We start from the raw sequence: 72089 nt of genomic DNA, 5'->3' as shown, positions 1-72089 counted from the left end.
TCAATGACAAGAGATCTAACACTTTGTTTTCTTGTGAGTGTCATAATCTAAGAGATCTAAATTTTGCACAGAGTAACTCACTCATAAAGCTTCTAATATTAAGATCTAATATCATCTTGAATGGTTAGTATTTTTTAATTGGTCATTAGATTTGGGAATATTGGTATCTCTTGTTCTCTTACACTAGCATTGGAGATCTAATTGTTCTACATTAATTTGGCATTGTGATCAAATTTGTTATAAATTGAAAAAGTGATAATTGTGTTTAAAGAACATTAATCATCTAAATTGTCTATCTCTTAAGTAAGTGTTCATTGACATCATTTTCATTCTTATATTGCCTCATATAAGTGTTAACAAAGAACCTTGGCTAATTGCTCTAAGCGATATCATCGATAGGTACTCTAATTTATAGTATTGCCATTGGATTTAATCTATATTTGACATATTGGTGAATTTTTATTAAGAGCATCTATATTGTTTTCATTCAGTACTTGAGAAATTGTCTCTTGGTTATATTGAATACATATTTTGGGCACTATTAAAATTGAACACTCCATCCTGTGGTTAAGATTATCTCCAATTTGTAAACTAAGTACTCTTTTGTCATAACTAAAGATTAATTATAACGAAGTACTTAAGATCATAGGCAATCTTAACTCAAGGGAATTCAATCATCTTTCATTTGCATTCTAGATTTAGTATTGCATTAATTAACTTACCTCCAACCATAACATTAGTTGATAGACATATAGGGTCACCCTTCATCTTGTATCTTGTGAAGGATAGACCCTCTCTAGTGGTTAACACGGTGACCTTCCAGTCTTCACAACCACAGTCTCTATAGCGTCGGAGGCACTGGGTCGTTAGATTTCAAGGGGAGGTATTGTTAACAAAGCCTTTGCTTGCTTCGTCTTGACGTCTCTCTACAACCTACTTTAGAGACTAGCCTCAAAAATGTTGAGGATTAAGAGATACATTTAGCTAGGCATATTTTTGGCTTGAGGGGGCCTGACCCAGGTTCAACGTTAGTTAGCCAAAAAATTCCCTACACTACTCGCCCTTTCGGCATCAGCCCGCGGAGCGCGGACTGAAGTCTCACCCGAAGCAGTATGGGGGATGTTGGAACCGAGTTTCCGCACCCTTGAGATGGATGTGACGTCAGTTTATTACAGCTATACCTACCTTCACACAGGCTACTTAGCCCTCTGTTCCACCCTTCAGTACCCTCGTGAAAGGGTACAATTGGCTTTCGCACAGCCCTAACCTGCGGCTCAATGACTTTCGCGCTGCTAGGGCAACGAACTGTGATATCTCCAAACTAGGATAAGTGTCTTACTTATCTTATTAACATATCTTAGTTAGCTTCGCATAAATAGATGTCCTTACTTGCTTTTAATTAACCAACAGAATTACATATATTTGTGCATCATATAAGCATTATAAGTGAAATTCATACTCAACATAACAAGATGCATAAACAAGAAAGAAAGACACAGAATCTGTAGAATACTTCTCTTTATTGATAATTCTAGACAATTAAAGACTTGACCTTCTTGCACACTCAGCTGCAAGGGTTGGCGCACTCAACTGCAGACTTCTACCCTAAGCCTCTACGCACTCAGCTACAGAGCCTCTACCTACGTTAAGACTTAGAATTCTTGGTCTAAGCTATGACTCTCTTTGTCGCATTCTTTCTCCTTTTACTCCTCCCCTCCAATTGCTTAGAGCTTAACCCTATTTATACAATCCATTGGTCCGCGGACCATGGGTAGATCTTTTATAGCCGAAATTACATTTCTGAAATAAGGGCAGACAACCCTATGACTCTTTAACACCTACGCGCTCCGCGACCACAAAATGCAGATTCTTTACACTTGGATTACAAAATTTGACCAAAATATGGGCTTTTAGCCCCAAAACTACCCTTAGGGATCCCGGGCCCAACAAGCCCCCAACACAAACATCGTGACTCACCCTCGAGTCACTCTGCAGGCGCAAAGACCTCCCAGCTCCATTTGGATGACTGCAACCTCGGTAGCGCACTGAGCAGTCATCTGCTGGACTTCTTTCACTCACTGCTCGGTGACTATTGCTGAATTGCTACCCTAAATCTTCTGTTGAGTTGCCTGCAGTGTCGCGAGCTTTCCTTCAATGGAAGTTGTGATCGTATATGCCTCGTCTATCCATGTCTGTAGGCATGCTTTTAGGACCACTTCTTTACGCCGAGCGACATCCACTTGTTCCTTAAGTGCCTTTCCCTCCTACATATGTTTGAGCCTCTGTGTGAGGGCGACCATCTACGTGGTCCCTTTGACATCATCATACCTTTGTTGTAGCTCATGCGCCTCTGTCTCTAGGTGCTCTAAATTTGGGTCCTCCTACGGGGTGGTCAAGGCCTCGAATGATTGTTTAAAAAGTCTTGTGCAGTCTGCTACTGCATTGTTGATCACTGTTATTGCTGTTATAATAGTGATGGAACGTTGTTCCCTAACTTCTGATAGAATTCAAGGTTGAGGCCTCAACTACAATTCTGTGATCTGCAAGTTCAACTCCAACTGAATCCTGGCCATCTATGTCTGAGCATCGCACGCCTTGTAGCCAACTTGCGGACACGCACCTCAACCGGTTCTTATGCTTGAATGTCCAACTCTGAGACCATTTGGTAGGCTTCCTCCAAAACCTGCATGATTTTCTTATTTTGTTCCACTGCCTCATTGTGTTGTAGGACCAACTGCTCGATGTTGATGTGTTTCTCACTCATCACCTATAGAGCGTGACTCTCCTGGGCCCTAAGTTCCGTGGTGACTCCATCCTACAAGAGGTGGAGTGTCTCTCGAGGGAGCACGGCCATATTCAATACCAACCCTTTCAGGTTGTTGACTGTGAGCCTGTTGGCCTCATTTTCTATAGTAAGTGCCCCATCTAGTAGCACTATTGCGTTGGTCACCCTTGTGCGCAACATCTCCCCGGCAGCTGAAGTGCCAATCACGAGGCTGGTGGACATTGTGCCAGCCTGTGGAGTGCAAGCCTGTAACTCCTACAGCTCAGTCAAGAGAGCCCCTAATACCAATTGTTGCTGCTCTTCGAATTGTTGGAGAGCCTCCGCGGTGACATCCCTCACCATTTCTCCAATATCATGAAAATATCCCTCGGTGAGGGTGATTGGGTGGAAGGATGTATTTGAAGCCTTGGTTTTCTTTCGTGGCACTGCCTTCTCTTGTGGTCGTTGACGCTTGAGTTGGGTGGACGTCTTCTGTGGGTCCATGCCGCCTTGTTCTTTTGGATCCTCTATTTCTGCTTCAATCCCAGGCAAAGGTGACTTTTGTCCTTCGTGCTCTTCTCTTCTTGTCTTCTACTGTTCAGCCAATTTTGTAGTGTCGCGTGTTTCCTGGGTCTTAGCCTCCACTTCCTCTTTCCTGCACTTCTCATCCAGTTGCACCATTCTGATTTTTGTTTCTTCCTTCTTACGCTACATGGTGGACTTGTCTGTTTCCACCGCGGAGCTTGTTGCAGCGCGCCATTCTGGTGGCCAAGACTCGAGGACTGCAAAGATAATGTCATCAGTCACTAGATATGGTAATTTATTCCATGTCTTCATAGGGTCCTTTTTCGCCCTGATAAAGACATGGTGGAAATCCATGTTGAACTCTGCAAATCTCTACAAACTAGCGTATACTATGGGCGACAACTGCGTCTTGCGATTGATCCCCATGTGGATACTCATCTCCATCAAGACCCAAAAGATCTTGCTTTCTTTTATGCACTACACATCCTTGGTCACCCACAACGAAGCATACTTCGCTACCTATGGAAGGTCCGGTGCGACCGAAGGGAATTGGTTGTCTTCTGGCAACTCCCATGCCACCAGCACAATCGACAGCAAGAGCCATGCGTAGTGGAATGTCTTGCCCTACTCCTGTGCCTCACGACAGTTCGCAAGGAACTCGCCGCATAGATAATTCACCAATTTGAACTGGACTCCTTAAGCACATTAGGCTGCTAGTGCAATCACAAGCGCATGCACCTTGTTTGCGCGGCACTTCCGTATCACCTTTCATGCTAATATTTGCGTCACTACCTTGACTGCAGGGTTATTAATGCTGGAGATGGCATATCCTCGCTTCTTCTTCTGCAACTTGAATTTCTTCTTCATAGCTTCCGCGAGGGCCAACTCACCACCTTTTCCTTCTGATATATTGGCTGGATCCTCCCCTAAGTAAGGAAACTATGTGATCTGATGGATCAAGTGGTCTGTGGTGAGAATGGGATCCTCTAGCCACAAACACACATCATGCACCAAGCAAAGCAACTATCTGATGACAAAGATGGTCACTAGGGCACGGTGGTAATATGGTACCCAGAGCAGGTTGAGTAGCCTGGCTTTCTCTACACCCTTGAGCCAGGTCCACGACTCTAATTTGATCATTCCATGAGTCACGTCAATCTGTCAGTGCATTAGCTGCTCAGTTGCTAAATGCGATAATTTCTCATGATATGCGAGGTCCCAATCTTCGAACTTTAGTATAGGAACCTGCCTAAGTGCAGCCCCTCAAAAACAATGTCATCCAGGAGAAATGGAGTTTACAGGGAGCACTTGCTCTCGTCTACGTCCTTTGGCACCTTGGCTTTGCCCTTGTGCGGAGGAACATATTTCGGTAACTTGGTAATATGGTTTGCACCCTGGGTTTCAACTTCCATTTCCAAATCCTTCTCATCTGCCAGGATTTCTTTAGATTCTTCCTCGTCTGTTTCTAGATTAATGGCCTTCCCCTTTTCCTGCAAAGTGAGCTTGGTCCTCTGTGGGTTTCTTGGTGAGACATGCACTAGTATCATAGTCTGCTTCTCCTTCTTTGGTCTCGATATTCTGGGTAATTTAGGGACTTTGACTACCACTCTGGCACTCGTTGGGGCAGTTTCTACTACCCCAATTTCCTGCGCGACTTCCTCAACTGTCATGGCTTCTATGTCCATGGCTTCCGCGGGTGCTGACATAGTGTTATTCAATAATTCTTGCAGTGTCTCTGGTAGTTGCTCAAACAATGAATTCGCTTTCAAAGTCTCAAATAGGTCTCAGTTCATGTATACCTGAGCACACAACAACTCAGTTCTCAAAATGCCAAGTGTTTTCCACTGGACCGCCACCTGTGATTTAAAGGGCTTTTTGAATTCAAATCTGACCATTCCCCCCATATTCGGCCCATTAATGCTAGATTGGTGACAAATTTTCAAGAATCTAATCCATAAATTTTGCCTTAAATGCCTATCGCCCGCTCCATTTGGCCACAATTCGACCATCAAATCGTGAACAGTGACATTAATAGCCACTTTCCAGTAGACCTACGCATTATATCTGTGAGTAGCGCAGCTGCCTTCGCATTGTTGCGGACCCTGTGACACTTCCCTTCTTTGCATAGTCTTAAAATCGCGCATCTCCCCAACCTGGGCAGTGTAGTTTATAGTCCTGTGCCTCCTTTCAGATGCCTAGAGCACTAAGACTGTGCTTCTGTCACATAGTCAGATGGCCAGGCCACCTGCGTATGGCTTCAATCGACTGCCATTCACCTTTCCTGGGGAGGGTTCTCCATTTAACTTGACCAGCTGTACCGCTCCTCTGTCGATAATCTCCTTAATAACATAAGGCCCTAACCAATCCATCCTAAATTTTCCGGGGAATTTATACAATAAAACCATATCGTTTACCTTAAATGTGCACAGCTTGATGTGTCGATCATGCCATGATTTTTCATGCTACTTTTGGACCTGCTGGTGAAATCCTGCCAAAAATATTTCTTCTTCAAGCTCATCCAACTGCGCGAGCCTCTCTTCCAGGGCTCTGTGATCTGCCATACCTGTGAGCACTTTTATACGTAGACTAGGCACAATGTACTCCATGGGCATCACCGCTTCAACATCATATACCAACCTAAAGGGTGTCTATCCCATTAAATTTTTGCATGTCGTCCAATAAGCCCATGTCACTGCAGGTATGCGTAGGTCCCAACCACTTCGCTGAGCATTGCAAACCTTGGTCAACGTGTTTTCAAGCACTTTGTTGAACGCCTCCACTGTCCCGTTAGCCTGTGGATGATAAGGTGTGCTCTTTTGGTGATATACCTAAAATTCCTCCGTTAGTGTGTTGATTGTCTCATTCAGGAAGTGTGTACCATGATAACTCATCAAGATCCTTAGACATCCAAATCACGTCAGTACATGCTCAAATAGGAACTTCGCGGCCATCGTGCCTGTGCAATCCTTCACCAAAAGCGCTTCTGCCCAACGAGTCAAATACTTTGTCGAAGTGATAATGTACCTCACCCCTATCTTCCCTTGTGGCTAAATGGGTCCTACAAAATCTATTTCCCACTTCTCGAATGGTTGCAAAGTCATTTTTGGATTCAAAGGAAATTCGTCCCTACGCGATGGCCCACCTGTTCTTTGACATATATCAAATGCCTTGCAATATGCTTTTGAATCCTAATGAAGGGTTGGCCACCACAACTTGGTGCATAGAATCTTCTGCGTGGTTGCTCTCCCTACATAATGTACTCCCACGACGCCCCCATGAGCGTCTGCGAGGATGCTACTTCGTTCAAACTCAGAAACATACCATCGCAATATCTCATCAGTCCCCATCTTGTATAGATGCTTATCAATGACAGAGAAATATGCCGTGCGCACCACTAATTCCTTCTTTTACTGGACAGAGTATCCTTCCGGTGCAGTTCGTGTGGTTGCAAGTGTATTATATCCTCGAAATGACCATCTGCGACACACACATCAAAGAACTGTGCATCAGGTAATCCTTCCTCCAAGTTAGTAGGTTCCTCCCATGTTTCGATGCGAGACAAATGATCTGGTCTCGCATTCAATTTTCCAGGCTTCAAAACAAATTAAAAATCATACTCTTGGAACAATAAGAGCCATCTGTAGATTCGTGCCCCCAACATAGGCTTATTGACTAGGTACTTCAGCGTGGAGTGATCCGTATACATCTTATAGTGGCCTCCTAGCAAGTAGTGTTGGTACTTCTGGAGCGCATACACCATAGCTAGCCCCTTTCGTTTAGTGGTAGAATAGTTCTTCTCTATTTTGGATAATCTACGGCTTGCAAACATGATAGGGTGGTCCAAGCCTTCTCCGCCATCCTGTGTTAGTACTACCCCCAGTGCTATACATGACACATTGACATGTACATGAAACACTTTCTTCCAGTTCGGTAAGATTAGAATCGGCGCGATAACCATCTTTTCTTTCAATATATCCAAGCTTTTCTTACAGTCATCGTTCCATTAGAACGTGACATACTTCTTCAACAATTTTTCCATCGGCACGGTGAGTTCATTTGGCCAAAGCGTCCATTTGGCTAGATGCACACGCGAATAATTCTGTCCATTGTACTTGTCCGTTAGTCACATCTTAGGCTTCCCAAATCATGCTCACATCATCCTTCTACATTCACGCCAATCATCAAAGCTTCCCCACCATCTTGCGGGCGTAGGGTGCAGTGCCCAGTCCAAGGCCTGGAAGCGTTGCTTTTCTAGCACCTCCCTTTCAAATGCATCCGAAAAGATATCTACCTCATTTAGACCATCATAAATAGGTAGATTTATTTCCTCTGACAACACACAGCGTAGCGACTAGGTCATCATGTTGCAATTCAGCGTAGTTACTTCGTGTAACTGATTCTACCAGCTTTCTATTTCTTCACCGAAATCCGAAGTGCAGGAACTCTTGCGATCCCATGTAATCCATCCATCTGCGATGGGATTCACCCAATCTTGGTCTCATGTTGTTATCTTATAGATGCATTCCAGATCATCATCACTCTCATAATCGCAAACTGGTTCCGTATAGCACGATCCTTCAGTAGGATCCAGGGGTATTATTACACGCAGTGATTTCTTCTCAAAGATCATCTTTCGCTTCTTCATATTGATTACCCCGTTCATATCAGTAGCCCAGTCGATTCCTAGGAGTGCAGGGTAGGGATTGCTATCATCCACAATCTCTATTACTTCAAAATCCTCCACCCCGCTCGCTCCCTCAATATCCACGGTCACCCCCTGCAGCTGCCCCATAGGTATGATTTTCTACTGATTCGCCATCCTTAGCTAAATCAAAGACTGTTACAGCGTAGGTATCCCCATTCGCTCCCAAGTCTGCTTTGGTAGGACATTCACATTTGACCCTAGGTCCAAAATAACCTGATCCATTTCATACTCTCCTATTTTTGCACTCAGTCTCATCTCCCGTCTCATCCTTATCTTATGCTTGCCAATCTTTCATACTACGTGCGGCTCACCTGGTGTGGTTCCAGTGCATCTATTTATGATTTCTTATAGCCCTTTTACAACCTTACTACCGTGTAGTAACTTCATATAGGTTTCCAGGAAAGTTGTGAGCATAGATGGGTCCATATCCGGCTCAGGCTTATCTTTGCTTCCTGAAGTAGAGGCCTCAGTGAAGCTCTTCTTAGATTCCATGAAGTCTTCCTGAGCGTGCTCCAAATCAAACTCAACCTCTTTCGCCGGGGCCTTTCGAACCCATGTACTATCTTCTGGTTGTTTCATCTCCCGTCATGATTCCACTCCGAAGCACTATATTTATGTTCAGATCTTCCTCGCACGACTCAAACCTCATCATCTACAAGTTCTAAGTCGAGGGAGGTGGTATTGCCCCTTTGTCACATATCCTAGCTATCAGTGTAGGATAGTCTTTCGTTTCATGATCAAACAACATGCAATACATGCAGGATGTACGCGTTGGATTAGTGCAATCGTGGGCATAGTGTCCTGGTCCTCCACAATTGTAGCAAATCAACTGTCCTCAACCTCTACCAGGTCCTCCTCCGCCTTTGCCTTGTCCACGCCCCTGAAATTCTATCTATGCCATCCATGCGTTCTGGTTAAGAGGTCATGTTTCAGCCTGAACCCGATAGGCGGAAGTTCTATCCATCATCAATTCATAGCTCCTGCAAGTATGCTCATCATGTCCTACCGACCTACAAAAGTTTCTGAACAACTGTTGCGGTGCTTGCACATACTTCTGTAGCAAGTGACAGTTATCCATGGCATGTTTTCTGGATACCTGACAGATAACGCACCAAAAAGAAGGCATCACGCTAGGTCCTGCTTGAGCTTCCGGCCTTAAAGGCATCGATCCTCCTCCTTCCAGGTAATTCGTAAAGACTAGGCAATGGTCTTTGTCATGACCCTGACACTTGCATTTCAAGCACCATACCTCCTCACGTGCCTCCGGTCGAACCGTCTTATCCTACTTCAGGCTTTGCATCTCAAGGCACAGATTCTTCAGTTGTGCATGGATCTGCTAGGCTCCTAGATTAAGATCTTGCATCGGAGTCTCATGTAGTCTCATGGAAATCTCCAAGGCCTCTACCTGAGTTGTTATATTCTTCTGTGACAACGCACTCCTTAAGTGTGGTAGTATCGAAGCCACAAACCACTCATGATGTTGTCCATCTGTAACGTTCATGTTTGCCTCGCGGATCATGCATTTGAGCCTCTGATCTAGTTCCCAAGGCATCTCACCTAGTTGCATCACAATCTCTTTGAATCCCACAATCAACAGCACTTCAAATTTAGGCCTACTAAATTCCCTATTTAGTGCTGCCTGGATGTCTGCTACTCCAACATTCGGGTTATCATTAGAGTACTTAATATACTAGGTTAGTGCACGATCTTACAGAGCACTAACCAGTGTTGCCTTCTTTATATGATCATCTGTAACACCTTGAGCTTCCCATACAACCCTCACAATGAACCAGAATTGGTCTGGGTCCTCATTTCCCAAGCCTTTGAACAAAGGAAACTTCACTATATTTGCCATACTGAACCATGGTGGAGGTGGAGGTGGTATGGGTGAAGTTGGAGGCGATGGTGGTGAAGTCGGAGGTGGTGTGGGTAGAGGTGGTATTTGCGGGAATCCTTGTCTTATTAACTGAATAGTGCTTCGTGGAGAAACCTTCGGTATTCCTTCTTCATCTCTTCGCGGAGGTGAAATCGAGTGGCTATACTCTGGACCCTTATTTCCTTCATTCCTGTAATTTTTTCTGCTTTGTTTAGTCCAAAATGTCAAGATAGATGCATAACCAAATTTTCTCACAACAACATTTTAATCCAAGTATTCAAAGATTTTATGTACTTACCTCGTGGCCCTTTGAAAAAGCATCGCTCCGCTTCACTATAGCTGACTGAGGTGTCGACTGCAAATTCAGTCACAAATCCTCCTATGACGTGATCAAGCCAATGATTGACAACACGAGCGATCTTATCCTCCAATGCTTCCAACCTTCACACTAGCTCTGGGGTCCACGCAATAGGACCGTCAAGTTTCCACCTTCCCTGGTTATCTGCTAGCTTCGCGATCCACTCATACTACTCAACTGGAAATGAGGCGAAAAAGATTTCATGGATCTCCATATACAGGTACCTATCTATCCACTATTGTTTTGTTAGTCACGGATTTTCGTTCTCTTGTGCCGCAAACTCATGGATCCATCTGTCCAACTAGCCTTCGATTTCTTTCTTAGTTGGATTCCAATGATATGACATCACACATCTCTTATGCAGATTCCGGTCCTAGCAAAGGAACCATTTATTGGCTTGAGGGGACCTGACCCAGGTTCAACGCGCGTTAGCCAAACAAATCCCTACACTAGTGGCCCTTTTGGCATCAACCCATGGAGCGCGGACTGAAGTCTTAGCCGAAGCAGTATGGGGGAATGCTGGAACCAAGTTTCTGCAACTTTGAGATAGATGTGATGTCAGTTTATTCTGGCTATAACTGCCTTCATGTAGGCTGCTTAGCCCTCTGTTCCACCCTTCAGTACCCTTGCAAAAGGGTACAATTGTCTTTCGCACAACCCTATGATGAGCCCCAAAAATGGATAATTATTTGGGCTCATTCAACCTCCTAATTCGACTTAATCCACCATTCTCATTAGTTTATTGCATGTTTTTGATTATATTTATGCTAATAGAGTGAATTGGGTTAGTCATTATGCCAACAAGTCTAATGTGTGCTTTATGTAGCCTTTTTGGTCAATTTGGAGACAAAGTCAATGGTTGAAATGAGCACTTGGCAGCTGTTGGGCCTTAGTTTTGATCTTGTTTTTGCTTTGAGAAACTTACCTAAACACCTATTTATCCTTTATTTCCACTCCATTCATTCCATTTTAATGAATATTTGATGTCTAAACAGGTATTTAACTTTAATTTGTCAAATACTAAAGTTTTTATTAAAGTTTGATTTTAAGTGCAATTTTGGCAATTTCAGAAATTCCCGTAATCACTTCATGTTGGATATGGATGCAGGCCACTTCAGCACGAATGGGATGCATGAATAGGAAGCTTGGGAACTAGGACCAAGCCACCTATGCTTGGTTTCAACAGAACGAGTTTTCTTATGCCTTTTTGGAGCTAGTCAATCATGACTAGTCATCCAGAAATCCCATCTAAATAGGGCTGTTTTGGGATTCCATGATATTAGTCATATTTCTTGGGATGATGGAGTTGGATTCGACTTGGATAGGTGGCCTAAAGTAGATATGATTGTTAGAGTGATTTTAGATCAGTTGGTTTCATGAACTCCTTATTTAAGAGCCACACTTTGATGGCTCAACACACTTGACATATGATACTATTATGCTGTAATATTTTTGGTGTGAAGACTTGAGTTGGAGACTTATGTTACTTTCATTTTGCTGATCAATATATGGATGTTTTGCTGATCTAAAGCTTCTGATATCTTCATCATAAGTGTGCAAGGCAAGGGTGGAGGGCCCCCACTCCAAGCTAAGTACACTTCCAAGTTAGACTAGTTTTATTTCATTGCAAATCTGGTTGATGATAGCTTTAGTTTTTCAAAGTCTTATTTCAGATTGCATCATGGTTATGAATAGTGATTGATTTCATTTGTTAATGGTTTATTCATCATCTAATTGAGTTGGGAAACAAGTGTTCAAGTTGGGCATTCTCTCTATGAAATGGTGAATTAGAATTAGTCTCTTTCATTTACATGCAAGTGGTTTGTTTTCATTTAGATTTATATCTTGAGATGAATGAGTTACTATGGAAAGCTTTGAGTGTCTCTTAAGTTAAGAGCCTTTTTCATGTATGATTTATGCATCTTGAGTCTTTGATTGTAATCTCTAATTCATTGAAGTAATACTTGAGGTGGAAGTAGATTTCTTGAGTCAAGAACTCTTCCAATGTTACCTCTTTTAAGCTGATTGAATCAAGAGTTTTTAAGATATAGTTCTTCTTAGTTTGTAATCATTTATCTTTCAAGCATTGATTATATTAGATCTTCACAAATAGTGGTTTGCCTCCAAGAATAAAACAACCCGGATTGATATTAAATACTTGTGCTAATTTTGGAACATAAATTAGCTCAACATTTTGGCGCCGTTGCCGGGGAGGCAAATATCGACATAGTCATTAGAAAGATAAAATCCAAAATACACAAAAACATTAGTTACATTTCATTTCTTTAATTATGTTTCTTTAGGCCTAGAAATAGAGATCCTAGAATTAGGTTTCCAAAACAAAACCCCCCAACAAAAACATAAAATCAAAAAAAAAAAAAAAAAAAACAAAACAAAACTACAAAATCCATTTTCAACAACAAGATCTAAAAGATGATGTTAAAGAATAGGTTAAAACACTACTCCATTCTTGAACATTCTTTCTCATCAAATCTTTATGATCAAATAAATTTTCATGTCCAAAATTTCATTGAAGTATATTTTTCAAATTTGGATATGAGTTTACTTATGATCTTGTTACGAAAATGGATGCACTGGAAATTCTCTTATACTTGAGAGAATGAATTAGTTTTCTAAAATAGAATAGGATAGAATAGAATAAATAAACAAGTAGAATGAATTCACAATAAAACTTCCATAATAAATTTGTTTCAAACAATTTCTTCAAATCATTGATCAATATTCATTTGAAAGGACTACATGGTAAAATGCAGTAAGACCAAGCCTATTTTGGGTAACCATATAGGATCATTTTGAAATCATGGTTTATTTTACATATATCTTGAAATCTAGTTTTGAAATCCATTTTGAAGTTCTCAATTCATATCACAAATAAAAATGTGATCAAAATCAAAACTAGGTCTCAAGTGAAATGTTGAAAACAGAGTTAGTACAGCCTATATTTGAAGTGTCTAATGGAAACATTTTTATTTGGAATTCATAGGGAAGATAGCCCTTTGAATCTAGTTTCAAAATCAATTTGAATCACTTCAATTAGGCATCATATGAAAAAGTTATTCTTGAACTACTAACTGTTTGTCGAAAAATCTGCATGGTGACAATTCTAGGTCTTGACTGTTCATTGGCATATTTGACATACCAAATCATCTTCTTTTCAAAACCTGTTTACATGGGAGATATATCTTCAAGTCTAGTTTAAGACACAATTTGAATCATCCCATTTGGAGGTGAAATGAAAAAGTTATGCCACATTTAGTGACTGCATGTCTTCAAACCAGCATAGTAAAACTCTGCCTCCTAGGCCTGTTCATCACCAATTTTGTGATATCAAGCCTAAGAATTTTTAAAACCTGTTTCTACTGGAAATAAAAAAATGAATCTACTTTAATATCCAAGTGGAATCACATTGATCTGATCTTTATCAAAGAAGTTACGCTTCAAATAGTGACTGTTGGTCTAGTTAAAAATTAACAAGAAGCTCTATCAAACATGGCACTCCTTATAATTTTTACCATATCATTTGATATCATTTTGAAAACCTGTTTATACAGGAGGTAGCCATCTGAATTCACTTTAGCTTGGCTTTGGAATCACTCTAATAGGATATCAAACGAATATTTTGTAAACAAAATACCACTAGGAGGTCTAGGCTGGCCACCATTCCTCAAAGGGGTAAATAAATGCATTATGTTTGTCTATCATATTTGGACTTGTTTTCTAAGCAATGCTTGTAATGATTTACATGTTTATTGGAAGAAGAGAGACTGTACACCTCTCTTCCTCCATCATCTAATGTTGAATTGCAGGCAAGTGCTATGTTTTGCAGGTCATAGGAAGAATGAAGGAGTGAACTCCATGGATGAAGTAATTTTCAAAGTCAAATTCATATTCCAGAATATGAATACAAATGTTCAAGTCAAAGCAAAGTGAAAATTCACCTGATGTTGAGTTCATTCAATAAAACTCAAAATCTTGAAGCTTGCTCTTCAATGTTGACCAACAACATCAATAAACCCTACAACATGATCGAGATCAAAGCAAAAAGACATGAAGACAATCATTAGAAGAAGTAGTCAAGTTTAGTACCATGTCAAGTCACATCAATCTCCAAGAAGCCTTTCATATTGAATTCATATTGTTCATGATTTGTTCATCATCCATATTGTATGTTAAGCTCCATGACCAAGCATGTTGAAGTCCAACTTTACTACTACATCATGACTTCAATATAACCTATTTCCATAAGCTTTTCATACTTCCCAACTCCATTACACCCCACCTCATTTGTTGTAAATGGTCATAGGCTGAAAGTTTATCATCAACCTATTAGCAAAGAAACATTCATGAAACAACTGGTAGAAGAATTAGGACTGGAAATTATGGCTCTGCCATCTTCCAGTTCGGAAAAATAAAAAAAAATATAAAAAAAAAAAAAAAAAAAAAAAAACATAAAAAAAAAGGAGAAAAACATATATGAAAAAAAAAAAAAAACATAAAAAATAATTGGTTTGCTGGTGAAAACCAGGCAACTGGCACCATGCAAACTCGAATTCATAGGGGAAAACCAGGGAAACCTGGACTCTATGAATTCAATATTCTTGTTTTACTATTCTCACATAATTTCAGTACAGGACCTTCCCACAATTGACTTGAGGACAAGTCAAACATTCATCAAGGGAGAGTCTTGTAGCAAGCTTTTAGCTGTCACAGCTAAGGTATTATGTTGATCACTTTGGACCTGAAGCAAATTTGTTGCAGCAGAACCTGAAGGGACCTGAGTTGAAACATTATTCAGTGGGACCTGAAGCAAACTTAGTTGCAGCAGATCAAATTATTCCAGAAGCATTTGCAGAGGGACCTGAGATAAAATAATATTGCAGTGGGACCCGAAGCAAACTTGTTGCAGCAGAACTAGAACAGAACCGACACAATATACCAGAAGCATTGCAGAGGGACCTGAAATGAAAACATTATTCAAAGGGACCTGAACAATTCAAGAAGCAGAGCATAGTGAACAAGGAGCAGTAATAAAAGTCTACTATCCACAACATTTTGGATTCCATTCCACCTGAACAAACAGCATTCAACATTCCACCTGTACAAACAGCATTCAAGGGAGTATATTCATAGCCATTTTGTGCTTGAAATTCAATTTTTTTTTAGAAACTTCTAGTTTTGATTTAATTGAAGTTAGTATCTGCAAATATTCATTGATATTCATTCTCAGTATATACCCTACATTCCCTATTCATATTCCATTTCATTTCATTCACATAAAAATTTCCCTAGATATTTTCCTTAAATGCAAAAAGATCAAACTGGGACCATTTTTCTCACCTGCACATGAACTCAGAGCATTAGAATGGTTATAATTTTAAAACATGACCCAAATGGTCATTTTAAAATTATAAAGCTATGTTATAGAAGGAATGCGCTATATAAGTCAAAAGGAACAAAGAAAGATCATTAAACATAATTTAGTGGAGGCCGTAAGTATGTGTTATATAAGTAAAAAAAAAAAAGCATTAAACATAAGTTTATGGAAATGCTTATAAAGTTTATATATGAACGCTAAAGTTATTTTCCAAAAAAAATACTTTAGCCATATGGAAATGCTTATATACACAAATCAAAAAGTGCATATAACATAGTTATAAAGGGCAATGGAATGATACATGTGGAGGCCGTAGGCATTCAAATACGATGGTGAGAGAAACTATGGTATGGCATATATATTTCAAAAGCATATATATTTCAAGATATGGCATATATATTTAAACATGGTATGGCATATATATATTTCAAAAGCACCAGGACGTAAGCATTCAAATACAATGATGAAAAAGGATGGTATTTAAACAAAGTTATGGATATAACTATGGTATAACATTGAAGAGTGCAAAGGTTATAAAGTTAAACCATAAGCTTTGGGCGTAAATCGTATGGAATGAAAGGTATATATTTGGCACATTATTACACCAGCCATATGATAATAACCATACAGCAGTGCTACGGCCAGGTAATGAAATGCTATATGCAAATGTCATTGCAATGAAGACGCACGATGGTGGCCATAATCAACGAAGGACGCAGCAATAAACAAAACGATAACCCATAACAACACTAATGAATGCAACGCAGGGTACAGTAGTGAAACGGTCATAAATCAACCTTCCATGCGCTGTTCAAATCACAAATCCTCATTGCCATAGCTCAGAAAATCGTGTTTGAAGCCGCAGCATAGCCAAAGGAAAAAAATGTATTGAGGCGATTTTAAAGAAGAAATCCGAGTCAAATGAGCAGAGGAAGCCGAGTTTTGGAATCACACCAGTTCGACTGACCGAGGAAGGAGGGATTTGAGTGTTTGTTTGCATCCCACGCGGCCAGTGACAGCCAGGTAACTCTAAATCCGGGATAACCCCAAGTCTACTGCATATATGGATGGATTGACCAGTTTGTAATGCGTAGATTATGGTGTGAATTTATGGTAAAAATCACCGGCATTTAAAAAGGTTAATATGCATGCATAACACGGTGGCAGTCCAGTGATTCGATGCATATAGTGCGGAGGTTGTTGAACGCCGAGTGCAATAAAGAGTGCCATACCCGTTGCTAGTTGAAACCGCCATTTGCACTCGTTGCATTTACACTTGTCGACCTGCGCGCTAGGTTTTAGCCGTCGGCATAAATGCAATTGTTTGGTATGCATAGATCATAGTGGCAGTCACAGAAAACGCCGAGGTCATGGTTGTCATATATGCATGGTTGCTCAGAAAAAGTGTTGTGAATGCATTGTATTAGACTGGAAGAACTGTTGTTTATATGTGTGAGTTATAAACAGAGTGCGCATTGGTATATGCCGTGAGGACTGTCAAAAAGAACAGAGGAATGCTGTAGGGTGGATGTCAACGAGTCAAACGCATTCATGCTTCATTGTGCGCCTATATATACATATATTTGTGCCATTGAAATGCCAGGATTGTCTGCAAACGTGTTGTATTGATTGCAAATCCTAGTTAAAAGCCGACTTTGCATTGTTTGTCACTTGAGACCGAGGATTTATGGACTCTGTGTTTTATTTGTTTGAGAATTTGTGTGGTATAAACAGTGAGGAAAAGAGGTGAGCGATTGTGATGAGACCTCTAGGTTATAACCCTGCATTTACACAGTAAATTTGTTTGAAAAACAATGAGAATTTGTTGAGGCCGCAAGCATTTTTGTTTACACAGTGATCTTGTTTGACAAAAACGATGGAAATTCACAAGGCCGAGAACAATTAGTTGTTTATAGAGTCATCATTCTTTTGAGAATTCGTTTGAGGCCGAGAGTATATTGTGTATACAGTCATCGTTTTTGAAGAATTTACAAGGCCGAGAGCTATTTGTTTGTTTTTATACAGTCATCATTTTGAGAATTTGGTGAGGCCGAGAGCTATTTGCTTGCATACAGTCATTATTTTTTGAGGAATCAGTGAGAGGCCAGAACACTTTGCTGTGATATAATCAAATTTTCATGAGAGGCCGAGAGAAATTTGTATATTATATACAGTCATTTGTCCATATGTTTTTGGAAAATTGTTGAGAGGCAGAGAGCAGAGATATGTTTTTGAAGATTTGTTGAGAGGCAGAGAGCAATTTTTTTTTTTGTAATACATGTTAATTGATTCAAGGAAACATGATTATTACTTAAAATATATATTTTCTTCAAAGACAAAACAGAGGATAATGTGTTGGTAGAGCATATTCAGCTGATTGTTTGCCTTACACAGGGAATCTAAACAGAGTTTGGGCAGAGGTTAAGGAGGTCGGCATCAAAACAGGGTAAAGTGGTCAGAGCAGAAAGGTAAGCCCCGTGTTACTAAGCTTTCATTTGAAAACAATAATCATAATTTTTGTTCAAAATGAAGTTAGTAACCACAGAAGATTACATTGATTGGTTCACAGACATAATGACAAATCGGGTAGAACCAACCTTTCAATGCAATAAAAACCACACAAGATTTTGAGAAAAAAATTGACTTGGCTAAAATCAAAGACTTGACTGATCAGCTAGAGATAAGTAAAATTGTGGAAAAACAATTGAAAACAGAAAATAAAGCACACAAAAAGGATAATGCTCAGCTGGTAAAAAAAAAACCAATGAAAAATTGCAGGAAGAGATAAGCAGGTTAAAAAGAAGGAATGAGCTACTTTCCAAACAGGCATTTAATTGGTTGAAGGACAAAAACATGTGGAAAGCCAAGTATGAAAAACAGAAGGTAAAAACAGCAATGTTAAAGGTTGAGCAGGGAACAGATTTTGATTGTGTGAATAGAGGTGCAGCTACAGGTACAACATCAACTTCAGAGGGCAGGAGTTCCAAAAGGAGCAAGCAAGCATGGGGACATGCTTGAACATAAGCAAGGGAGAGATGTTGGGCCTTAGTTTTGATCTTGTTTTTGCTTTGAGAAACTTACCTAAACACCTATTTATCCTTTATTTCCACTCCATTCATTCCATTTTAATGAATATTTGATGTCTAAACAGGTATTTAACTTTAATTTGTCAAATACTAAAGTTTTTATTAAAGTTTGATTTTAAGTGCAATTTTGGCAATTTCAGAAATTCTCGTAATCACTTCATGTTGGATATGGATGCAGGCCATTTCAGCACGAATGGGATGCATGAATAGGAAGCTTGGGAACTAGGACCAAGCCACCTATGCTTGGTTTCAACAGAACGAGTTTTCTTATGCCTTTTTGGAGCTAGTCAATCATGACTAGTCATCCAGAAATCCCATCTAAATAGGGCTGTTTTGGGATTCCATGATATTAGTCATATTTCTTGGGATGATGGAGTTGGATTCGACTTGGATAGGTGGCCTAAAGTAGATATGATTGTTAGAGTGATTTTAGATCAGTTGGTTTCATGAACTCCTTATTTAAGAGCCACACTTTGATGGCTCAACACACTTGACATATGATACTATTATGCTGTAATATTTTTGGTGTGAAGACTTGAGTTGGAGACTTATGTTACTTTCATTTTGCTGATCAATATATGGATGTTTTTCTGATCTAAAGCTTCTGATATCTTCATCATAAGTGTGCAAGGCAAGGGTGGAGGGCCCCCACTCCAAGCTAAGTACACTTCCAAGTTAGACTAGTTTTATTTCATTGCAAATCTGGTTGATGATAGCTTTAGTTTTTCAAAGTCTTATTTCAGATTGCATCATGGTTATGAATAGTGATTGATTTCATTTGTTAATGGTTTATTCATCATCTAATTGAGTTGGGAAACAAGTGTTCAAGTTGGGCATTCTCTCTATGAAATGGTGAATTAGAATTAGTCTCTTTCATTTACATGCAAGTGGTTTGTTTTCATTTAGATTTATATCTTGAGATGAATGAGTTACTATGGAAAGCTTTGAGTGTCTCTTAAGTTAAGAGCCTTTTTCATGTATGATTTATGCATCTTGAGTCTTTGATTGTAATCTCTAATTCATTGAAGTAATACTTGAGGTGGAAGTAGATTTCTTGAGTCAAGAACTCTTCCAATGTTACCTCTTTTAAGCTGATTGAATCAAGAGTTTTTAAGATATAGTTCTTCTTAGTTTGTAATCATTTATCTTTCAAGCATTGATTATATTAGATCTTCACAAATAGTGGTTTGCCTCCAAGAATAAAACAACCCGGATTGATATTAAATACTTGTGCTAATTTTGGAACATAAATTAGCCCAACAGCAGCCAAATTCATGGAGAGTATTTTTAGGAAGGTGTTCCCTTCATTTATGGGCCCTTACCTCAAATTCTCCACCATCAGCTCGGAGTTCAAAGGCCACCAAATCAATTAGCACAAGGGCAGCAAAGCAAGTCAAGTAGGATTGTTGTTAACTACAAGTCTTGGGCAGCCGAGTCCCTAAACTTTAGGAGGACTGTTGGGGTCCTCAATTTGTATAAATAAGAAGGCTTAGGGCCTCATTTTGGTTAGCTAGTGGTTAGTCATTTTTTTGGAGCCAGTAGTTAGTCATTTTGTATTCATTTTGTAGTCATTTTGTAGTTCGTTTTTTAGGCAGTAGATTAGCTTTGCTTTCAGCACATTTTCAAGTTCTCCTTGTGGACAGTTTTTGGAATGTAACATTTCTTTTGATCAATAAAGATGAATCCAGCTTTGCACCAGCTCTAAATCTCTCTTAGGAGGTTGTAGCTCTTGGGGTTGGGCCCATCTCAAGCGCCCAGTACCTCCTTTGTTTACTTTCATGTGTCTTCGCTGCATTCTTAGAATAAAATCTGCTATTTAGATTTAAATCTTGCTTTGTTATTTAGATTTCTTTTGATGGTTAAAGTAGCTTTTCATGTTTAAAATAGATTGGTTGGATAATAACAAGAAAAAGGCTCCAAAAAAGGGTCAGCAAACACTTTTGGTTTCACCTCTTCCTTATTGGATCAGGGGCTGGAGTTGAAGTAACCGTGTTGTCCCAAGCAAAAACACTAGTTTGCTTTACTATGCAATCCTTAGTGTGTTGTTTTCATTTGCAGAGGTTGGTTACATGTTCAGATCTTTGAATGCTTCATTTCATAGTTAATATACATGGTTTCCTTGCAAATAAAGCTGCTGTCCATTCTCATTACTGTTAGCCAGATCATATTAGGGTAGCATAGCTAGATCTTTGTTTTCTTGCATGTCTTTGTTGGTTCAGTTGGAAACACAAATTGCAGAGCACCTATACCACTTCTCTATCTGCCCAGACTCCCTCAAACCCATCTTCTCCATCTCCTAACTTGGTTTCTTGCCTCACGTTGCCACATTTCCCTCATAACCCTACCTTTTGTGCAACATTATTCCAGTCTTCTTAGAACAAGTCCAACCATCTACACCTTCTCCTCAACTCCATCCTCCAAGTCTTGAATTCCCCTACACCCCTATTTCACCTCCATACTCATTCCTCCACCTTTTTCCCTCCATCCATGCTCCAAAATTCCATTTCTAAACATCCTGTAGAAAAATTGCAGAACATCCTGTAGAAATCCCAGAACATCCTGTAGAACCCCTGTAGACTTCTTGTAGAAGCTCACGAATGAGGTTTCTTGATAGCCAAACTCTGTGAAACTCTCTGGAAGGGTGATAGGGACCCCTTAGGCCCTCTCTGTACCTTCCCAACCTTTTCCAAGCATTTCTCCTCCTTGATCCACCTCTGCACAGTAAAAAGCTAGTTAAAAGCACATGCATGATAATTCTAATAATTGATCCAAAAATACAAAAAGATGTTTTCTTCAGGTAGAGGTAGTCTAGACACATGTATTTTACCTTCATAGAAGTAACGACATCTCTTTTCGTAGTTTGCATTCTCTCCTTTGCGTCAGTAGGACTAGCTGGTAGAATTAGGGTTTGCTAGGGTTTGCGTTTCTTTTTGGATTTTAGTTTCTTTCCGCAAGTAGATTAGCTTCCTTTGAGTTAGCTTTCATCCATCAGTTAAAAAGCTTCTTCTAAGAGCTCATAGAAGTTGGCTTAAGCCCCTAGTGGACTTGTGCCAACTGACCAAGTGACAGCTGCGGCAAGAGCTAGTACTTGTGCATACAGCACCGTCGCTTCCAAGTTTGTTACGAACTACTGGGTTGATAAAATTAAAGAAGGGAGTTCCAGGAGTTGTAGCATTATTGCTGCAATATTGGAGCCCACCATCTTTTTGGCGCCGTTGCCGGGGAAGCGTCAGAGTATTGGTGATTGCTGCTTTTCTTCTATTTTCCACTACAACCTTCTGCTAAGTAGTTTATTTCATTTCCATTATGCAATTTTGTTTCTGTAAAAGTAGATTAGCATTTCCCGCTTTCATAGATTAGCATTTCAATTCCGCAATTTCATTTTTGCAAGTGTAGAGTAGCAGTTCAATTCCGCAAGCGTAGCTTAGAATTTCATTCCTGCAATTTCATTTGAGCAAAATAGATTAGTCCTTTACTGCTTTCATTTCAATTCCGCATTTTCATTTTAGCAAGATAGTTAGTTGCAGTTCAATCTATTTCAGTTTTGCAGGTAGAAGTAGAAAAAAGCAAAAATCAACCAAAAATATTTCATTTCATGCCTTGTAGGAGTTGAGATAAGTTAGAAAAATGATTGCACAACGCCCCCACTGCTTCACACAGCCAACATTCTCTCTTCTTCGATGGCTGTGATTAAAGAACCCTTAGGTGGACAGCAAGACATATTTGAAGAACCTCAAGGGAAGAAGAAGAAGAAACCATTCCTCTGGAGCAAATGGCCACAAGCAGAAATGTTGGGAGCAGCACCTTGTCCAAAGACGAATTTGAAAATCAGATCGAATATTTCAAGAGTGATATGAGGCAGTTTCTTGCCATGCAACTGGATACCTTGCGGATCCAAAAGAAGCAAGAAGAAGCCAAGAGGGCTTTGGCCATTTTTTGTCCTAGGTGCACTAGAAAGCATCTTAGGAACGAATGTCCATTGCACTCCATAGAAGTGTGTTTTGTCTGTGAAGAATACCATCCTACAGATTAGTGCCCTTCCTTACCCAGAATCAAAGCTGCATATCAGAGATCCAAAGGAGCCACTGAATCACTCTATTATATGAACCAAAGGAGTCCGCATGGACCTAGATCTTACCAGCAGGAACTGCAAGGGACATCCGAGACCTATTATGACCCCTATCAAGCCACTTTCATGCCTTCTTGGGGTCCCCCTGCTCATCCTTCCTGGTTCACACCTCCTCCTTGTTCCTTCATAGATCCATATTATGCCCAACTAGCTACTCATTCGTTTCACTCTTATGCTCAGCCACAGCCTCATTGGAATGCACCTCATCAGGGGTGTAGGCCCCAGTACAACACTCCTCCCACTTCTTTTCCTCCACTACATGCTCAACCGCAACCATCACCTCCTCCTCCACCAAGGCAACCCCAAATGCCTACCCAACCACAACCCCATCCGCATCCATCTCAAATACACACCTCCACTCAACTACCCGTACCACCATTTCCAAAACCATACCATGGAGCAGCTCAACCCAATTGCAAAGCTGAGGCATAACATGTCCAAACAACTACTCTTGAGCTCAATGATCTTCACCATAGCTCAGGAAGAGTATTGAAAAAAAGAGACTATATTGAAAGCATTGAAGGACCACATCAGGCAAAAGAAGATTCAGAAGAGGAAATCAAAGAACCATGGGCTTTACTTGATGAAGAGAAGACATTAGAAGCAGAGAAAAAGAAAGATCCTTCATGGTTACCATCAAATCTTCCATGTATTCAAGAGAAAGATCAGGAAAAAGAGGAAGATGAGGAAGTTGTTAGCGCTTGAAATTTCACCTCAGGCTGAAAAAGGTAAACTCCAAGGCAACATCAAACCACTTAGCCTCGTAGCTAGCCTTACGGGGCAGGAGAGGGTTCTCTCCGGTCTATCTCGGCAAAGATCTTCAACGGGCGAGATAACAAATAAGGAAACAATGATTTTAGGCTAGTAAACTGATAAAAAGGTTTGAATTGTGATTTTTAGGGTTTTGGTGGAAAGTTGGGGAAAGGCAATTTTGGGTGCGGGGATTGGACACAGTTTTTGCAGGGGGTTCTTTGGGGCAAGGTAGGAGACTGTACTGATGCCTTTGAATTAAGTGAATGGATAGGAATGACCGGTGAGGAGCTAAAGAGAGCAAGAAACCTTCAAGGGTTCTCTTTAGACAGATGAAAACATAAATATTAAGCAAACTTAAAAGCAGAGCATGGCAATCATGAATTCTACTTTAACACTTCATTTGTCTAATTTGCAGAAAGAAAAGTAAGAAGATGATTCACATAAAAAACTTACAAGTACAAAGAGAAACACACCATCAATACATGTAACCACAGGAATCCCAAAAAGGACTGCAAAACCCTGGTCTTTCTTCCTTTGCCAAAATTGCAGAGATACAATGAGTAATACAATAGAAATTCTCCCTCAAGAGTCCAACCATGAAAATGACTAAGAAAGTAAATAATATAGGCAATCTAACATCTTTCCTTGCCTCTAGGGGTCGAGCTCACTATCCTAGGAGCTGTTTCAACCAATTCTAAACTGAGCACTAAAAACTAGGCAGTCAAAACAACTTGCCTCTATAAGCTAGGAAACCAATTCATTCATTAAATTTTTGCCTATCTCATGAATGAATCTTCTAGAAGAGATAAATAAGTGTCAAAATATCATAAAGTTACATCATTTACAACAAGGAGGATCAAAATCTACTCCAAAAAGTCAAATCCAGTCAAAACTGCGTTTTGCTGAGCTGTAGGTGAATTTCTGTGAAAACTGCCCAACACGTCGCGCCCTGATCCTGAACACGTCGCGCGCCTTTGGAGCTGCTTTTGAGGCACTTCTAGGTGTCCAAATGAGGCACAAGTGGGCTTGTTGGAAAGGTCTGGATGTCTACTTTCCAACCCAAGTGGAATTTCTGAATTTGGTGGTCATTTGCCCCTCCAAAATTGCAATCTCCCAAGACTGCTTCCTGTGTGTCAAAAAGGTGGCAGAAAGTCATTTTTTGCTTGTTTTTTGACCTTCTGGAGGCTCAAAATTTGATGAAATCTCTTGGTAATTGCTGAGCAGGTGTATCTTTGCATGAAAAATCCAAAAATGCTGAGTTTTCCCAAAATGGAGTTGCCCATCGAAAGGGTCGCGCGCGGCACGCGACGTGTTGGTGGAGAAAACCTGTTTTTTGCCCAAAAATTCACAAGTGACCAAAAATGCTCAATTTTTTTTGAAATTTGTGCTGGAGTTAAGTCATTTAGTATCATGCTCCTTCAAGGAAGCCTCAGCCAAGATGTGGAGGGGATCGGGCCTTTTCCTTCGTTTTAGTGCTTTAGCCAACCGCCCTTGGATCACCTTCATTTTCGCCTTGCATATGTGCATTCAGGCCCAATAGTGGTTTTTCATGTTCCGGAGCAGGTCCTTATCTTTGTTGGCCTTGGCCAGCAGCCTCTCCAAATGATCATTGACCCGGAGAAGCATAGCCTCTCGCTTAACGGGTACCAAATCACCGGGTCTCTTGCGCGCCAAGTTGCGGTCTTCATGGATCCTCCGCAACTCATCAAGAGTGTGCTCCTCCTCAAGTTGCTTGTTGCGCTGCTCTAAGTACGTGATCGTCCAATTTTCCATTTCCAATCTTTGCTGCAATGAGTCATTTTCAGCCCTTAGGTGTTGAATGATCTCCTTTGACTCTAGGCTAGGAGAACTGATATCAAGATCAACAACCTCTATGCCTGGAACACCTGATGGCCCCTCATCAATCTTAGGCTGCTTGCCTCTCTCTGGTACCCGCACTGCTGTCGGAGACGAGGCCCCTTCCACCTAGTGTGGAGATAACACTCGTGGTGCTGATGAAGAAGGCGAGACCCCTTCCACCTGGTTTGGAGAAAATACTCGCCTAGCTGATGCAAATAAGGCCCTGTGGCCTTTCTGATATGTGACCCATGGAGGGGAACTGACATGTCTGGTCTCAGGAATATCATGCTGCTGTGAAGGCCCTCCCTCCTCATGAACAACCTCAGGGGGTGATGATGCTGGTGCTGTGAAAAAATCTCGAGAGATAAAATCCTCCCATGGGATACCCTGCTGAGCCAACTGTTGTATGACCACAAGCTGGATCAAACCATAATGATAAATGCTCCTATGTTGCTGTGCTGGGCTCTTTCTCTGCACCAAGGGCACCATCTTCTCAATATTCCGGCACATGAAAAATGGTATGTTCATCATCCGTACCCGTGTGAAATGCATCAACAAGCGAATATGGTATGAATACAAACATGAAAATCTGCCCTCACAGGTGAAATAGCGCATGATGAGCCTCATCAAGGGAGCATACTCATCCCTCAAAAATCTGAAGGGAAACACACCAGTCGTGTACCTCATGTAGGCAGGTTTAATGTAAGGCTCATACTGAAATCTGTCCAATAGTTTGCGCTTGTTCCACTCTTCTCCCACATTGGGTATCCCTGTTGCTTGAGCAATAATTTCAGATGACAATATAAAATCCACCCCTGCAAGATTTACATGCCCATCATGCAGATGCAAAACAAACAAGCGGACCAATTCCCTATGGTGCTGAATTTGAGAAATCCTCTCGCAAAATTCATAACATGAGAGGTAGCGGAAACATGTTACGGCAAGTGGACAAGCCTGCAAATAGGTCAAAGAGGTGGGCTCCTCTCTCACATGGTGACCACTCTTACCACCCTTGTGAGGCCTCCTTTGTTCCTCAACTTCTGGTGTTGACTCACGGTCATCACTTTGCTCATAGTCGGTTTCGGTTTCTGACATGGTTTTAAGAGCAAGTGGCTGAAATGTACTGCTGCTTCTGCTCAAATGACCTGCTGTTTTTCCCTGTTTGAAATGCTGCTTCAAGGGGACAAATAACATAAGGGAGATGTTAGGGAAGGGAGACTTCTAAGGGGAATTAGGGAAAATACATGAAAAATGGAATTAAGGGAAGGAATCATGACATATACAACATCATGCCATTATCATTTGCAAAGATTTTATGGGAAGTAGGGTTTAAGGTTATATTATTGGATTTTAGGGATATGGGTAGGGTTTTGGGCCTTTGATATTTTTTGGTAGGGAGATCAGGTAAAAATGATAAGGGAGATGGTTGGGATGCGGGGGAAAAAATGGGAGTGAAAGGGATGACCTTGAGAGCAGCAAAACAAAACCCTATCTCTATTTGCACTTTGACATTTTTAAAGCAAATATACATGAACTTCTCATTTCAACTTGATGGCATTAAAACACATTTCCCATGCCCATTTTCCTTTATCAAGCAAAATACTTTGATGATCAGAGGCCTACCTGCAATCTTGAAGAAATTTGGGGTCGTTGGGCAGTTTACAGGCAATTTTTGTGGATGAATTCCCAACAGGTCGCGTGCTGGTCTGGACGGGTCGCGCGCACCCAACACGTCGCGCCAGTGTTATTTCCCAACTGCTAGGACCCCCTTGACACGTCGCGCGCAGGTCTTGACAGGTCGCGCGCAGGCTCTGTCTGCAATTTCACCCAATTTCTCTCCAAATTGCTTTTCACTAGTGCTTTGAGGCAAATGATGATCAAATGGAGGGAGAGAGGGGCTTTATAGGATTGATTTAAATTAATTTCCCCCAAAACCCTCTTTCTAATGTTTACAACTTAACACTTTTTTAAAATTCAAATGTTGCTGACTTTATGGTTTCTTTTTGTCCTGAAATTGGTTGAACTGATGCTTTTTCTTGAAAATTTTTGCAGGGATAGCTTCTGAGGAATCTTGGCAAAGGGGACCAGGGCTGCATGCTGACTTTCGAAGAATTTTGAATTTTTACAACTTTTTACAAAAATGAGAAAATGACCTTGTCTTTAAAAACAGGGTTTTTAAATCCAAGGTAAAAATTAGTTGTACAAGATGAAATCTTTTGAAGAAATACTTTGATAGTCATCCCTCTGGCCTGCTGGGCATTTATTGACTCTTAAAGACATGACCTCAAATACAAATTGGACCTAAACCCTAGACCTCAAGACAAGACAAGTAACCTTGAAAGAGTTTATTGACTGAAACAACTTGATCCAGCAGTGCCAAGAGGGGAATAAAGACACCAGCTCCTCCATCAAGGTTATGGCATGCCTAATGGAATGCAATGAGATGACACTGATGAGACACCTACTTATGCAAATGCAAAGAGCTTTGATCACTGATGGAGGGCTACTAGACCGACTCTAACAGAAGTCATGTTAGAAGGTGACATGAAACATGATCTAGATCAGCAAAAGAACCAAGGATATCAGAGCTATATTGAGATATGGTTTCAGACGGTCACTAAGTTGCAGCGGTACTCTCTTCCTCAGCTATGTTTGATCCCTTCAAAGTCAAATCATTTGGTCTCTGAAATCCGGATAGCTATCCAAGCATGCATTTCGAGCCTCCACATCATTTTGTCTCTAATCTCGATGTGCACATGGCTCCATTAGAAGTATTCTTATACTTGAGAACGATTTTGTTTTTCAAGTAGGGTAGGGTAGAAAAAAAAATTAAAAAAAAAAATGAAAAAATGGAAATAAGAGGAAAAATCTAAGGTGAAAACCTCCTCAGAGGTGCCTTAGATTGGCTCATTGATTGAAAACCTCCATGAGGCAGTCAATGGGTTGGAAAGAAGAGAAAATAAAAAGGGAATAAGATCCCTGGGTGAAAACCTTCCTTGGAGGCGCCCAGGGCAGGCAATTAGGGTGAAAACCTCCATGAGGCGCCCTAGTTGTTTTTCAAAAAAAAAAGAAAAAGAAAAAGAAAACTAATTTCCATTGGATAATTGCAGGTTGCAAGAAGGACATTGCAGGTCAGGAGGATCACTCAAAACAAGGTCAAAGGAATTCTTGTGCCTTCTACAGGAAGTTCTGTATTTCTACAGGAAACATCCTGTAGAACCTTTGGACGAACCAAATTCAATTTTAAAAGGGAATCTGATGGTGGGAATCTATTGGTTAGGCCTGCAAGCACCTCTGTGTCCATCCCTCGCCTTTCTCCATCATTTTTTCCACCTCATTTTGCTTCTTTTATGAAAACTGTGTTTTCTACAGGAACTTCCTGTAGAAATTACAAGAAGCTAAAAATGGATTGCAAAAAGGTGGTTTGGCGAACACAATAGCTTCCGCAAGGGTTCAGGAGTCCTCCTACACTTTTCAAACTCCTCCTCCATCATCTCCATGCATGCATCACAGCCCAAGTTCATTTTTCATACCATGCAACAAAACTGCAAAATGCCTTGAAGCAAAAATACCTAAAACAGAATTTGTTTCTTCCATAACTTGAAAACCATGCATCCATTTGAAAAACCATTTTACGGGGAATTGTACAGGGGTGATGGCAACATGCCTGAGAAGTTTCAGCCAATTCCGGTGCACGGTTTCCAAGAAATCAGCCTCCATCACCATCAGCCATTTTTGCATTTTCTCCATATTCATGCATTCGTTTTAAAACCTGTTTCATGGGGAGATGCACATAGGTGATAGTAGCCTACCCAAGCAGTTTCAGCCAATTCCGATGCACAGTTTCCGAGAAATTGATCTCTGAAATATTCAACCATTTTCCATTTTTCTCGAAATCTGTGCATCCATTGATCATGATTTTGCTATGGGAGGTGCATCATGATGATAGGAACATGCTCGGAAATTTTCAGATCGATCCGGTTTACCGTTTGGGAGCAATGGCGAAAACAAGTTCTGGTCCTGTGAAAATTCAGCAGCAGCAGCTTGAAGGTGCAGATCTGAACGTGGAAATGAACTCCTGCAGCTGGGATCCAGCTAGAGGACACCTGCACAAGAAAAAAATAACCATGAATCATCAACCAAGCCACCATGCAACCACATAAACAAATGCATGCAGCAAATGAAAGATCTCAGCACTTCACAACAACCATGCACGACTTGCAGGTACGTGACTAAACTCGTTCCTCTGTTTGCATCAATGTAATTCGTAAACAGCATGAGCAATGAGATGGTTGGGATTAAGAAAATCGGTGGCCAGCTAACTGGCCACCCTCGTCCAGTTCAAACAACGCTCGATGGGTGCAATTGACACGTGTGCTCAACCATCTCAGGAAGAAAACTGAGAACATGTAGTGGTGGTTGTTTAAAATCCAACGTAATTGATGGGAGTAATTACAGGCAGAGAACTACAGTTCATAATAACACTGCAGTGGGGACCAACGGTCTGCATGGGGCCAACGTGCACTTGGCCAGCTCACCCTCCATCAGTGGAAGTCTCCATGAACAGCCAATTGAACTCATATTTGAAATGCTCTCACCACCATTGTTTCCATTTTATCATCGTCCCTGCAGCTGCAACAAGCTCCATAGCAGCAAACCAAGCTTTCTTGGCCATTTTTCTTTAAGAAAAAAAAACCCTCCTTCTTATTAGCGTCCTATAGGAAGAAGTTCTCCAGGAAGTACGAAACAACTTTCAAAAGCAGAGAAAATGGATTTTTCTTCAACAAATTTGCAGTCCTTGGTTTCCTTTCTCCTTCGAACCGTGGAGGTTTAATGACAGCTATGCTGCTATTATGGGTGTTTATGGGTTTGTTTGTAGGGTGTGCATCGTCACGTCTATATAATATGTTCAAGGGCACAGAATAGAGGAGGAACACGCTGAAGACAACATTCTTGTTTCCAGGCATTACCTTTTGCATTTTCTTTATTCTCAATGCACTGCTATAGGGAAAAAAAATCATTTGGTGTAGTTCCTTTCGGGACTATGTTTGCCTTGGTCCTTTTATGGTTTGAAATTTCTGTGCCATTGGTCTTTGTGGGCAGTTACTTTGGCTACAAGAAACCTGCAATTGAAGATCCAGTGAAGACCAATAAAATCCCCAGGCAGATTCCAGAGCAAGCTTGGTATATGTAGCCCATTTTCTCAACACCAATTGGAGGCATGTTGCCTTTTGGAGCTGTATTCATTGAACTGTTCTTCATATTAACTTCAATATGGCTGCATCAGTTCTACTATATATTTGGGTTCCTGTTCAGTGTCTCTGTGATCCTCATTGTTACATGTGCAGAGATCACCATTGTCCTGTGCTACTTCGAATTGTGCAGTGAAGATTACAACTGGTGGTGGAGATCTTATTTGACTGCAAGCTCCTCAGAATTTTAATTGTTTCTCTATGCCACATTCTATTTCTTCACCAAGCTGGAGATGACAAAGCTTGTTTCTGGAATTTTATATTTTGGCTACATGCCCATCATGTCATACTCATTTTTTTTTCTAACCGGTACAATAGGTTTCTATGCATGCCTTTGGTTTGTGCGGACAATATACTCATCAGTGAGAATTGACTGAGGCTCTGCATGCAGCTGCCATTTTTCAGAGGGGCCGTTTAAGTTTTGGTTTAGGGGAATGGTGCTTGCTCCTTTTATGTTGTTTTAGAGGTTTTTGGGTAACATTACAGGAGACACCAATGTCAATGTGCTGCTGTGGGAGTTAACGCTGAAGATGTTGCAGGAACACAATGCCGAAAGGGGGCCTCCCAACACAAGCAGAAGGGTCCCTACCAAGTTCCCAGGCATCCTCACATTCATCCCCTCCATGAACACTCATTTTTTCAGAGTTCGGACACAATTTAGTCATGGTTCAACCTTCTACAGGAAGCTACAGGACTTTCTACAGGAAGTTCTGTATTTTTACCAGAAACATCCTGTAGAAGCCTTTGGGCAGGCCAGAATCAATTATGGAGAGGGATTTGAAGCTTGAAGTTTGTTGAGGAGGCATGCAACCACTCTTTTCTTCCATCCTCCACTGGTTTCATCTCCTTTCACCACCATTGCCACCATCAGATTGAATATATTTGCACAATCATACCAAAGCTGAGAATTCTCTAGAAAAAGGAGCAAGTAGTGGGAAGAAGCAAAGAGAAAAGCATGGTTTCATGACAGAGAAGAGGACATCACTTCAGAAGCTTGGCATGACAGGGAGGCCGCCAAGGCCATCAAAGATGAGGAGATAAATTGGTTGCTCAGAGGATGAGCAACACTTTCAGTAGGGGGGTGATGATGAGCCCCAAAAATGGATAATTATTTGGGCTCATTCAACCTCCTAATTCGACTTAATCCACCATTCTCATTAGTTTATTGCATGTTTTTTATTATATTTATGCTAATAGAGTGAATTGGGTTAGTCATTATGCCAACAAGTCTAATTTGTGCTTTGTGTAGCCTTTTTGGTCAATTTGGAGACAAAGTCAATGGTTGAAATGAGCACTTGGCAGCCAAATTCATGGAGAGTATTTTTAGGAAGGTGTTCCCTTCATTTATGGGCCCTTACCTCGAATTCTCCACCATCAGCTCGGAGTTCAAAGGCCACCAAATCAATTAGCACAAGGGCAGCCAAGCAAGTCAAGTAGGACTGCTATTAACTACAAGTCTTGGGCAGCCGAGTCCCTAAAGTTTAGGAGGACTGTTGGGGTCCTCAATTTGTATAAATAAGAAGGCTTAGGGCCTCATTTTGGTTAGCTAGTGGTTAGTCATTTTTTGGGAGCCAGTTGTTAGTCATTTTGTATTCATTTTTTAGTCATTTTGTAGTTCGTTTTTTAGGCAGTAGATTAGCTTTGCTTTCAACACATTTTCAAGTTCTCCTTGTGGACAGTTTTTGGAATGTAACATTTCTTTTGATCAATAAAGATGAATCCAGCTTTTCACCAGCTCTAAATCTCTCTTAGGAGGCTGTAGCTCTTGGGGTTGGGCCCATCTCAAGCGCCCAGTACCTCCTTTGTTTACTTTCATGTGTCTTTGCTGCATTCTTAGAATAAAATCTGCTATTTAGATTTAAATCTTGCTTTGTTATTTAGATTTCTTTTGATGGTTAAAGTAGCTTTTCATGTTTAAAATAGATTGGTTGGATAATAACAAGAAAAAGGCTCCAAAAAAGGGTCAGTAAACACTTTTGGTTTCACCTCTTCCTTATTGGATCAGGGGCTGGAGTCGAAGTAACCGTGCTGTCCCAAGCAAAAACACTAGTTTGCTTTACTATGCAATCCTTAGTGTGTTGTTTTCATTTGCAGAGGTTGGTTACATGTTTAGATCTTTGAATGCTTCATTTCATAGTTAATATACATGGTTTCCTTGCAAATAAAGCTGCTGTCTATTCTCATTACTGTTAGCCAGATCATATTAGGGTAGCATAGCTAGATCTTTGTTTTCTTGCATGTCTTTGTTGGTTCAGTTGGAAACACAAATTGCAGAGCACCTATACCACTTCTCTATCTGCCCAGACTCCCTCAAACCCATCTTCTCCATCTCCTAACTTGGTTTCTTGCCTCACGTTGCCACATTGCCCTCATAACCCTACCTTTTGTGCAGCATTATTCCAGTCTTCTTAGAACAAGTCCAGCCATCTACACCTTCTCCTCAACTCCATCCTCCAAGTCTTGAACTCCCCTACACCCCTATTTCACCTCCATACTCATTCCTCCACCTTTTTCCCTCCATCCATGCTCCAAAATTCCATTTCTAAACATCCTGTAGAAAAATTACAGAACATCCTGTAGAAATCCCAGAACATCCTGTAGAACCCCTGCAGACTTCCTGTAGAAGCTCACGAATGAGGTTTCTTGATAGCCAAACTCTGTGAAACTCTCTGGAAGGGTGCTAGGGACCCCTTAGGCCCTCTCTGTACCTTCCCAACCTTTTCCAAGCATTTCTCCTCCTTGATCCACCTCTGCACAGTAAAAAGCTAGTTAAAAGCACATGCATGATAATTCTAATAACTGATTCAAAAATACAAAAAGATGTTTTCTTTAGGTAGAGGTAGTCTAGACACATGTATTTTACCTTCATAGAAGTAACGGCATCTCTTTTCGTAGTTTGCATTCTCTCCTTTGCGTCAATAGGACTAGCTGGTAGAATTAGGGTTTGCGTTTCTTTTTGGCTTTTAGTTTCTTTTCGCAAGTAGATTAGCTTCCTTTGAGTTAGCTTTCATCCATCAGTTAAAAAGCTTCTTCTAAGAGCTTATAGAAGTTGGCTTCCCCTAGCGGACTTGTGCCAACTAACCAAGTGACAGCTGCGGCAAGAGCTAGTACTTGTGCATACAGCACCGTCGCTTCCAAGTTTGTTACGAACTACCGGGTTGATAAAATTAAAGAAGGGAGTTCCAGGAGTTGTAGCATTATTGCTGCAATACTGGAGCCCACCACCCTAACCTATGGCTCAGGGACTTTTGCACCGCCTTAACGATATCTTCAAACTAGGCTAAGTGTCTTACTTATCTTATTAATCGATCTTAGTTAGCTTTGCGTAAATAGATGTTCTTACTTGCGTTTACTTAACCAACAGAATTATATATATTCGCGCATCATATAAGCATTATAAATTGATGTAGGAGGTTGACGAAAATGGGGTGGTAGTCTGGAATTAGACTACTGGTTAACTTTGTAACCAATCAGCTGCGTGTTGACAGATCTTGTACATGGATTTTTCCCAAGGGTCCCGCTTACTTGACCAATCACCTTCAGTCCTTCTTTGAATTTTCCCTTTGTCAAGTGCTTCAATCTACGCTGTTGATTTCACTCCTTCTGATCTAACAGATATCGCGTCATCCGCTCGCCAACTAGCCCAGACGATCTCCACCGTCAATGTGACCCATCCAATCGAACGACTATCGCGCAATCTCGCAGAGATTCTTGCATGACCGATATCAGGTTGAGAGCGCGCGAGAAAAGTAGTTTTCTCGTGCTACGTGTTGACCACTAAGGTTAATTGTGTGAAATTGAGAAATACCATTTACCAAGTTTTGTCCGCGTGAGATACTGCTTACCACTTTCTGAATACTACCCATGTGCTTAATTCATACATTTAAGAAAGATGCTTAAGGAAAGGTTTATCACTTAATTACAATATTAACCCTTAACAATAATTGACTGTGATTTATAAATAAAGTGTTTAAATAGAGAAAATACCCGATTAGGGTCCAGAACGCTGATACACAAGTACAAATGAATTTTTGCACCAGAACAATGCGTCCACACCACGCTTCAATCAATTATTCAACAAAATGGAAATTACAAAGTCTTGGCCCTCTCAGCTCAATTACAACAGTTTGTCTGACCTCTATTTCAATCTCAAACCCTATCTCTCACTCAAACTCTCTCTTACTCACTCTATTCTTGATCATCTAAAATCTCTCTGTCATTACATTCTTTCCTCTTTTATGAATCGAATCCTATCCTAACTGCATTGACAACTCAATCTCTATTTTTATCAACTCAACCATTAAATCCCTATTCTCAAGCTCTGATACAGACCTATACTAACAACTTATCTCCTATTCTAAAAATAGTACAGTGATCTAATTATTACAATAATTAAAGCAAAGATAAATTCGAGAGATCCAACCCTCTCTACTAGAATTGATTTTGACCACGCAAGTCAATGAAATTCATCTCTTGTTAGCCACAACATGTGAACATACAATCACATTACTGGATAAGTCTGGATGTTGCTGCATTAGACTCCCGAGGAATAAAAGAATCCTTCATCAAACTTTCAGGATTGCCTCCATACTTTTGTAGTTCTGTCGTTGCTATCCAACTGGCATCCTCAATTGGTTGTCCCCTCCATTTGACTAAATATTGAAAATAAACCTGTCCTCTGGTTCTTTTGTATACACTTTTCTCCAAAATAGCTTCCACCTCTTTCTTGAATATCTTTGGCATTTCTTCTTCCCAATTTAAAGTTTGAACTTCATCTCCTACAGGTTTCTTTTGTAGCTCTAACTATGTCTCCTTGTATGGATACAAATCTGCAACATTGAAGATAGGTGATATTCCAATCCCTTCTAGCAATTCAATTTTGTGAGCATTAGTTGAAAACTTCCTCACAATTCTACATGGCCCTATCTTTTTCATCTTTAGTTTATTGTAAGTTCCAACAGGAAATATTTCTTTTCTCATGTATACCATCACTAGATCTCCCACTTTGAATAATTTTTCTCTCCTCCTCATATCAGCTCTCTGTTCGTATTTGCCACTACATTCCTGCAACCTGTCTTTGACATCTTCTTGTAGTCTCTACATCTGCTCTACAAAATCTTCAGCTTTTGCACTTCTTGTCTCCTGTTTACCCAAATTTCTGAGTTCATACACACCACTTGGATTCATTCCAAAAATAATCTGAAATGGACTCATCCCAGTACTTCGGTTTGGAGTGTCATTATAAGAAAACTCGGCTTGAGCAAGTGCTAAATCCCACTACTTAGGATTGTTATACACTAAACTTCTCAATATGTTTCCCAAGCTTCTGTTTACCACTTTGGTTGTCCATCTGTTTGAGGGTGATATGCTGAACTGAAACTAAGATTGGCACCTAGTTTCTTCCAAAGAGTTCTCCAGAAGTGCCCAACAAACTTTGTATCCCTATCAGACACAATACTTACAGGCAATCCATGTAACCTTACAACCTCTGAAAAAAATAGATTAGCAATATGTGTTGAATCAGTAGTCTTTTTACATGCAATGAAATGTGCCACTTTGGAAAATCTATCTACCACAACATAAATGGAATCATTCCCTCTTTGAGTTCTAGGTCACCCCAAAACAAAGTCCATACTAATTGCATCCCACGATTGGTCTGGTATTGGCAATCGCTGGTACAATACTGTATTTTGGCTTCTCCCTTTAGCATGCTAACAAATTTTGCACTTCTGAACAAATTTCTTAACATCAATTTGCATCTTTGGCCAATAGTAAAAAGAATTTACCTGAGCAAAGGTTTTGTCTTGTCCAAAGTGACCAGATAATCCTCCATTCTGTTTCTCCTTGATTATGTTTTCCCTCATAGAACATTTGGGATGCACAATTTTTTACCTTTAAACAGTGAACCTCCTTGGATAAGATAATCTAACCACTAACTTATATTATGAACTATTGGATTTTGTACAACTGCATAAATATATTTGAATTCTGCATCATCATTATATAGATCAACCATTTCTTCAAATCCTACAACACCAACTCTTAATTCTTGTACAATGAAATTTACCCTACTTAAAGCATCAACAACTTTGTTCAACTTACCACTTGTGTGTTTTATCACAAAAGTAAAACTCTGTAAAAACTCTACCCACTTGGCATGTTTCTGATTCAATTTTGGCTGGTTGTTTATGAACTATAATGCATGATTGTCATAATATAATACAAACTCCTTTGGTATCAAGTAATGTCTCCATTTTTTTAAAGCTTGCACAATAGCATAAAATTCTTTATCATAAGAAGAATACTTCTTCTTAGATTCATTTAGTTTCTCACTAAAGTAGGCTATTGGTCTCTATTCCTAACTCAAAACTGCTCCAATTAGAACTCCACTAGGATTAGTTTCAACTTGGAAAACTTTCCCAAAATCAAGTAAAGCTAAAACTAGTTTCTGTAATTTTCTTCTTCAGCAACATAAAATTTTGGTCTACTGCTTCTGTCCACTTGAATGCCTTATTAGTCTCTTTGATTGTTTCAATAATTGGTGCACAAATCTGACTAAAACTTCTGATAAATTTTCTATAAAAACTTGCAAGACCATGAAAGCTTCTTACCTCAAATATGTTTCTAGGAGTAGGCCAGTTCCAAATTGCTTGGACTTTCTTTGGATCCATTTTCAAACCTTCTTTAGAAACTAAAAATCCCAAATAGATTAATTCTTCTTTCATGAATCTACATTTCTTCAGATTTATTAGCAATTTCTCTTTCTGCAGAGTTCTTGAAACCAACTTAAGATGCTCCAGACGTTCTTCTTTGCTTCCACTGAAAACTAGAATATCATCAAGATAAGCAATGACAAACTTTCCTACATATTCCTTCAAGACTTCATTCATTAATCTCATGAATGTGCTAGGTGCATTAGTGAGTCCAAAAGGCATATCTAACCATTCATACAACCCACTATTTGTTTTAAATGCAATCTTCCATTTATCTCCTTCTCCAGTCCTTATTTGATGATATCCACTCTTCAGATATATTTTGGAAAAATACTTTGACCCACTTAAACAATCCATCAAATCATCCATCTGTGGTAAAGGAAATCTATACCTGATAGTAATATTGTTTATGGCTCTGGAATCTGTACACATATGCCATTCACCACCTTTCTTTGGACTAAGTATTGTTGGTACAACACATGGACTAAGACTCTCTCTAATTAATCCCTTATCCATCAGTTCCTGTACTTGTCTTCCAACTTCTGCATTTTCTTGAGGAGTTAACCTATATGCTGCTTTGTTTGGAAAACTTGCTCCAGGTATTAGATCAATATGATGACTAATACTCCTGATGGGTGGTAATGCATTTGGCAACTCATCCACAATAATATCAACAAAATCATTCAAAAGAGTTTTGATTTCTTCAGATAAATCATCTAAGTTTGTGGAAGTTAAAATTACCTTAGGTCTCCTTATGACAACAAAATGCATATGTTCATCCTTCTTGACTTCTTGTAGCAATTCTTTCCCACTCATCAACATAACACTTTTTCTAGACGCTACTTTGCCTACTTCATCCTTCAATGGCATTGGTGTGTGTTTATTTCCATCCTTCTCTAGAGTATAAGTATTTCTTCTCCCATCATGAATAACTTTCCGATCAAACTTCCAAGATATTCCCATCAACACATGGCATACATCCATTGGCATTACATCACACAATAGCACATCCTTATAAGTACTAATCTGAATCTCTACCTTACATTGTTTTGTCATAATAAGCCGATGTCCTTTTTGCAGCCATGATACTTTGTAAGGAGTAGGGTGTACTGCTTTCACTAGTCCTAACTTGTCCACCATTTCTGTAGAAACAAGATTATCAGTGCTTCCACTATCAATTATCACTTTACAGCATTTTCCTTTGGACTTGCATGTAGTTCTAAATAAACTCTTTCTCTAAGTTGGTTCTCATGTATCTTTCTCTACCTTAAGAAATACCCTTTTCAACAACAAGGATTCTCCTACTTCAGGTGATTCTTCCTTGTTTTCAATTTGAGGTTTTTCTGCCTCAGCCACATTCACATTCCTCTGATTTGTTACTTTATTATGAGGACAGTCCCATGATCCATGTACCCATTCTCCACATGTGTAACATCAAATTTCTCTTCCTTGGCCTCTTCCTCTAGGTGCAAATCTTCCTCTACTAAATTCTCCTCTCTGTGGTGGTCTACTATTTGAACCTCTTGCTTAAACCTGAGGGTGTTGAAATCTTGATCTGGTAGTTACTCTACCTCTTGCTGAAATTTTTCCTCTATTCCTCTAATTTTTCTTCCTCAACATCTTCTCTTCTGCCTTCAAAGCTACTTGATAGGCATCTTCAATTGTCTCTAGACTCAACAAGCTGATTTCATCCTGTATGTCATATCTCAACCCATTTACGTATTTGGCTACCTTTTCTACATCATCCTCTGCATGTCCTGCTCTAATGCTCAGCTTATAAAACTCTTTTGTGTATTCTTTGATATTCATTCCTTTTTGCCTCAAATTTTGTAACTGTCTGAAAAGATTTAACTAATAATCTTTTGGCATAAATTCGGTTTTCAATCTACTTACAATTTTATCCCATTATTTGATCTTGGGCTTTCCCTTTCTCCCTCTGGATGTTTGTAATTCATCCCACCAGATAGCTGCATGACCTTTCAATCTAGTAATCGCAAATTTCACCTTCTTTTTATCATCAACTTCCTCATAGTCAAAATAATTTTCTAATCAACTGATCGAGTCCATCAATTCTTCTACATTGAGATTCCTGTCATACAAAGGTATTTCCACCTTTGGTCTTCTACTTGCTTTGGCCAATATCTTGAGAACTTTGGTGGCTTCACTTTCATCCTCTTCTTCTTCCTCAGAAGATTCTTCTGCAACATTGGCATCTCCTTCATCAGATGCTCTCCTCTAAGGAATCTCCATTGTCTCCACCCTTGTATGCAAATTTCAGATCTCATCCAGTAGAACTGCATTTGCTACAGGTCTTCCTTGACCTATGCCTCCTTCTCTCCTCGGTGGCATGTTTACTGTAGAAAAACTTAATCTCTATGTTATAGGACAAATTGACCTCCTAATCAACTCAGAGGGGAAAGACAAGATGACTAAAAGAATGACCACATTTGCAAGCCCAGAATCCACACTAACGCTCTCTGTACACTGATAACCTGCTTTATAAAGCTTGTTTACAAGCATAAAGAAGCGTTAATCAACCTGCTAACTCTTGTTGTTAGACCAAGGGGAGCATTAGTGAACTTTAGTGATGCTCAAGTGGTTATGCCAACGAATCTGCCATAAAATATCTAGATATTATTTCCCTAAATTTTTGCAAGAAAAGCAGGGAAACTCCAAAAATCAAGATATTTGGAGAAATTCTATTCCAGAAACAGAGGCAAATGGGAAAAAGCTAGTAAAAGAGGCAGGTTCATGGTTTTTACCCAAATGAACTACAGGTGGAGTTGGGCAGCCCTAATTCAATTGCTATATAAGCAACGAGAGGGCCATTTCACACGGGTCAAAGCATTTAGAAGGATATTACATGGTGTTGTTGTGATATTGTCATATTCTTGAAGGAGCTAGCTGAAAGAAGGAGAGAGAGAGAGAGAGAGGAAGAAGGGATAAGGAAGGTTAATACAAAAGGGTTGTTGTAATCACTCTTCTGAATATAGGACTGTGGTTGTGTTCCACTACTCGAAGTGTCGGTGAGATTGTGCATTTATTTGTTCATTCTGATGCTTGTTATGTTGAGTAGATTAGTTACACATTTATACATGTTTGTTACAGATTCTTACATTAATTGTCAGAAGTATATGCTGTGATTGGTTTGCTTTGTTCTTTTTTGCAGGAATCGTCCTAGAGCCGGTCAGGAGGAGTTCTTCTTACCGCACGGAGATCCCCAAGCGAATCTAGAAAGAACCAAAGGTGATCCTTTCTCCATATCCTGTCAATATATGTTAGATAGATGAACATGTGTGTAACAGGTACCTTTTGCAGATAACCTTACGGTCTGTCAAAAGTCCTGGGAAGACTTTCGAGGGTAGTTTTCATCCCGTGCATTTTACCCCATAGCAGAACTGGCGACTCCACTGGGGACTATACATTTAGTTCCCAGTTATCCAGACTCCTCTCAGATCTCTTCTCTCTTCTATGAGCTTCCCGCTTCTTCATATCCTTCTCTGATCCACCATCTAACTTGTTGCATCCTGCAAAGTTGCTTTCTCTTCAGAAACCGATCCCAAAAGCCCACTTTTTGAGCTCTTTCCCTCACAAACGCAGGTTTCTGGTCTAAACAGAGCTTTATAAAGCTCTTTGACTGTGCACAAGGAGCATTAGTGGCCAAACTAAAGCTCTGTTTACACATAGACAGAACGTTAGTGACCCATTTCCATGTTTTTCAAGAGATCTTGTGGACCAAAAGGGGGGGGAACTTGTCCCAACGGCTAAATTAGGATCTGCAACAATATCATGCTAACAAATTTGGCATCTTAAAATTTATTTTTTAAGAAAATGCTTTAGTTTTTCTCTCATAAAAGAAATTTTTGTTAAAAGAAAAGAAAATAAACTGTATATCTCCTTATGTCGAAATAGTTGTAGGCTGCTTTGTTTTGGTTCAATAGTTGTTAGGGAATATTGAGAAAAGGAACTTTCGGTTATGCAAAGTGTTGAATGACTTTAGATGCACTAACGAATACATGAATATGTGAAATAATACAAGTGTAGAATAAGACTTGTTTGCATAAGAAATTGAAAAATAAATAAATCAAAGCATTGTTCTGCATGGTTTATCGAGTATAGAGTCTCATCATATTCATACGTCAACACCCCCTCTGAAGAAAAATAAGAAAGTACACTAAAATTTACACTAAAATCAATCAGATAATCTTTTTTAGAGCAAACCAACATTAGATAGATTAGGACCTTGGGATAAGAGAGTGAGTCAACTACCCAAGGTTGAAAATCAAACTAGTGTCATTAAAGAGTGAAAAATCCTTCTGCACTCATATTACCAGGACCACTCCACTCATACTGGAGTGAAATACGATACAACATCGGATTGTAATCAAAGGTAGCTCACCTTCTTTAACAACTCCTTTCGACATTCTTTGTAACAGGGGTCCCTTAAGGGATTTCGGAACTGATTCAGGGACTCAGGTATCCTGCCCACATAACGTGTTGTCTATGACTATGTCCCCCCTAGTAACGTCTGTGATTTGAGGTATCTCTAGTGGCCAATACTTCTAGGTACTTACCTAAGGTGACTGGGACGGGCTGTCCTGGTACCTCAAATGGATGGACCTACTTTGTCTTCATTTTTTGGGAGGGTGCTTGTCTTCACGAGAGTACTTGGCCCCTCAATCTGAGGTTTGGGCGAAGCTCAAAAGTAATAATAACCGTACATTTGGCCATCCTTCTCTGTTACTCATTGAGAGACTGGGTTTCATCTCTAGTAATCGGTGTTTATCAGACAAGGTAATTTCACTTTGTTTGATGATTGTCATTTTTAGTGTATTTTTTATTTTTAGGTACCTGAGTGTTATCGTTTTTGAGACTTAAAGAATATCACCTTAAAATTTATCTGATAAAATTTACCAGTCATTGTGGCTACATCCGGCTCTCACCGTCAATCTAGACGGTTGTTAGGACTTCCTCTGATCACTGTGGAGGATCTGCCGAGATCCACTGACTCAGATTCCTCATCTTCGAGGGATCAGTCTCCTAAATCACACACGGGATCGTTTTGGATGACCAATGATTCTGATTTGCTAGAGGATTTCTTTACGGAAGGATTTCTTCCTCATTTTAACACTCTGCTTACAAATCTGTCGAATCCTGTTATTGATCCCGTCATACCAGTACTTCACTCTTCACTGGGAGGAACTCTCTCATCTATTCAGTCGACACCTCAAGGGTTGTGGAATTATAGAGACATTGTGAGTCATCTACCACTTCCCCAGTTGATGGTCATCACAACACCAGAATGTGAAACCCCGCAATCCTATTTGTCCCAAGTACTGCAACTCACATAACACCCTCTATCAGTAGAACCCAGCAAATTCTAGGTTCCACTCCTATGGTGCTTCAAAGCATACCTTCAACTAGTGCCACATACAGTGCTTCATATAACACTCAATGTGGCACTATGGGCACGGTCCCAGTTTACCAAAATCAAGGTCAATCGCCAATGTACAGTTATAACCCCCAGATTCAAACATCTAGGGCAGTTCCCAATATGCACATGGCGACAGGGAATCTCACAGTCCCCCCATCATTCTCAGGCATGCATGGACAGTCGCTAATTGACATGAATTTTCCCTCTGTCAATCAAAGCCATATGGTTAGTTCTATGTCGGTTGGGAATCCACAAGGGATTCCCACCCAAACCATGGGGGCACCCTACTCACACGCTTAGATGAGTCAAGGGGACACCGCTTATACTGGGGGCAACTTCATACCCCAGTATCAAAATACTCATGGTAATCCACTTTACAACACCGTACCGCAAAGCAATTGCTACAACACGTAGCCCATGTACACCATGGGGAACTAAACGATGGGAGGAGCACAGAGCTCCTCAGGTCATCCGTCATCACAGTGGTCCGAGTCGGGGGCACCCAACAATTTGCCTTTTTTGGCAACATTGGATATCCCCAACTTATACAAGTTGAAAAACGACCCCATCTACCATAACCTACAATGGCCGCTGATCCTGCATAAAATACCGATGGACATTCCTAAGTTCGACAGAAAACAAGGGGAGGATCCGGGCACTCACGTCACCACCTACCATCTATGGTGTGTTTCTAACTCTATGGTGGATGACAATGTCCGGTTGCATCTTTTTCCCCGCACCCTCACTGGCAATGCTGAAAAGTGGTATATTGAGTTACCACGTGTGTCAGTGAATACCTTTGACGCTTTAGTGATGGAGTTTCTAAAGCACTTTCAGTTACCTATCCGTTATGAGACAGGGATAGAACTCCTCACTTCGTTTCGTTAGGATACCTCCACCCACATCTCCGATCATATCCATGAATGGAGACGTAGGCAAAGGTTAGTCAAAGTCCCCATCCATGATTTTCTCTTAATAGACTAGTTCTGTAAATCGCTACTCCCACAAATCGGTAGAGATGTCGCTCTAGGTGGTGCGGTCACGAAGGACCAATCCATACGTCATGCCCACCACTTAGATTTTATCTATTCACAGTCTGGCACTCTCTACGACATTATCCCCTATGTTCTTGGTAACCCCAATCCTCCCACCACTCAGCGCCATGGAGTGCATGCCGATGGGATCGTCAGCGCAACCTCCACGAGCGCTGTAAAACAACTCAGTGGGTCTGTTGCCAAGTTGGAAATGGACCCCTCTACCAAAACAACTGCTCTTCCTGCTACTACGATTAACTCTGTGTAGTCTACACAGAAATCCAGTAGCAAGAACAAGAAGAAACAGAACAAGACCGCTCCTTTTGACGAGTAGTCATCTAAGCAGCCCAACCTGAAATAGAAGGTCGCTGCTCCTACCAATGCAGAAAAGGATAAAGGCACCAATTATTCAAGCAAACTCTGTCTTGAACATCACGTAACCTGTCACTATCTACATCTTCAAGAATTTACGAATTACCTTGCCAAGAAAGATTCTGGTAAGGCACCTGCTGTCGTTAGAAATCCTTTTCCTAATCAACCACAGCAAAATCTCGTTGCCAACCAACCGCAACCCACGTTAGGAGGCAGCGAAAATTCCCAACACCCTTCCGGTGGTGAAGGAAGTTCTACCATTTATACATTTGAAACAGTAGAACTAACAACCAGAGCCAAATCTTATGAAGCTCCTGTCGCTCTAGCAGTAGAATCATCCGTAGGTCAAAACCCATCGCTGCCCAATGATTTGCGAATCGAAAGGCCGGTTGAGGACTTTGTAATTCGCCCCCCCAAGGGAGCACTTCGACGCACAATGCACAACGCACAACACATCTGCACGTGCTGCCCAACACTACAACATCGTAGAGGATTTGGCACAAGCACCATCGGCTATGTCAGTGCTCGAAGTATTACAGACATGCCCCAGCCAAAGGAAAGCTTTGCTGTTAGCTATCGGGGGTATTGACCCTACGGATTCCATGCTTGCCATTTTCAACATGGACAAGTGTAAACCTCCCCTTTCCCACCAGCTTGCATTTCAGGGGCATATCACTTCAAAAGGGAAAGGTATACACCGAACTGTCATTGACAAAGGTGCTTCAACCTGCATCATGTCGGCTTCATGTTGGCTCACCTTGGGTTCCCCAACCCTCTCCCTGCCGTCGAACTCCCTTAAAGATTTCGACGGCCACACCTTTGTCCCAAAAGGATACTTAGCCAGTTTTCCCATCACTTTGGCTGGGAAAACCGTAACGGTGGATGTAGAAGTCGTAGACCGAAAACTCGACTATAATCTGTTGCTAGGTCACAGTTGGACATATGCCATGGCGGTCGTCGTATCCACTGTCTTTTGTATCGTCCTATTTCCATTAGATGGAAAGTTCATAACAGTGGATCAGTTGTCTTTTTGCACCTCTGATTATTCACCATTACCAAACAAATCCGTACCCTTAGTAGGAGGTGTAACTGATAGTTTTGTCAGTATAGGTACCGGTTTGTTGAAGGCTTCCTCCCTGATGGGTTGTTTTCCTCTTTTGTCGCCGCAGGTTCCACAATCGGTCAACATGCTTTCATCAATTCCTCATGAACCGACCGATCCCTAGATCCTAATGACACCTTCAAACCTTGACACGTTTGGAGACCAGATGCCATTGTCACCAGTTGAATCAGCCTACCAAGGCATTCAATCAGCATCCACATCTCCGATCAAGTTGGCTATCGCTGATGGTATCATCCCCCTTCTCATAACCGCTCTTCCTTTAGATCCATGCGATCAACTCCCCTCAATAGATGAATCCGTTAGAGAAATCATGAGTTTTGGAGAGCAACATTAGGAGGAATGGCATATTCGGGGTCCGACATCTGATTCGGACATGATGCCTCTTCAAGTCCTGTCCTCTGACACAAACGAAATCATTTCCCCACCCCATACAAGCATTCGAAATTCTGGGTTGGACGAAAATATGAACGACACTTCCAGGTCAATTCCCATAGATATTTCAGTCACGACAAGCACCATGGAAGATACCCAAATGAGCACAGATTGCAGTTCTGAGGAAATTGCAAACTCCACCTGCCTACATGAGGAATTCCATGAAGAATTTTTTTGGTCTCAGGAGGAAATGCCCAACTTTAACCTGTCATTTGTCGCACATGAGATCCAACTTTACGACGAGGCAAAATGGAATGGGTGGCCACTTCCTTCCCTCGATATAGCCGTTGAACCCATGCCCAGCCCTACGGCCGAATAAGAACGCCTACTATACCTCAAACAACTAGATAAAACCCATAGAGCTACTGATTTAGCACTCGCAGCTCACAAGGAGCGGGTACAAGCCAGATTTGCACAAGTGGTTAGGTTTTCTTCTTTCCACGAGGGTGACTTCATATCACTCTATCATACAAAAGATAATCTCTTGGAGGCATGCACACTTCGACCAATATGGCTAGGTCCCTACATCGTTACGAAAGTCCTCTCAAAAGGGGCATACGAATTACAGGACTGGGAAGGAGTCCCGCTCAAGGAGCCCAAGAATGGGCTCTACTTAAAGAAGTATTATGCCTAGTATGGCACCAAGCATATACTTCGGAAATAGAGCACTATTATGGATATTTTATTGTTGCTTAAAAAATATAAACATCCCCGAGCTTTTGTCCTTGCGCTCGTTAAATCTATGCAACGATAAATAGAGCGCTTTTGGAGACATTTTATCGCTCTTTAAAAAATATAAACATCTCCAAGTTTTTGTAGTAGGACTCATTAAACATCCATACCAAAATCCGTAAAGCACTTTTTTGGGATATTTTATCGCTCTTTAAACAATACAAACATCCCCAAGTTTTTCATCATTTGCACTCGTTAAATATATGCAAACGATGCTCTGAGCACCTCTTTTTTGATCTTGTTCCAGCTCATAAACTGAAAAAGACCAACGGAGCATCCTTTTTAGGCACTTTTTTCTCACTCTTTAAACTGAAAAAATCTTGAGCTGTGTCTTGCTACTCGTTAAACATGATAAAGATGACCCGAGCATTCTTTCAGGTACTTTTCTCAAGCTCGTTAAAAAATGAAAAATCCCGAGTTTTTGTTACTGATCTCGTTAAAGTGTCACGACAAAACACGAGTTTAGTCTGCCGCCTCGTACTCGTAACAAAATGAGGTCGACATCTATTGGAAAAAGGTTTCTCTTTATCCGGGTCCAGTAGATTAAATACGGAAAAGTAACCGATACGGGTATACTATTAACCTTTTGTCGCACCTGTTTAAAAACTATGACAAAGGGACCACCATGGAGTCTCTCTTTACGATCTTTTCAGACTCTCTAAAGATGAAAAGATCACCGAGTTGTCTAGTCTGGACTCTTTAAATACACAGACAAGATATAGAGTCATTCTTTTTACGATACTTTTCAGACTCTTAAAAGATGAAAAAATTGACGAGTTTGCCTGTTTGGACTCATTAAACTAATCAAATAGCGCAAAGAGTCGTTCTTTTTGCGATCCTTTTCAGACTCTCTAAACATGAAAAGATCGATGAGTTTACTTGTCTGGACTCATTAAAAATCAGACGGAAAAAAGTCGAAATACAACCGTATCCTGAAGCGTGGTTTGGCAGCAAAAGTTCCCTTGAACATGGCACTCCCTCAGATAAACCGTCATTTTGATAGCCTCTCAATATGAACCCTACCAACCTATGAGTTTTTAGCCTATATACCCTGATGCCATTGCATCTCCGTATCTTAAACACTCTGTAGTGTTCATGAGTCTAGTGTTGTTTGGTTAAAACCGTTGTCGTGCCTTCTATTGTTCAAGGGTCCCTACTTGTTTCCTCAATCAACTGACCCTACATATCCTTTCATCATGCCCTTCGTTGTTTAGACCCAAAAGCTCAAAAGATTCTTCAGAAAACAAAATCATCCTTGTCCGGTTTCGTGTCAACTGATGTAGGACACATCATTGCCTACCTTTCGACAGGTTCCTTCCTATCAACTTCAACACTCTATCTAGGAAGATAACCTAGAAACACATTAAGTGCCTTGGTGCTTGCAGACATTAGTGGCAGGTTACCTTGTGCTTGATCACGGGTTTTCATCATTGGCTCCTAATTAAGCGATTCTACGAGTGTTCGACGACAAATTTTTTTTTCACACTCGCTAGTTTACATTGTGCATCTTGGAGACCATCACCATTATCGGTGGCCTTCCTCGCATCTATTAACAGTCTCCATTATTGGCTGGTAATCAGATGATTTCATGCATGTTCGACATCAACTCATTTATCACATGTACTAATCTATGCTGTTCGGTGAAGCAGGAATCAAGACCTTGGGTAGAGGCTTGCATCATTCAGCCTTGTTTCCTCTCCCAAGCTGCGATATTGTTCTTTGAAGACAGCCATTTCAGGATAATCTATTATGACACTGGATCTGCCCTATGCCATATTGGCAACCAAAATTTTTATATCTCTGAGGAGAAATTTACTCTGACATAGCTACTGAGCATGGGAATGCCCAACTTAGGACATGATTTTGCAGTTCATATATATGTACTTTTGTTGTATCAGGTTTTCCTTATCACCCGAAACTTCTCTCTCTCTCTATAAAGATTTTGACAGGAAACTACAGTATTTTCATAAAGTATTTTGGCCATCGTCTCTGCCTCTGATCCCATACTTCAGGGGGGATCTGTTATAGGACAAATTGACCTCCCAATCAACTTAGAGGAGAAAGACAAGATGACTGAAAAAATGACCACAATTGCAGGCCCAGAATCCACACTAACGCTCTCTGTACACTGATAACCTGCTTTATAAAGCTTGTTTACAAGCATAAAGGAGCATTAGTCAACCTGTTAACTCCTGTTGTTAGACCAGGGGGAGCGTTAGTGAAATTTAGTGATGCTCAAGTGGTTATGCCAACGAATCTGCCTTAAAATATCTAGATATTATTTCCCTAAATTTGTGCAAGAAAAGTAGGGAAACTCCAAAAATCAAGATATTTGGAGAAATTATATTCTGAAAATAGAGGCAAATGGGAAAAAGTTGGTAAAAGAGGCAGGTTCATGGTTTTTACCCAAATGAACTACAGGTGGAGTTGGGCAGCCCTAATTCGATTGCTATATAAGCAACGAGAGGGCCATTGCACAAGGGTCAGAGCATTTAGAAGGATAGTACATGGTGCTGTTGTGATATTGTCATATTCTTGAAGGAGCTAGCTGAAAGAAGGAGAGAGAGAGAGGAAGAAGGGATAAGGAAGGCTGATACAACAGGGTTGTTGTAATCACTCTTCTGAATATAGGACTGTGGTTGTGTTCCACTACTCGAAGTGTCAGTGATATTGTGCATTTATTTTTTCATTCTGATGCTTGTTATGTTGAGTAGATTAGTTACACATTTATACATGTTTGTTACGGATTCTTACATTAATTGTCAGAAGTATATGCTGTGATTGGTTTGCTTTGTTCTTTTGTGCAGGAATCATCTTGTGGCTGGTCAAGAGGAGTTCTTCTTACCGCACGGAGATCCCCAAGCGAATCTAGCAATAACCAAAGGTGATCCTTTCTCCATATCCTGTCAATATATGTTAGATAGATGAACATGTGTGTAACAATTACCTTTTGCAGATAACGTTACAGTCTGTCAGAAGTCCCGAGAAGACATTCGAGGGTAGTTTTCATCCTGTGCATTTTACCCCATAGCACTCTATGCTTTGATACCAAAATGATGTAGGAGGTTGATGAAAATGGGGTGGTAGTCTGGAATTAGACTACTGGTTAACTTTGTAACCAATCAGTTGTGCATTGACGATCTTGTACGTGGATTTTTCCCAGGGGTCCCGCTTACTTGACCAATCACCGTTGGTCCTTCTTTGACTTTTCCCTTTGTCAGGTTCTTCAATCCGCGCCGTTGATTTCACTCTTTTTGATCTAATGGATATCGCGTCATCTGCTCACCAACTAGCCCAGACGATCTCCACCATCGATGTGACCCGTCCAATCGAATGGCTATCACGCAATCTCGCACAAATTCTTGCACGACCGATATCAGGTCGAGAGTGTGCGAGAAAAGTAGTTTTCTCATGCTACATGTCGACCGCTAAGGTTAATCGCGTGAAATTGAGAAATACCATTTACCAGGTTTTGTCCGTGCTAGATACTGCTTACCACTTTCCGAATACTACCCACGTGCTTAATTCATACTTTTAAGAAAGACGCTTAAGGAAAGGTTTAGCACTTAAGTACAATATTAACCCTTAACACTAATTGACTGTGATTTATAAATAAAGTGTTTAAACAGAGAAAATACCCTATTAGGGTCCAGAATGCCGATACACAGCTACAAATGAATTTCTGCACCAAAACAGTGCGTCCACACCACACTTCAATCAATTATTCAACAAAATGGAAATTACAGAGTCTTGGACCTCTCAGCTCAATTACAATAGTTTGTTTGACCTCTGTTTCAATCTCAAACCCTATCTCTCACTCAAAATCTTGCTTACTCACTCTGTTCTCGATCATCTAAAATCTCTCTGTCATTACATTCTTTCCTATTTTATGAATCAAATCCTATCCTAACTGCATTGACAACTCAATCTCTATTTTTATCAACTCAACTATTAAATCCCTATTCTCAAGCTCTGATACACAACTATACTAACAACTTATCTCCTATTCTAAAAATAATACAATGATATAATTATTACAATAATTAAAGCAAAGATAAATTCGAGAGATCCAACCCTCTCTACTGGAACTGATTTTGACCACTCAAGTCAATGAAATTCATCTCTTGTTAGCCACAACAAGTGAATATACAATCACATTGCTGGCTAAGTCTAGATGCTCCTGCATCATAAGTGAAATTCATACCCAACATAACAAGATGCATAAATAGGAAAGAAAGACGCAGAATGTGCAAAATACTTCTCTTTATTCATAATTCTAGACAATTACATACTCAACCTACCCTACGCACTCAGCTGCAAGGTTTCGCACACTCAGCTGTGGACTTCTACCCTAGGCCTCTATGCACTCAGCTACAGAGCCTCTACCTACGCTAAGACTTAGAATTCTTGCTCTAATCTATGACTCTCTTTGTCGTATTATTTCTCTTTTTTCTCCTCCTCTCCAACTACTTAGAGCTTAGCTCTATTTATACAATCCAATGTTCCGTAGACCATGGGTAGATGTTTTATAGCCGACATTACATTTCTAAAATAAGAGTGGACAACCTTATGACTCTTTAACACCTATGCGCTACGCGACCACAAAATGTGGAGTCTTTACACTTGAATTACAAAATTTAACCAAAATATGGGCTTTTAGCCCCAAAACTGCCCTTGGGGGATCCCGCGCCCAACACATAATTAAAATTAGCCAATATTTTTTGCATCTCACCTAGATTGTAGGACTTGCATCTCATATAAGATAGTAAGGCATCTCCTAAGTAGTGATTCTTCATTCGATCATTTGGTACTTAATTTATACTAAGAAAGTAATTAACTCCATAAGAAACACCACAAAATGTGGAGTCTTTACACTTGAATTACAAAATTTAACCAAAATATGGGCTTTTAGCCCCAAAACTGCCCTTGGGGGATCCCGCGCCCAACACATAATTAAAATTAGCCAATATTTTTTGCATCTCACCTAGATTGTAGGACTTGCATCTCATATAAGATAGCAAGGCATCTCCTAAGTAGTGATTCTTCATCCTATCATTTGGTACTTAATTTATACTAAGAAAGTAATTAACTCCATAAGAAACTTGTCTCACATAGTAATCTAATCTAACCCTTAAACTTGTTAAATCAACCAAGTTACTAGGTCATTCAATCATATCTCCCGAACTTGTTGGTTGCCTACAAGTCTTGCATTATCATATTCCATAGGGACTATCCTCTATAGCTTGTTATTGGGAGACAACTAGAATGGAGTGGGTGGGGATCAGAGTGACAACCCTTGCACTGAGTCATTGTCACACTATTCATGTACAATCTAAGTGACAACATGTCCCATCTACAACTATTCCTTACAATCCCTCTGACTCCATTGATGTTGGCAAGAGAAAAGGAAGAAAAGAAAACCCATAATAAATTTTGAAATTTAATAGCATAAATGTAGTAAATATAGTAATACATACTATACTTATCACTGATAAATGATCTTGTAAATTTGATATTTTGAATTAATACAATTTAACTAGCCACAAAATTTATTTAAACTTAGAATTAAAATTAAAATGAAACCACACTTTGTTATCAAGTTTTTCCATCAAATCATAATTTTGGAAAAAATTTCATTTACGCATCATAATGTGTTACTTAAATATATTATCATTTAAATAAAAAAAAGTTAATACTTGGGCTTGCAGCAAAGTAAGAATATTACACAATTACCAAATGTCTGAAACACAATTATCCATCAAACCCTATCATTAAACCTAGGCTATAACACGCTATACAAATCTAGAGTACATAACTTTAGCAAAGATTTATCACTTAAAATATACATTTATTACTGAAATACACAACCAATGGAAGAAGTCATAACTCAGTTTGCAGGATGATCTATAGTATCCTACATTCAATTCTCGATCTTCTCAAATTATGGAATTTCTACTGGATAGCTATCAATACAATCCAACCATGGATTTTTACTGGGTTTTTTAACTGTCTTCATGGCCCTCCAAATCGCGCAACTACACTTGAATCCCGATCGAAATGCTACCTTCCATACTACGTCCCCTTTCTTCATTCTCCCATTGGCTTCAATATATGCAAGCTCATACCATAGTGTACTGCTGGATGTATTTCCAAACATATGAAGGTCATCCGAGAAGGCTCCATGTTGTGCTCACTTAAATAATGCTTCTGCAACGCATCAAGCACAACTCTCCCTCCTGCATGCATACAGAGGTGTTGAGTTGCCAATTTGAAGTTAGGGATGTAAGGTTTCATTTTCATCCTCAGAACTTTCCGACAAAATAAGGAGCCCGGGAAGAGAATTTGATCTGAGAAGGGAAGAATAAGGGGACTCAAAGTTGTTATGTTCACTTTGAGAGTGTGGCCTGCAACTTCCATGAGTTCTTTGGATAGAGTTAGGCCCTTTTTCTTACAATCATCTTCCTCTTGAAAAACACAATTGTAGCTTTTGTAATCCGATCATTTATGAGTTCTGACTATGTGTGATAGCTCGTATTTTTCTCTTTTCTGTGTTTTCTCTGGTTAGATAGAATAATAGTTGCACCCCCCATACGAAACAAGCAATTGGGTATGAGAATTGATATGCTGGTACCATGGTACGAGTTCAATGTAATGTTTTCAGTGCTCACAACTAGTGCATATCAACTCCCATGGACTTTAAGCATGTCTATAGCCAGATTCAGTGTTATGATCCCTACACTGCAACCCATTTCTCAGAGGTTGAAGCTCAGAATATTTTCTCTCATCTTGTAATGGTTCACGATCATGGCAGAAAGAGATGGAGTTGAATTAAAAAAATTGTACTACTAGGATACTAAGATCCTTTGCCCTGATTTTACATTTCTCAAAAACCTCATCTGGGGATCCAAACATCACCATCTCTGTTTCTGCATGAGCTTCTTTCGTGGCGAGACGAGGTGGGTAAGCCAGAATACCTCCTAGGAAGTATGTTCGTTCTCCAATATCAGACTTCCCTATTATTTTCTTTTGAAACCCCAAGCTTCCATTGTAAAAAATAACCAATTTTCTTATGACAAATTATTTAAAAAATAATAATAATAATAATAATAATTATAATTTAAGATCAGCAGGGGCGGCTGGTTGGGACTTGTAAAAATGGTGAAGTCTTGTACTCAAACCTGAGCGTGGGCGTTGACTAATTGCCAGAAGTGACTTGCCAAACCTGAGCAAAGGCTTTGACTAGTTGCGAGGAGTGACTTCCCTAGGCCAAACCCGCTCACCTTTTACCCACAGGGCTTTGGATTGATGGTGAATGGGTGCACTATTAAGGCACTCCTTGCAATAGCTCATTGGTTCAAATCCCCCTCGGTGGTTACCTACCAAAAAAATAATAAAATTACATTTTTATTAAAAAATTATATCATAAAATTTTCAAAACAACATAAAATAATTAAGTTACACTTTTAAATTATAATTATAAAAAATAAAATTTATTATAATATTTTATATTAATTTAATTTATTCTTCGTTTTTTGAAAATATTAAAAAAATGTAAACCATTACAATAAATCCAAATTTCAAAATGCTCAAAATTTAAATTAATATTTAAAATTTATCAAAATGAATAAATCACTGTAAAATACAATCGATATAAAATAATGACAAATATTATCATGGATTTCCAATCAATTCTACATTAAAAATACATTTGTAAGCCTAAAACAAAACTCTCCATCATATATGTTCCACTCCAAATAAACAAATTTAGGAAAAATAACAAATAAAATGTTATATCCACCGATTTAACATTAGATTAACTCAAAGAACAATGAAACTCTAAATTTTGGTGTACCAAGACCTCAAGATCTCCTCATATCAAAATAATACTCTAAAGAATTATATATATATATAAGGATTTATTGACTATTTATTTGTTTTTGTGTTCTTTTGTAAATGTTGGAAATATTAATCTCAATCACCGCTTTAAACACATTGATAACAACCATATTTGCCCAGTCAACTTTTGCAGGTTGTGATTTTGTTTGTAGATGGAAGGACTGAAGTTCTGAGCAGAAGTAGTACAGTGCTAACCATTCCGCAACACATCATAGATTTAAAGCACTTCATGAAGTTTGGTAAAAATGTATGGGCAAACATTCACTCTGCAACTGTTATCTACACTCCACAACACTTACAAGTTCAGAAAATCATTTATTATGTAAAATCGCCCATACTGTGTTTTAATGTTTTGCTCTATCATGTATTAATGAGTCAAAGTTGTATGTTTGGAGAAATATGAATGTAAAAGTCTTTTCTATTGTTGAGCGAGAAAGGGTAAAAGTCTGAGTGGTAGCGAGGAGAGAATCGTGGAGAAATTTGTGGTCATGGAAAATTTTAGGGGCTAATATTCGTAGATGGGCTGATTTTCAATGATTTTTCCAAAAAAAAGATTCACCAATTTCCATTTTTTATAAGAACATTTCACCCAAATTTTACAATATAAAATTATCTTACTTTAAAAATAACCAACATTTTATAGAGAGTATATATAAAATCATTATAAATTTGAATAATTTTACAAATACATCAATAAATATTTTATAGTTTGCATATTAGGGACTGGTGAGATTTTTGGATGTTTTTAAACTTCAAGATAATTTTCAATCCTTAAAATTTTCCTTGTTTGTGGTGGGCGTGTGAAAACAAGTTCTTACAGAGAGTTACTCTGCAACCCCTGGTGGAGTGTAAATCACAATAAGGTCTTTTGTATGTTTTGCTCTGTCATGTATTAATGATTTAAAGTTGTATGTTTGGATAAATATGAATGTAAAAGTCTTTTGTATGGTTGAGCAAGAAAGAAAGTAAAAGTTTAAGAGGTAGTGAGGAGAAAAACTTGGAGCAACAATTTGTGGTACGTGTGTGAAAACAAGTTCTTATAGAGTTTTATAGAGAGTTACTCCGCAACCCCTGGTGAAGCCTCCATTTAGCAAGAAAACGTATTTTCATATGTTATATATCATAATTTAAAGTATAGTTTGTTGCGACATGGTTTTAATCTTTCAAGAGTAGATTTACCGCAACCACATTGTTTTACTCTGTTTTGCTGTGAACAAATTTCTGTGTTTTACGTAAGCCTCTGTCTAGTTGCAATTTTCTTGCCACAACTGTTTCTTGAACCAAACTCCTCTCCTCTGCCCCTGCAAAATTGTATTGCCACAACTGTTTCTTGAGCCAAACTCCTCTCCTCTGCCCTGCAAAATTGTCTAATATGGTATCAGAGTGGTTTAAACTCTGTTAGTGTAAAAACAAGTGTTTTTACTTGGAGTCAAATTTTTTTTTTTGAGGGCAGATATTGGAAGTGTATTTACCAGCATGTAGAAAGTTTTTTTTTTCACTCAGAAATGGCAACACCAACCACAAACTTAACTAATCCTCAGATACCTCAATTTAATGGCAAAAATTATGATTATTGGGCTATTACAATGAAGGTTCTGTTTTCTTCTCAAGACATTTGGGATTTGGTGGAGAATGGTTTTCAAGAACCAGCAGATGCAACAACATACAATGCCTTGTCTCAAGCAGAAATGGATTTGTTGAGGGACAATAGGAAGAAGGATGAAAAATCCCTCTTCTACATTTTTCAAGCAGTTCATGAAAGTATTTTCCCAAGGGTTGCAGCAGCAACGAAGTCCAAGCAAGCATGGGACACCCTCCAAACAGCCTACCAAGGCATGGAAAAAGTCAAGACAATAAAACTGCAAATGTTGAGAAGAGACTTTTAAATACTTTGTATGAAAGAGTCTAAGAATGTGGATTCATTTTTTACACATGTAATTGGACTGGTTACTCAAATTAGGTCTCATGGTGAGACACTTGAGGAAAGGAGAATAGTTGAGAAATTTTTTAGAAGTTTGCCAGCAAGGTTTGATGCCATTGTTGTGGCCATAGAAAAGACAAAGGATCTCTCACAGTTCTTAGTGGATGAGCTTCATGCATCATTGATTTCTCATGAGCATAGAATGAATAGAGAAACAAGCTCCTCATTGGAGCATGCCTTCAAGATACAAGTTTCATTTGGTCAAGGTAGAGGTAAAGGAAGATCATATGCTAGAGGAAGAGGAAGAAGCCCACACAGAGGTGGAAGAAGCAACCCTTCAAGCTAAAGTGGAAGAGGCGGAAAACAAAATCTAAGTCAAGGCCCAAGCCAAAATCAAGAACAAGGTCAGATCTATGATAAATCGCAAATTTCAATGTCATTACTGTAAGAAGAATGGTCATTATGAAAATGAATGTAAAAAGAAGCAATATGAGAATAGTAACAAACCAAGTGTAAATTTCACAAAGGAAAATCATAACCATGATAGCATTTTTTTAGATTGTAATGTAGCACAAGAAAAACAAAGTGATACATGGTATCTAGATTCAGGGTGTAGCAACCACATGTCAGGGAACATAGAAATGTTTTCCAAACTAGATGAGAGTGTGAAATCTGAAGTGACATTAGTGACTGATAGAAAAGTCTATGTCATGGGCAATGTTAGGCCCCTATACTACTAGTGTAACCCCTTATTGTTATTAATACAACCCCCTTATTATATTGATGTACCCATGTAGTGCCCATATTGTTACTATTGTGCCCCATAGAAGCCCATTATTGTTATTATTGTGCCCTTACATTATTATTGTTTTGTTGGCTCTAATTATATTATGACCCCTTAGACTCCTATATATAGAAAGGAGGTCTTTTCATTTGTATCATCCAAGAATTGTTCATTTTTATAATATAAAGGAGGTTTCCCCCTCGAAGAGGCTGAATTATAAGGCCTTGATCTATCTTTTCTATCTTTTTGTGAGCTGGTTTCATAACATTTGGTATCAGAGCTTTGGATTCTAGGGTTTTGCTGCTCCAAACAGGTCATCATGGCATTTACATTATAACTTTTTTTTTCTGTGACGTTTCAAATGCTAAAAAAAAAAGCCATTTGGGATGAAATCGTTGGGAAGCTTGGGTCTAAATTTTAGAGCTTTTGGTGCTATATTTGCGGAGATATGATCTGAGGAAGTTGGCCTCTTTGAATACTCCCGAATTACATTCCAAACAGGTGACTTGGGAAAAATCGTCATAAATTTTGTTTTGAGCATCAGATTGAAATTTCGTAAGAAGTTACAGAAAGAGGATGGACTGTAGTTTCTTTTGTATATTTTTTAGATCCTAAGGTTAAAACAGTGACACAGGGCACTTCATACAAGTTCGCTCTTCTGAGAAGTTATATAATCAGGTCATCTCGGGAGATTGTGCATAACTCTTTCTTGGAGAATTTGAATTCGATCAGACTGATGGAATTGGAAAGAGGATGCAGAGGGCTACTGCAGGTCGCGATTTTAGAACTGGAAGATCCAAAATTACAGAGTTACAGTCGTTTCAAGATCGAGCTCCTAAAATCAAGAAAAAACAAGATGAGGAAGTTTGATGGCAAGGATCCGATAAATTGGATACTACAGATGGAGAAATATTTTGATCTACATGGCATACCACTGTTACAAAATGTATGTATTGCATCTAATTATTTAGAACCGAATCAATTTTTATGGTATAAAGGGCTTTGTTCTCGTAAACCACTTGTCATGTGGTCAATTTTCACGGAGGAAATGATAGCACATTATGAGGATACAAAGAGAAACTCCTCCTTTAGCCAATTAATAAATCTCAAACAAAAGGGTTCAATGGAAGAGCACATTGAAGACTTTCAAAAATTGAATAGAAGGGTAAATTATATTCCAGAGAAGCAAAGGATTGATGTCTTCATAGGGACTTTAAAGGATAACGTTCAACATGAGGTTTGTTTTTGGGAACCTGATTCATTGGAGGAGGCATTCGAGTTGGCAAGAAAAATTGAAAGAGAAATTATGAAAACAAGGAATCCCACCACTCATGACTATAATTATGGAAGTGTTTCTTCTCCTAGCCTTCCACAACCTACAAGGCTTATACCACAACAATTGGAAGAAAAAAGAGAAAAATGGATTTGTTACAATTGTGATAGAAAATGCACTAAAGGTCATAAGTGTGCTAAGAAGAAATTATTTTACATAGAGTATGAAGAGGAGGAAGAAAATGAACAAGAAACATCAAAAGAAGAGGATATATGCCAAGACCCAACCCCAGAGAAAGAAGAAATGAATCCAACCATATCTTGTAAAGCATTAGCAAGAATTACCACTCAAACTCTCAAGATAGAAGGACATATCAAGAAGAAAAAGGTTCAAGAAGTGAAAGATCACATCAAGAAAGAAGAAATGAATCCAACCATATCTTGTAATGCATTGGCTGGAATTACCACTCCTCAAACTATCCAGATAGAAGGACATATCAACAAAAAAAAAGGTTCAAGAAGTGAAAGACCACAACGAGCATCAAGAAATGAATCAGACCATATCTTGTAAAGCATTGGAAGAAATTACCTCTCCTCAAACTCTCAATATAGAATGACATATCAAGAAGAAAAAGGTTCAAGTAGTGAAAGATCACATCGAGCATCAACAACAAGTTCTCCAACTTTTAAAGGATAATGCCACTTTGGTGCAAAATCGAATTAAACAACAGGTAGATCAACATCGTAGTGAAAAATGTTTTGATGTAGGTGATTGGGTATTTTTACTGCTATATCTCAAGCAAGCTATTTATGAGAAGGAAATGTTGGCAATGATACACGCACTTAAGAAATGGCGACCTTACCGAATGGGAAGACACTTCAAGGTAAAAATGGATCATGATAGTCTTAAATAATTTTTAGAACAACTATTATCTTTAGAAGAATAGAAAAATGTGTCACAAATATGTTGGGTTATGACTTTGACATCATCTACAGAAAATGGAAGAAAAATTTTGTTGCAGATGCACTCTCAAGAAAGGATGAGGATGTGGAAGCATTGCTTTGTGCTATTTCCAACCAAATTGGATAAACGAAGCAAGGGATGAATGGAAGAAGGACAAAGAAGTATGGCCACTTATTCAAAAGTTGCAAAAGATCCCAATTCAAACAATATTTCCAGAAATTGAAGAGGAAGGAGAAATCATATTGGAACCTGGAGCAGTCACAGAAACAAGAACTCGACAGCTACGAAATCGATCAATTTCAGAGCATCTCATCAAGTGGAAGAACTTACCCGCTGAAGATTCCACATGGGAGAACAAGAATTTTATACAAAAGCATCAAGAACTACTCAAGCATTGAGGACAACACTTTTTGAAGGAGAGGGGCATGTTAGGCCCCTATACTACTAGTGTAACCCCTTATTTTTATTAGTACAACCCCCTAATTATATTGATGTACCCATGTAGTGCCCATATTGTTACTATTGTGCCCCAGAGAAGCCCATTATTGTTATTATTGTGCCCTTACATTATTATTGTTATGTCGGCTCTGATTATATTATGACACCTTAGACTCCTATATATAGAAAGGAGGTCTTTTCATTTGTATCATCCAAGAATTGTTCATTTGTGTAATGTAAAGGAGGTTGCCCCCTCGAAGAGACTGAATTATAAGGTGTTGATCTATCTTTTCTATCTTTTTGTGAGCTGGTTTCATAACAGGCAAGGGAATAGTTAATATCCTAACAAAGAAGGGAGAGAAGAAATACATCTCGGATGTTTACTTTGTCCCTAGTTTGAAGCATAACCTCATAAGCATTGGACATCTCATGCAAAAGAGCTACAATGTCTTTTTCAAGAATGATGAGTGCACAATTTTCGATAAGCCTCCAAGTAGATAGTTGATTGCAAAGGTTTAGATGAAAAACAATAGAATGTTTCCGCTAAAAATAAGATCATATTTGAAGGAAGAAGGTGCACAAGCACAACTATCAATGAACTCACAATAGGATGGAAGAAAAGATGCAGTTGTCACACAAGTAAAATATCAAGCAGAGGTCAAAGATGAAAATTGGTTAAGGAATTTGAGATTTGGTCATGTCAACTTTGGAGGTTTGAATTTGTTGCATAGGAAATGTATGGTGAAGGGATTACCACTCATAGATAAATTGGGCAACCTATGTGAAGGATGTATCTTGGGCAAGCAACATAGAGAGACATTTCCAGCAGGAAAGTTAGTAAGGGAAAAGGAACCTTTAGAGATTGTCCACTTAGATTTATGTGCACCAATGCAGACATCATCCATTGGTGGCAGACACTATTTATTGGCCTTCATATATGACTACACAAGGAAGACATGGGTCTATCTCCTAAAACAGAAAATTGAAGTGTTTGAGCACTTTCGCCAATACAAGGCTCTTGTTGAGAACAAAAGTGGAAACTACATAAAAGTCTTAAGCACTGACAAAGGTGGCTAATATATCTCAAATGATTTCCTTCGATTTTTCAAGGAGCATGGAATTCACAAGCAATTTACAACGAGGTATACAACTCAGAAAAATGGTGTCATGGAAAGGAAGAATAAGACCATTATGGAAATGGCAAGGAGTATGTTGAAGGTAAAGCATTTGCCAAATGATTATTGGGCTGAAGTTGTCGCTTGTGCAGTGTATATCATTAATAGGTGTCCAACCAAAAGTGTCAGGGATGTGGTTCCTGAAGAGGCATGGAGTGGAAGAAAGCATAGTGTCACTCACATGAGAGTCTTTGGATGTGTGGCTTATGCACATGTCCCAGATGTGTTGAGGAAAAAGTTGGACAACAAGGGGAGAAATGCATATTTGTTGGATACAATGATGAATCCAAGGCATACAAGCTCTAAAATCCATCAACCAAGAAGGTCATAATCAGTAGAGATGTGCAGTTCATAGAAGAAGAAGCATGGGATGGAAGTTTAGAGAAGACAGTCAATGTCAAAGCATGTATACCACATGAGGACAAAGAGGAATTAACATCAACAAGCTATTCCTCAACAGTGATTTCCTCTACTCCTATTCAAGCATAAAAAAGCAGGGAGCAAGTAACACCATCAACAAATCATAGGATAATGTCGCATAGTCAAGCAAGCACTTCTCCAAGCATGCCGCAAAGCGCAACACCAAGTGACATGTCAAGGCCATCTTCACCAAGCACAAGAAGACCAAAATTAATAAATTTAAATGAAATTTATGAGCAAGATGAATTTGATAGTAGCGCTAGTCTAAATTCCTTATTTGCATTATTTTTTCATGGAGATGACCCAATCCATTTTGAAGATGCAGTCAAAGAAGAAAAATGGGTTGCGAAAATGGAGGAAGAAATATAAGCAATATAAAAGAATGATACATGGGAGTTAGTGAGCCTTCCGCAAGGAAACGAAGTCGTTGGAGTGAAGTGGGTCTATAAGACCAAGAGCAACGTTGAGGGGAAGATTGAAAGCCATAAAGTGAAGCTAGTTGTCAAAGGCTACAAGAAGTAGCATGGAAGAGATTATGCAAAGACATTTGCTCTAGTCGCAAGGATGGAGATAGTGCGTACAGTTGTGGTGATTGTCGCGCAACATAAATGGAAAGTGTATCAAATAGATGTAAAATCAGCATTCTTGAATGGAGGGCTGAAAGAGGAAGTGTAGTTTGCACAACCACCCGGTTATGAGGTAGAAGGCCAAGAAGACAAGGTGTATCGGTTGAGGAAATCTCTTTATGGGCTGAAACAAGCATCGTGTGCATGGTATATCAGGATAGATGCTTACTTGTTGGACAATGGTTTCGACAAATGTTACGGTGAGCCTACTCTCTATATCAAAGAGATTGATGGTAAGATTCTTATTGTTGTCTTATATGAAGATGATTTGATTTCTACAGGAAATGATGATTTCCTCATTGTTGACATCAAAGAAGTCATGAAGAGTGAATTTGAAATGGTTGATTTGGGGTTGTTAAGGTATTTTTTGGGCACAGAAGTGAAGAAAACAAAAAATGGCATTTTTATTTCTCAAGCAAAGTATGCAGTAGACATTTTAGAGAGGTTTAATATGCAGAATAGCAAGCCCATACCAACTCCAACTGTCATGGGGTTGAAGTTGAGCAAAGAATATTGCAGCAACAATGTCAATCTGACATTATAGAAAAGCATGATAAGAAACTTGATGTATTTGATCGCCACTAGGCCAGATATAATGTATGAAGTGAGTTTGGTGTTGAGGTTCATGGAGACACCCAAAGAAACACACTGGCAAGTAGCGAAAAGGATTCTAAGGTATGTCAATGGGACAAAACAATATGGTATTTTGTATGCTGATGTTGGGTTATGTTATATTCTTTCCACATAGTTAACAGGGGGTTTGAAGGGCACCCATAACCCCACTTTATGGGGTCCGGGGCAGCGCCCTAGAAGATTTTGGTTTTGGACCCTATGTTAGGTTGGGCAGACCCACCTATGGTTTTGTGCATGATTTTCGCACACGTTTTTTAGACGTGATGGTTTTTCGGTCCATGGTATTGGACACGATGGTTTTTGGTCCATGGTATTGGATGCGATGGTTTTCGGTCCATGGTATTGGATGGTTTGGCATGTATAAATATGTATTGTAACATTGAAAGGAAAATAATGAAAAATCAAGCTGGTAGTCCCGGTTTTGGGATCCAGTGGGAAAATCTCTGTGTATATGTGTTTTATGTGTTATGGTCTCGCATTGTTTATTTTTATGTGTTTTAGAATTCGTATGCAGGTAATTTCTGTATGGGGTTAAAACCTACAGCTGAAACAAATGATTTCAGGCTAGTTGGTTAGACCGATAGTGACTGGGCAGGAAGTGTTGATGAAAGAAATAGTACATCATGATATGTTTTTCATTTGGGTTATGGAGTCATTTCATGGGCCTCCAAGAAGTAGCCAATAGTGTCACTGTTAACAACAAAAGTTGAATATGTCACCGCAACAGCAGCAATGTGTCAAGGAGTTTGGATGAGAAGGATGTTGAGGGATCTTTGCCATGACCAAAGGGAACAACAACTATTTTATGCGAGCAATTGCATTGTCAATTATTATTTTTTTTCACAAGAGGACCAATCATATTGATTTTAAATATCATTTTATTAGAGATTTGATTAACAATGGTGAAATTGTGTTGCTGCACTGTAGGTCATGGGAACAATTTGCTGATATTTTCACAAATCCATTGGCACATGAAAGTTTTGTTTATCTCAGAGACTATTTTGGAATTGTCAATGGAGATAGTTAATCCCAACCATTGCCTTAAACACACTGACAACCGCCATACTTGCCCAGTCAACTTCTGCAGGTTACAATTTTGTTTGCAGGCGAAAAGACTAAAGTTCTGAGCAGAAGTACATCACTGACCATTCCACAACACATCAGAGAGTTAAAGAACTTAATGGAGTTTGGTAAATACGTATGGGAAAACATTCAATCTGCGACTATTATCTACACTCCACAACACCTTCAAGTTCAGAAAATCATTTATTATGTAAAAGTGCCCACACTGTGTTTTTATCTTTTTCTATGTCATGTATTAGTGATTCAAAGTTGTATGTTTGGATAAATATGAATGTAAAAGTATTTTGTATGGTTGAGTGAGCGAAAGGGTAAAAGTCTGAGAGGTAGTGAGGAGAAAATCATGGAGAAATTTGTGGTGGGTGTGTGAAAACAAGTTCTTACGAAGTTTTACAAAGAGTTACTCTACAACCCCTTGTAAAGCGTAAATCCCAGTAAGGGGTCTTTTGTTTTTACTTGGAGCTACAGCCTCCATTTACCAAGAAAACGGTTTTGTTTTTACTTGGAGCTACAACCTCCATTTACCAAGCAAACGTGTTTTGATATGTTTTATATCATAATCTAAAGTATGGTTTGTTGCGATATGGTTTTAAGCTTTCACGAGTAGATTTACTGCAACCACATTGTTTTACTCCGTTTTACTGTGAGCAAATTTCTGTTTTTATTTAAGCCTCAGTTGCAATTTGCTTGCCACAACTGTTTCTTGAGCCAAACTGTTAGTTTGACAACGAACTTGGGTTATCAAATGTAGTTAAACAGTTTTCTTTGTAACGAATAAATTTTTAGTTATGTAACGGTAGTGACATGAATATATCGAATGTCATGTAGAGGAAATTGATCATCGAATAAAACAGATTCACATTTCAGTTTCTATTTCTTGGTCTTCTCTCTCATTTTGTTCTTGATGTTCTTTCTTTCTCTGCTATTAACTCAATAAGTGGTATCAGAGCCTGGACAAAACCCCTGCAGTGCGAACCTGTGAGCGTAGCAAAATTGTGGACAGCGTGACGGCAGAATCCCTGAGTCCTGCGAACGGTGGCTCGAGTGTTGGATAGGACGGCCCTGAAGACGGCTCCTGTGGACGGTGCAGAATTCGAATCCGGTTTCCTGAGACAGCGTGACGGCGTTGTGAGATCCGAATCCGGTTTCCTGAGATAGCGTGACCGGTGCAGAATCCGAATCCGGTTTCCTGAGACAGCGTGACGGCGTTGTGAGATCTTGCTGAATTGTTGGACGCGTTGTGAGGCTGCTACAGCCCTGTGGACGGCGTGGACGGCAAGAACGTTGTGAGAGCTTGAAGAATCGTGGGTGAGGCTGCTGGATCCCTGAGGACGGCCTGTGGACGGCGTGGACGGCAAGAACCCTGGCGTTGAGGCTTGAAACGGTGTGGATGGCGTTGCAATAGTGTTTCCCTGAATCCGGGTATCGTTTTTTTTTAAGCAGAATTTTTTTTTTAAAAGAAAAAAGAAGGGTTTGCAGAATTTTTTAAAGATAGCAGCAGAGCAGATTTTTTAGAAAAGATAGCAGCAGAGGTTGTTCAGTTTTTTAAAGATAGCAGCAGAGCAGAATTTTTTAAAAAAGATAGTAGCAGAGGTTGTTCAGAAATTTTTTAAAGATAGCAGCAAAGGTTGTTGTTGTGGTTTTTTGAAAAAGGGAAGGGTTTGCAAGAAATCAAAGGATTTGAAACTTGTCTTTCTGTTTGAATTGGGGAAGTTTTTTTTTTTTTTGAAAGCCTGAAATCCTAGGAAGGAGGGAAAATGGCCAAGATGTCGAATGCAAGATTCGAGGTGGAGAAATTCACCGGAAAGAGCAATTTTTCTCTTTGGAAACTGAAGGTTAAGGATCTGCTTGTGCAACAAGGGTTGCACAAGGCATTGGATGGGGTTACTAAGAAACCTACAACCATGACTACTTCAGACTGGGAGGACTTGGATGCCCGAGCTCTCAGTACCATCCCGCTATGTCTAGCGGATGAAGTTCTCTTCAACATCGTTGAAGAGACTACGGTGTCAGGTTTGTGGGAAAAACTTGAAAACCTTTATATGACAAAATCATTAACCAACAAAATTTATCTGAAACGACAATTATACAGTCTTCAAATGAAAGAAGGTTCAAGCGTTGCAGAACATTTGAATGTTTTTAATACACTAATTTGTTAATTAACAGATATGGAAGTAAAAATACAAGAAGAAGATAAAGCCATAACCTTGCTGTGTTCTCTGCCTGAATCATGGGATCACTTCGTAACCTCAATCAGCTTCAGCTCTGCTGATTCTTTGAAGTTTGAATCAGTCGTGGGAGCTCTTCTGTCTGAAGAGGTACGAAGGAAATCCAGCACTGATACAACGGCATCAGAAGCCATGGTCGCTAGAGGACGCTCAAAGGAAAGAGGAGACAAACCAAGGGGGTCTTCCAGGTCGAAATCGAAGGGCAAAAAGTGTAAGGCAAAATGTTGGAACTGCGGTAAAGTTGGACACTTGAAGAAGGACTGTTGGAAACGGAAGGAATCCGAAAACCTGAAGAACGAAGCGAATCAGGCTGATTCAGGTATTGTAGACGAAGTTTTATCTGCTGAAGAATTGTGTATGATAGATGAAACTTCACCTGAATGTAATGTCTCTCATAGTTTTGATAGCTGGCTGTTAGACTCTGGTGCTTCGCATCATATGTGCCCACATAGAAACTGGTTTACTTCGTATGAAAATGTAAACGGTAGTTCTGTGTTTATGGGTAACAATATGTCATGTCAGACTGTTGGGATGGGAGATATCAGGATTAAGATGTATGATAACACAGTTAGGACATTAACTAGTGTTAGACATGTGCCTGATTTGAAGAAAAATTTAATCTCTTTGGGAGTGTTGGATTCAGATGGTTATAAGTTTACAGGTCAGGATGGCGTTTTGAAAGTCTTCAAAGGTGCCCTTGTGGTTATGAAGGCAGAGAAGGTCGGGAATCTTTACAGGTTAAAAGGAAGTACTCAGGTCGGTGAAGCAGCAGTTGCGTCAGAAAAGGAAGAAGCAGGTACTCGTCTGTGGCATCAGCGTTTGGGTCATATGAGCGAGAAAGGTCTTCACATACTGATGAAACGTAAATCTCTTCCCGGTCTGAAATCCTTGAATTTAGATTTCTGTAAACATTGTGTGTATGGGAAGCAGTGTAAACAGAGATTTAAAGTTGGTAATCATAATAGTAAAGATGTTTTAGACTACATTCATTCTGATCTGTGGGGGCCTTCCCCTGTTATGTCATATGGAGGTGCATTGTATTTTTTAACGTTCATTGATGATTACTCTCGTAGAGTTTGGGTCTATATGCTAAAAAAGAAAGCTGATGTATTCAATGTTTTTAAACAATTTAAAGTAATGGTAGAGAAAAGAACAGGCAAATCTATTAAATGTCTAAGAACTGACAATGGTGGTGAGTTCACTTCTGTTGAGTTTGAACAATACTGTAAGGATGAGGGCATTGTTAGACACAAAACTGCTGTTTATACTCCTCAGCAAAATGGTGTTGCTGAGCGTATGAATCGGACTCTTATGGAAAGAGCCAGAAGCATGATTAGCAATGCTAACTTGCAAAAGGAGTTGTGGGCGGAAGCAGTATCTACTGCTTGTTATTTAGTTAACAGATCACCCTCAGTAGCAATTGATTGTAAAATTCCTGAAGAATTCTGGACAGGTCAGTCTTGTGACTATTCTCATTTGAGGATATTTGGCTGTGATGCTTATTCTCTGATTCCGAAAAATCAGCGTTCAAAGTTAGATCCAAAGTCGAAATGTTATGTCTTTGTTGGGTATGACTATGCAGTGAAAGGATATAGGTTGTGGGATCCTACATTGCGGAAGATAGTCATTAGTAGAGATGTAACATTTGATGAATCCTCTTTGTTAAAATCAAATGTTGAAAGAATTGAACAGGAACAGGTATCACCGTGTCAACGAGTTCAGTTGGAGGCTAGATCTTTCGGTGACAGTCGAAAGGAAGGAGAGACTTCTGGAGACAAAGGTGTTGAAGACACAAAGGAAGCAGTTGAAGCTTCTGAACCAGTGCAAGTTTCTGAACCAATTCAGCAACCAGTCACTCTGAGAAGATCAACAAGGGAAAGGAAAACTCCCAAAAGGTATGAAGATTCTGCTTCATCTTTTGCTTTGGTTACTGAAGATGGGGAACCGTCTTGTTATCAGGAAGCAATAGATGATACAGATAGCGAAAAATGGAAAAAGGCTATGGAAGAAGAAATGGACTCCTTAGCCAAGAACAATACCTGGGATCTTGTAGAGCTTCCTGAAGGGAGAAGTGTTGTTGGATGTAAATGGGTCTTCAAGCTGAAACGGAAAGTTGATGGTAGTATCGAGAGATATAAGGCAAGACTGGTAGCAAAAGGGTATTCTCAGGTTGAAGGTATAGACTTTCATGAGATTTTTTCTCCAGTTGTAAAACTTGTTTCTATACGTACTGTGTTGGCACTAACTGCGTTGCTTAATCTTGAGTTAGAACAGTTAGATGTTAAAACAACTTTTCTACATGGTGATTTGAACGAAGAGATATATATGGAACAACCAGAAGGTTTTGTATGAGGTCGCAGCAGAAGATTAGTTTGCAAGCTCAGGAAATCATTGTATGGTTTGAGGCAGTCTCCCAGACAATGATACAAGAAGTTTGATTCCTTCATGGTGAGCCAGAACTTTATAAGAAGTGAGTATGATCATTGTGTGTACTTCAAAAGTTTCAATGGCATATTCATTATCTTAGCTTTGTATGTTGACGATATGCTTATTGCAAGCAAAAGCATGGAAGAGATCAACAGGTTAAAGGCTCAACTCTCTAGGGCGTTTGATATGAAGGATCTTGGAGCAGCAAAACATATCTTGGGCATGGAGATACACAGAGACAGGAAAAATGGTAAGCTTTGGTTATCACAGCAGAAGTATGTGGAGAAGGTACTTGAAAAGTTTTCTGTGAATAATGTGAAACCTATTAATGTTCCCCTAGCTTCCCATTTTAAGCTTTCTTCTGTTTTGAGTCCTAGAGCTGATGAAGAAAAGCAGTATATGTCTCATGTACCATATGCAAATGCGGTAGGCAACTTAATGTATGCGATGGTATCTACAAGACCTGACATTTCACATGCAGTTGGAGTTGTCAGCAGATTCATGGCAAATCCAGGTAAAGAACATTGGCAAGCAGTGAAATGGGTGCTTCGATATCTAAGAGGCACAAGAGATCATTGCATCGTCTTTGATGGTAGTGAAGGATCAGTCTGCGGATATGTAGATGCTGACTATGCAGGTGATTTGGACAAAAGAAGATCTACTACAGGTTACGTCTTTACTCTTGCAGGTGGAGCAATTAGTTGGATGTCAAAGCTTCAAGACACGGTTGCATTGTCCACTACCAAAGCTGAATATATAGCTGCTTCAGATGCCAGTAAAGAAGCAATCTGGTTAAAGGGTTTGCTCGATGAAATTGGAAGAACGCGGGAGAAAGTGAGTGTACTTTGTGACAGTCAAAGTGTTATTCACTTGGCCACAAACCCTGCCTATCACAGCAGAACCAAGCACATTGATGTGAGATATCATTTTCTGAGACATGTGATCGATGGTGGAAAAGTAGCTCTTAAAAAGGTCCACACACGAGAAAATTGTGCAGACATATTCACAAAGCCAGTTACAGTAGAGAAGTTGCGGTGGTGTTTAGCTTCTCTTGGCTTGCAGGAAAGATGATGAATGGGAAAGTTGTTGTCAAGGTGGAGTTTGTTAGTTTGACAACGAACTTGGGTTATCAAATGTAGTTAAACAGTTTTCTTTGTAACGAATAAATTTTTAGTTATGTAACGGTAGTGACATGAATATATCGAATGTCATGTAGAGGAAATTGATCATCGAATAAAACAGATTCACATTTCAGTTTCTATTTCTTGGTCTTCTCTCTCATTTTGTTCTTGATGTTCTTTCTTTCTTTGCTATTAACTCAATACAAACTCCTCTCCTCTCCCTCTACAAAATTTTCTAACAGTAAGCACTCTTTGGAAAGAGGTTTTGTTAGTCCTAAAAATAAAAAGTTGGTGGTTTGGGAACTCTGTTGAAGAAAGTCGGTATCTTTGGTTCAGAGATTCAATTTGTCCTCTTTTAAATTTCTCCTATTGTTTGTGATGTGGCGCATTTGGTTAGGGAGAAACAAAGTTGACATTGAGAATGGTGTTGTATGTTCAATAATGATTGCACATAATTATAGAGTTGCTTTTCTAGAATAGCTCAAGCCCTTGAAATAGAAAAAGATAAGAATTATTAGGGATTTTGTGTTATTTGAAGGAAATGCATGGGGTTTCTTTGATGGTGTCTATCAAAGGGAAAATTGTGGCACTGGTATTCTGATTCTATTCCCTTATAATGTGATTCTAAAAATATAAGATGGACATTGGAAATGATACAAACTTTGTTTCTAAGTTGATTGCTCTCTTTTTTGCTTTGTGGTTAGCTTTATAGAGGGAGATGAAGGTTTTTAAAATGATTGATAATTCCAAAATAATAGTGGATTGGTTTAATGGAAATGTGGATCTTAGAATCCTCTAGTTGGAATCATGGAAAAGGAAGATCTAGCAATTACAACAAATGATCTTCAAATCCTTCACGAACATATGGAGCATAATGCTCTAAAAGGAAGCATTACTTTGGGATGTTGGCATTTATACTTGTTCATAATTCCACAATAGAGTTTAATCTTCAATATTTTCCTTTGATCTCTTTAATATTTCTTTTCCATTGACAAGTTAATCTTTCTTCTTTATGCACCACTAAAGCATATTTTGGATACTAAGATAAAATATGTGTTAATAAATCAAGTGAAGTGCCAAGTGTATTTTTTTATTTCTATTATAAAAATATCAAAAATATATTTTGATACTTGAAAATAATATTTAATATTTAACTTTTAAGAAATTTATTATATCATTAATTTTTAAATAATATTGTATATGTAAGATACTGAAAATTTTAGAATTATTAGAAATTATCACTTTAGTTTTAAATAAATAACTTATAAAGCAAAATATTTGTTAGGGATTTGAAAATAAGATAATAAGTTAAATGAGTTTTATTATGGAAAAACACTATAATTAAGCATGTTTACAAATGTATCTGATAATTAGTAACTTAAAATAAAAGTCATTATTAAATATAACCGTCAAAAGTAGTAGTAATAATAATAATAATACAATTCCAAAAATATCCTCTTTATGAATTCTTTGTTAAAACAGATTATCAATTTTAAATAATCAAACTATATTAATTCCTTGCTTAAAAAATATAACTAAAGCCTTTCATGATTTTCATTAAATTTTAGCTAACATAAATATATAATAACCCCAATTCTGATAAAACATGGTTTTTCACTTAAATCTAGTTTATATATATATATATATACAAAACCTCAAATCTCATGAAGGATTAGCAGAGAGTTAGGTATAAATTTCTAGTTACTTAACATTAGACCCTTTATTGTTGTGGCCTACTTGGCACAACGGTCGTGCGGGTGATGACCATATTGCAAAAAGATTGGATTGGTTCTTAGTACAGGAACCTTGTTGGAAAGGTTGGGATGTGTCAGAACATGGGTGGGAAAATCCTTCAGTTTATTTGACAGAAATTTTTTAAATATGTTATCTCAAATATACTCCTGCTTTTATTCCTACCTATATGGTATAAATCAACATTTTTTTATCTGAAAAAACCTTTTATGAAATTAAGATACATAATATATAACATGATGAAGACACATAAGGAAGAGTACTTATATATGAAAGTGAGATGGATAGTGTAGCATAATGATTAAGTAAAATACGACCAGGGAAGAGAGAGTGAATCAATTTTTAAGAGAAAAAGATGATGAGAACATAATTCATTAAATTAATTAGTGTTTTATATTTAATAATTAATTTGAGTTAAAATTTTAATTAATTATCCAGAATTAAGGATGGCTTTTAAACCAAAATCTACAATGGTGATGGCAGCAACCCTTTCTGGAGGGAAGCAGGAATGACCTACGTTGACTTTGCCAACGTATGTGCGTGGACGTATGTGCTTCCATGCACAAGAATTTTGTGAAGGAGCCCTGTATATCCACTGTCATCTTGCGCGACAAGTTTCATTACACTGTCAGCAAATAGGTTGAGGGGAAATCAGAAAAAACAGTGTGTGGATCTGCAGGCAAAGAGCAGTTGGAAGTAGCGTTGGTGGGAATGAAGAGTAGACTCCTATATGTTGGTCAAAGCCTCAAATCCAGTCTTCACTCGTGCCCAGCAGCAGAAGAGACCCGCCCTTCGAATGGAAATGAAAGAGACAACTATAATTATGGCTT

General features: G+C 39.2%; 1 pseudogene; it reads right to left on the bottom strand.

Annotated features, from left to right (window-relative positions):
* Positions 1-52463: 52463 nt before the first annotated feature.
* On the bottom strand, positions 52464-54782 carry LOC149211090 (3-ketoacyl-CoA synthase 9 pseudogene; annotated as a pseudogene).
* Between the last annotated feature and the right edge of the window lie 17307 nt (positions 54783-72089).

The sequence above is a fragment of the Pinus tabuliformis genome, chromosome 1_2, assembly GCF_031772625.1.
Source record: "Pinus tabuliformis cultivar Carrire ecotype Pingquan chromosome 1_2, CPIR1, whole genome shotgun sequence".
Lineage (NCBI taxonomy): Eukaryota > Viridiplantae > Streptophyta > Pinopsida > Pinales > Pinaceae > Pinus > Pinus tabuliformis.
The sequence above is the reverse complement of the archived record's forward strand: the minus strand, read 5'-3'. Positions and strand labels throughout refer to the sequence as shown.